This window comes from Lampris incognitus, chromosome 4 (genome assembly GCF_029633865.1).
Source record: "Lampris incognitus isolate fLamInc1 chromosome 4, fLamInc1.hap2, whole genome shotgun sequence".
NCBI classification, from domain to species: domain Eukaryota; kingdom Metazoa; phylum Chordata; class Actinopteri; order Lampriformes; family Lampridae; genus Lampris; species Lampris incognitus.
In genome coordinates, this window is record NC_079214.1 from 72,368,149 (window position 1) to 72,440,237 (window position 72,089).

General features: G+C 45.9%; 1 protein-coding gene across 1 annotated transcript; it reads left to right on the forward strand.

Moving 5' to 3' along the window:
* The first annotated feature begins 23,641 nt into the window (after positions 1-23,641).
* zgc:153993 (uncharacterized protein LOC767645 homolog) lies at positions 23,642-35,835 on the forward strand. The gene is made up of 7 exons (XM_056278396.1): positions 23,642-23,702; positions 23,824-23,957; positions 24,951-24,999; positions 25,215-25,376; positions 31,229-31,361; positions 32,606-32,710; positions 32,931-35,835. Exons 2-7 carry the CDS (start codon positions 23,891-23,893, stop codon positions 33,027-33,029), a joined length of 615 nt encoding a protein of 204 aa, XP_056134371.1. The 5' UTR covers positions 23,642-23,702; positions 23,824-23,890; the 3' UTR covers positions 33,030-35,835.
* The last annotated feature ends 36,254 nt before the right edge of the window (positions 35,836-72,089 follow it).

A 72,089-nucleotide genomic window follows, 5' to 3' on the forward strand; every position in this document is an offset into this window, starting at 1 on the left:
CTTAGGGTCATGTGTGACCCTAAAACATGTGCTGGTCATGTGTGACCCTAAGAAATGTGCTGGTCATGTGTGACCCTAAGACACGTGTGAGTCATGTGTGGGTCATGTGTGACCCTATAACATGTGCGGGTCACGTGTGACCCTATAACATGTGCGGGTCACGTGTGACCCTATAACATGTGCGGGTCACGTGTGACCCTATAACATGTGCGGGTCACGTGTGACCCTATAACATGTGCGGGTCACGTGTGACCCTAAAACATGTGCGGGTCACGTGTGACCCTAAAACATGTGCGGGTCACGTGTGACCCTAAAACATGTGCGGGTCACGTGTGACCCTAAAACATGTGCGGGTCACGTGTGACCCTAAAGCATGTGCGGGTCACGTGTGACCCTAAAACATGTGCGGGTCACGTGTGACCCTAAAACATGTGCGGGTCACGTGTGACCCTATAACATGTGCGGGTCACGTGTGACCCTATAACATGTGTGGGTCACGTGTGACCCTATAACATGTGTGGGTCACGTGTGACCCTAAGACATGTCTGGGTAATGTGTGACCTTAGGGTAATGTTTGACCCTAAGCCATGTGTGGGTAATGTGTGACCCTAAGCCATGTGTGGGTCATATGTGACCCTAAGACATGGGTGGGTCCTGTGTGACCCTAAGCCATGTGTGGGTCATGTGTGACGCTATAAAACCGAGTGCTGTGCAATGATTAAATGCAGTCTTTCTGCACTGTGAGGAGCGAAAACCCAGATAGTCACACAGTTTGTGATGGATGACAGCGTGTTTTGTCGCGCCAAATAGATTTGGGGTTTAAAATTAAAGTAAGTTTCTTTAATTTAGAGGTTTAATGAAGACGGGTCATAAATGACCCTTAAGACAAGGGCAGTATACACAATGATTAAAAACCTTCCAGCTCAACATGACCCTGAGACAACCTTAGTGTACCCTAGTGGTGTACAGCTAGCTTTCATGGAAATGTGAACAAACACAACATTCCAGTGTTTCTGATGTTGGGGTCCCTCTAGGAAAAGTCATCACATTTCAGGTTGAAAAACGACCATTTAGAGTCTTTTCGCTAATGTTAAACGCTGTTATTGGCCTTTTTGACCCGGAAGACAACAGAAAGGTTAAACATCCATTCATCATCCAAACCGCTTACCCTGCTGTCAGGGTTAAACATTTGGAAGTTAATTAGATAGTTTGTTACGATAATATCGCGACGCTAATTTCTGCTAGCGCGTCTAAGGCAATTTCCATGATATGTTAGCATTCCGCTAGCGGGCTAAGCTCTGCTCCACATTGGGGAGGCCGTGGTCAGCTATGTCTGGGTTATTAGTGTTATGCTCGCGCACCAGAACCCGACCCGTGTGGCGGAACCCAACGCAGACAGACACAGGATGACAGCTCAAAATCCAAAAGGCGGTTTTACTGGAGGAGGGGATAACAAGGAAGGGAGATAACAAATACTGCCAGTAAATAATACATGGAATAGAGTGGGGGGGGGGGGATGTATGGTGCAAAAGCGTCCTGTTAGTGGGATGTGTGGATAAACTATGTGTGGTGTCCCGGGGTTTGCGTGTATAACTATGTGTGAGTGTTCTTAGCCTATGTGTGGTGCGGTATGTAAATGACCAGGAGGTGTTGAATAATGTGCGTGCACCTGGCAAGCAAGTCCAGCCCGTGATCCAAAAGGGGTTGTCCAAGGAAGTCCGGGTCCGAGATCCGGGAAGTCGAGTCTGAAAGGAGGGGTCCAGGTAGAGGGACAAGGGGGGAGATCCCAGGAGAGGTCCGGGGAGAAACATGAAGGTCGCTGGGGACGAGGGGAGCCGTGGAAGTCGCGGAGGGAGAGTCGCAGGGTTCAGTAGGTCGAAGCCCGGAGTGGTGTTCTGGGAAACTTCTTGTAGCGGGCTGCCTGATTGCCGCAGGTGCGCCTGATGGATGATGGCAAACACCTGGTGCAGTGCAGCGCTTGTTTCCTCAGAGCGCGAGCCGAGCGCTCGGATGTTTCCGGCACGTCCGAGCTGGGGGAGTGGCTTGAACGTGCCGGGGAGGCAGCTCGGGGCGGTGTAACCACAACAGGACCCCCCCCCTCCTACGGCAGACACCGGGCGACTGTCCGATGGCGTTGACCCGATAGAACTCCTCCAGGAGTGCGGGGTCGGCCAGGTAGGACCGGGGAACCCAGCTGTCGTCCTCGGGCCCATAGCCAACCCAGTCCACCACGTATTGGTACACACGCCCCCGGCGGCGTACGGCGAGCAGCCGGTCGACATCCCAGACAATGTCACCACCGTCGAGGACCCTGTGGGTTGGAGGAGCTTGGACAGGGGGAGACAGAGGGCTGGAGGCTACCGGTTTGAGGCGCGAGACATGGAAGACGGGATGGATTTTGAGTGTGGTAGGGAGATGGAGACGCACCGCCGAAGGGTTGACGATGCGGTATATGGTGTAGGGACCGACGTAGCGGGGAGCCAGCTTCCGGTTGAGGGTAGGGAGGGGCAGATCCCGGGCCAGGAGCCATACCCTCTGGCCAGGTCGATAAGCTGGGGCCGGCACTCTCCGCCGGTTGGCGCTGCGCCGGGCCCGCTCTGTAGCTCGCAACACAGCGGCCCGGGCGGTCCTCGTGGACTTGACCGCCACCTGCAACTCGTGATGGGGGAACAGAGGGGGTTGATAGCCAAGGGAACACTCGAAGGGGGACAAACCGGTAGCCGAACTCTCCATGGAGTTGAGCGAGTACTCCACCCAGGGCAGGTACTTGCTCCAGGAGGCGGGGTTGCTGGTGGTAACGCAACGCAAAGCTGCCTCCAGGGCTTGATTGGCCCACTCTGCCTGCCCATTGGTCTGGGGGTGATACCCAGAGGAGAGGCTGACCGTGGCCCCAATCCCCTTACAGAAGGCCTGCCACACCTTAGAAGTGAACTGGGGACCACAGTCAGAGACAATGTCCAGGGGAATCCCATGGGGTCGGACGACAGGGGAGACGAGAAGGTCCGCCGTCTCGGCTGCAGAGGGGAGTTTGGTGAGGGCAACAAAGTGGACGGCCTTGGAAAACCGGTCGACAATGGTCAGAATGGTGTCATTGCCTTGGGACACGGGGAGGCCAGTTACAAAGTCCAAGGCAATGTGGGACCAAGGTCGGCCGGGGGCAGGAAGGGGGCGCAGGAGACATGCTGGAGGGCGATGGAGAGCCTTGCTGCGGGCGCAGGTGGTGCAGGCAGCCATAAACTCCCTGGTGGCCTCCTCCATGGTGGGCCACCAGAAACCCCTGCGGATGAAGGCCGTCGTTCGGTGGACACCGGGGTGACAGGCAAAACGGCTGGAGTGGCCCCACTCCAGCACCTGGGGCCGGACAGAGGGAGGCACAAATAGCCGGTTCCGGGGTCCATTGCCTGGGTCGGGCTGGGCCCTTCTCACCACCGATTCGATGGCCCAGGTGACGACACCCACCACCCGGGCCAGGGGAAGGATGGTGTCTGGGGCGTCAGGGGACCCCTCGGGAAACAGACGGGAGACGGCGTCTGCCCTGACGTTCTTGGTGCCCGGGTGGTAGGTGAGGGTGAAGTCGAACCGGCTGAAGAAGAGAGCCCAGCGCGCCTGCCTGGGGTTGAGCCTCTTAGCCGTCCGCACGTAGGTCAGGTTCTTGTGATCGGACCATACGATGAACGGCTGCCCTGCTCCCGATGTCATAGTTCTTCTCCGCAGGACTGAAACGCCGGGAGAAGAAGGCGCACGGGTGGATCTTCTGGTCCTCCTCCGACCGCTGGGAGAGGACGGCTCCGATGCCGGCGTCCACCTCCACGATGAACTGCCTAGACGGGTCCGGGTGGGCAAGCACCGGAGCCGTTGTAAACAGCCTCTTCAGGGCCGAGAAGGCGGCCTCTGCCTCCGAGGTCCAGGAGAAGGGGCGGAGGGTGGAGGTGAGTGCAGTGAGGGGGGCGGCCACACGGCTGAACCCCCTGATGAAGCGCCGGTAGAAATTCGCAAACCCCAGGAAGCGCTGGAGTTGCGTCCTGTTGGTGGGCCGTGCCCACTCCTCCACCGCTCGGGTCTTCCTGGGGTCGGTGCGGATGAGCCTCTTCTCCACGATGTGGCCAAGGAACTCCATGGAGGCGGAGTGGAACACACACTTTTCGGCCCTCACGAAGAGCCTGTTTCCAGCAGCCGTTGGAGGACCAGGTGGACATGCTGGTGGTGTTCCTCCTCAGTCCTGGAGAACACGAGGATGTCATCCAGGTACACCACCGCGAACGTGTTCAGCATGTCCCAGAGGACGTCATTGACCAACGCCTGGAAGACAGCCGGGGCGTTGCTGAGGCCGAAGGGCATAACGAGGTACTCGAAATGCCCATTCCCTAGGTGGGTGTTGAAGGCCGTCTTCCATTCATCCCCTTCCCAGATGCGCACCAAGTGGTACGCGCTGCCCAGGTCCAGCTTGGTGAACACTGTGGCGTGAGTGAGTGGCTCAAACGTGGAACTCATAAGGGGGAGTGGATATTTATTTTTCACCGTGATATTATTTAGCATTCGATAATCTATGCAAGGCCTCAGGCTGCCCTCCTTCTTTGCCACAAAAAAGAAGCCCGCTGCCACCGCGGACGACGAGGGCCTTATGATTCCTGAGGCCAGGGACTCTCTGATATAATTGCGCAGAGACTCCTCCGAGACGGAGAGGTTATACAACCGACCGGTGGGAAGGGCGGCCCCGGGAAGGAGATCTATTAGTCCATGGGCCAGACGATATTTCGGTACACTCAAGGTGGCAAAACTTACTTATAATTTTTGAAAGGATCCATGTCTGTAGATGATATTTTGGTATGATAACCATTCCTGAGTGGCAGCTGTATCACAGTTATCAGCTCATGAAGTTAACCACCCGCTAAACTAAATTGCATTTTAGACGCTGGTGCATATCCTGGTTTAGCCTCATGGTCAGGACATTTTTCAATGTTCTATAATATTGTCTTTGGTATCATTTTAAAGGGGACCTTCTTAGCTTTCATTCAAGCCCTGTTGTGGATATTTCTCACAAATATGGAGGTCACTTGAGCTCTTCAACCCGTCAATAACACACATCTTTCTGCAATTTTCGCCTAAACTATATACTTTCTTTTAGCCCTGTGGCATCTAGGAATATCAGGGACACAAAACACAAAAACTGGAATACTCACAGGACTGTAAAGATTCAGGAAATGTATAATATACCCATACTATTTCATTGTGTGAGGTGATTGTGAGCCTTAAATGAGAACTAGACTAAAGCCAGTTAGGTCACAAACTGGTCTCTATACATTTGTTTAAATACACAATCAAAATACATGATAAAAAGGAATACCATAGTGAGGTAATGAACTATTTTAATATTTTAAACAACATTGACATTTATATATACTTAGTCAATGATACATGTAATCCCATATCATTAGTGGGTATATGTAATGGTAATGGGTAGGGTAATGGGTATATGTGAATATGGTTACATTATTGTTATCAAGCTCTGGGTAACCAAGTCCAGAATCAACATCCTGTGCATCAATAGACTACTACCACAGTAATACCATCAGAATCATCACACTGTCATTCATCAAACTGCTCGTTTCTCTCATCATCTGACTCCCGAAGTTCAAAGTCCAGTTCTGGACCATCCTGCTGTTTTTGGTTACTGCAGGTCTGTAACCTGCACATGTCTGTGCATGGAAGTCCATTTGACAGGCACATGCAGCTTGGCATTTTGCATGAATGCACACACTTGCATGTTAGCATTTCCAAGACCACATCTGGTGCAGGTGGGGAGCGCATCCAGTAAATGGCCAGCTTGCCTTCATCGTCTGTCCATCCATACTCAGTAGGGCTTGGCACCACAGGGTTAGCCTGCAGACAGCACTTCCATATTGCTGCCTGATAGTTGGCTCGTTGAACATGCATAAAGAGACAGTCTCTACATGGTGGCAGCTGGCTGGACTCAACCTCTCCCCTTTTGGTGCAGAAGAGCTGGTAACGCAGTTTGTTCACCTCAGCAGTGCTGCTATTAGCAACATACATCCGACAGGTGAACTGCTCAATTTTCTGGAACAGCTCATCACTCACATTCTATGTCTGTCCCAGTTGACTAAAAGTCTCTTGGCAGGAAGTGTGCTTTCTCACTATCTTCAGGGCATTCAGCTTCCCTCGACCAGCGAATGCACTGACAGTGTCGCAGCCTGTGAAGGCATGTAAGCCAATTAGGCTGTCACAGATGCTGTCTCCAAGTGAACTTGTCAGTTTGGTGATGTCGACAAACCGTGTGCGGTTCTGAGTCCCACACTTCTGGTAGATGGGACAGGTGATGTCCTTCTGGAAGCCAAGACAAAGCACCATGACATCAGTGCCCTCAGCTGTGATGATAACTGACTTTGAGCCCGCATTTGCTGCATGCAATGCATGCAGGAGCAGACGGGTGTCAGCTTCTTCATGTGTGGAGTGCAGTTCTGCTGCTTCCTCACACCCATCTTCTGTCAACTTGTAGCAGGTTTCCTCACAGGTCATGTACAACACCTTGCCATGCAGCATAGCTCTGTATCGTGGGAGTTTCCACTCTTCCACCAGAAACTTGATGAGACTGGTCTTGTTGGAGGAACTGCACAGAAATTTTCTCCACTGCTGGACGTGGTGTCCCCCTGCAAGATTCTTGTACTGGAGAGTGATGTCTCCACCCCGGTTCAGTCGTTCAGCATCTTTGATCGAAGTCTGGTGATAGACATCAAAAACAACATCAATCCTCCCACTCTGTGCTCCCTCATGGAGGACCTGGGTCAAGGCTGACTCTGCCACCTGTGCAAAGCTTTTGTTGTTGCCATTCATTTTTTGGACCAGGCTCATCCCATCAATGATGGAAGTAGATGGGATTGGGATGTCTTCTGCAGGAGATACATTCTTTTCAAGCTCTCTGGCAAGTGCAGCCTTGTTTGTTTTTCGTAAGGACCCATCAGCATTTGCCAGTGCCCATGGTAGTGGGCCCAATGGGTAGGCAAGGACATCATTCAGATTCACCTTCCTGCTTTCAGCCACCAGGATCATGTGACTGAAAAGGTTTCTATCTGCCTTCAGAACCACATCCTGTGCTTTCTTTCCATCAGCTTGTTTTGTGCTGACATTGGAGAATGTTTTCAGACTTTGCTTGGTCATCTTGTCGTGGAATTTCACAGGTGGTGGGTCTGCATCTAACCTTGTTTGCTGGAATGCTTGGTAGGCCTCTTCTCCTTTCTCAAGAGCTCTCAAGAGATCTATGGTCACATCAGGTGGAGCCATGTTGCCAGTGGAGAGGCTAACCAAATCAATCTCATCAGGGGACATAGGATTGAGCCAGTTATTCTCCATAAGGTCCATGAGAGACTGGACATCTGCTTCATCTCTCTTGATCCTTGGACTCTGTAGATCTGGATGAGACCATTTGCACCTGCCTTGACCTGTCAGGTCTCTCAGCTGTCTGAGGTACATGCTTCTATACTCAGCTGTGAGATAATATTTGGTCACAGCTCCTGGCTTCAAGCTGAATCCCTTTGTCCCTCCAACTGTTTGGGTGTCTTTGTTCACCGTTTCTTCTATAGCTTGGTCAACAGGGATTCGGCCAAAGGGATTGGTGGAGCCCAGTTGGACTGAGAAGCCTCCTTCCATGAATTCTGTGTACACATCTGGGTGTGTGATGGGCAGCTCAGACATCTGGGCGTAGTAGTAGGGGAGGTAGCGTGCATAATTCATCCTGTCATAAGCAAAGCACCATGGGATCATTGCTCGAATGCTAGCCAAGTGTAGCATCCAGTCTCCCTCTCTGGATGCTCGGATGAGCCCCAACAAGATTTCAACCATGTCCAAATAGGACATCCAGAAGTTCGAGAGGCTGCCGTTTCCACCTCTAAGGAACTCACGGTAGACTTCAAATAGATCCATGATGCGTGTACAAGAGCTGTTCTCGAGGACCTCCTTCAAAGCATGTTGTGAGACTTCTTTCCCAAGGCTGTCAATGGTCTTCAGTGTCTCATTCAGGTGAACCATGTCATTCCTGTGAGTTTCTTCCAACCAGGACAGGAAACCATTCAAGGTCAGTCGCATGAGAGCCTCATACAGGAGCTTGTGTAGTCGCACTGCCCTGTTGTACTTGCGGCCATCCATAACACCAGCAATTGAGCCTTCTGCAATCATGCCAGACTCAATGCAGAGGTCTTTGAGTCCAGCATCTTGGAAACGCTTTCCTATTATTGCCAGCAGTGTACAGATGGTGTGGAATACCCCAAGCCTAACGATGATATCATGGAACTTGTCATGGTGTTTCCATGTGATCTCGACAGCCTTCGCATACAGGGCTTGGTCAAAGACACAGACAATCTTCCTCAGGCCTAAGCACTGCATGATGCTCAGTGACTGGTTAAGCACCTCGTTGACAGTAGACATTTGTGTCGCTGGAGCATTGATGGTAGGCAGATAGCCTATATTGTCGGGGATGACCGTCATCTCTCCTCGAGTCAGGATGTTGAAGCCTGTCCAGCTGCTGACTGACTGTTCTTCTTGTTGTGACATGCGTGCTAGGACCCAAAGAAGGTTTTTCTCTCTGGCAAGCTTAGTATTGGCTGCAGTATCGGCATCTGACTTTTTGCTTTGTGGTGGCCCTACCCGTTGTCCAGCATTGTAAGTTGGTAACATTGGTGGGGGTCCATCAATGCTTCTCTTCTTTGTTTTTGGAACAGTGGGCATGGGTTGGACAGGAAGTGGGTTGACTGGCTTTGCTTGCACAGCAATCCCATTGACTCTGTGAGATGTTCCCTCACCACTGACAGTTTCTTCAAGACGGTCGATATTGTCCCAGGCTAAAGTTGTGAATATGCCAGGATGGATGTTAGCTGGAAGGGCAATGCCACTCCCTGATGATGAGAGTTTCTGGAGACACAGGGCAGTGTTGATCTCTTCCATCTGTGAATAGGACACACTGTGACCAAGTCGGTTGAGGATGTTTATCAACTCTACATTTCCTGTCAACGATTTGACACTGAATGGCAGAACAATGTGCTTAGAAGGCTTGGTATTTCCACATGTCACTGCATATACTATGTCATGGCCAAATGACTGCACTCTCTGGGATGCATGATCAGGATCATTTGAGCCTGTGAGTAGAGAGTACAGGAAGATAATGAGAGACTCTGGAATGGTAGGACATTCTGCTTCTGGTTTGACTTCAGGCGGCCAGGTTTGAGGAACATCTTGACTTTTAATGTCTGCTCTCAATTTGATGGCTGCTTTGGCTATAACATCTTGTGCACTGACACTTTTCAGGGTCTGCAGCTCCCTTTTGAGAGACTGATTTTCTTTGGCAAGTTCCCTCATGGACAAGTTATCGGGATAGAGGAGGAATTTTCCTTTCTCATCAGGGAATATCTGCAAGGCTCCAGCAAACTCACTCTCCAGGTTTCGCCTTATGTGCTTCTTGGTTGATTCCTTGACTTGGGCAATGCCTTGGGAGTTCATTGAAGCTACCAGTCTAGAAGAGAGATCAGTCATTGTCATCACTTGAGGATTGCCAAAAAGCTCCATCCTGATGAAGAGGAACAGCTCATTGTATGCCTTATTCACAGCAGCTTCATACTGGGCTGCAGCATCATCATCTTCATTGCTGGCAACCTCTCCTTTGGAAACCTCTTCTTTGGTGTAAAGTCTATAGCATGACCTGTGGTAGTGCCCTTCAGCTGCTACAAGGTCTCTACTCACAATGGCAAGGATTCTGCTGTCCCTTTTCTTTGTGGCTGCACTCCTGATCTTTGCATCAGCTCGCAGTTCTCGACACTGCACCAGTACTTCTCTCGTATTCTGTCTCTTGGAATATTTGCTGTTTTTCTGACAAAATATGCACTCTGCATCATAAGTCCTAGATGTACTTGGAGCATGTCGAGCTACTCTCTTAGATTGTTTCTCTTCAGCAGAGACACAACTTTTCTTTTCTTTTGCAAGGAGGCCATCAAGAATTTGCTTCATAATGAAGATACTGCGACACTTTCTGTGGTAGTAGATTGCTGGAATCTGTCCCTCAGGAATGTCTTTTGCCAGTTTCAAAACTGGTGCATGATTTCGTATCTGAGCTGCCCTGAGCAGAGTTCTCCATGAGTCGACACTTTGTAGTGAAACCAGCTTATCTGTATCATCAGAACAGTGGATAATGCACTCCACCCGTGGGCGCTTTGGTATTGGGTAAAAACTTGCTTGTTCACCAGTGGCCATATTCAGTCAGTTTTCACCTGCCACATACAAACAAATACATGTAACTTAGGTGTATGAACACTACTAAAACAAAGTTTACTTTGCTTCACCAGCGTCATATTACCATTATTTATCTTACATAGCCACAAATGGATACATTACCTAGTTGCTATGCAACAGCTGTATTTTGTCCACATGAGGCCGCTAAAATCAACACAAGATGAAAGTTCCTCGTAGCCACTTTAACTAATCATATTAACATATACATTAAAAGAACATGCTAACATTATGGGAAATTAGCTTACAATCTTCTCCAGAGTGAGACAAGAAGATAGATACCAGTTTTCTCTATATGTGTTTAGTAGAAAGCTATCTGGCTGCACGTTAGCCTAGCTTAGCACAATGAATGGAAGTACACAGTACTGGTTATCCTTGGTTGTTGGCCAACTAAGAACTGTCCCAGAGTTTAAGCTAGGCTAATCAGTACCAGGGGTGTTGAAATGCTATATTTGTAAAAATCTGGGCAAATACACAATCGTGAGAGGCACAGAAACAGGTTTCCTGAAATAAAAATGAAATAGCTTCTCATTTGGAAAGGTTATCATGTATTATTTTACTTCTGTTAGTGTACCAAATAAAATGGCACCAGTGAAGTTGTGTCACCTTGGGTGATATCGATATCTGGTCTGACCCATGGACTAACTGGCTTTGGTCTAGTTAGTTTCTTCGTAATAATGCCCTTCTAAATTAAGGTTCACAATCACCTCACACAATGAAATAGTATGGGTATATTATACATTTCCTGAATATTTACAGTCCTGTGAGTATTCCAGTTTTTGTGTTTTGTGTCCCTGATATTCCTAGATGCCACAGGGCTAAAAGAAAGTATATAGTTTAGGCGAAAATTGCAGAAAGATGTGTGTTATTGACGGGTTGAAGAGCTCAAGTAACCTCTATATTTGTGAGAAATATCCACAACAGGGCTTGAATGAAAGCTAAGAAGGTCCCCTTTAAAATGATACCAAAGACAATATTATAGAACATTGAAAAATGTCCTGACCATGAGGCTAAACCAGGATATGCACCAGCGTCTAAAATGCAATTTACTTTAGGGGGTGGTTAACTTCATGAGCTGATAACTGTGATACAGCTGCCACTCAGGAATGGTTATCATACCAAAATATCATCTACAGACATGGATCCTTTCAAAAATTATAAGTAAGTTTTGCCACCTTGAGTGTACCGAAATAGGAAATTTTGGGCTCTGGCCCATGGACTATATGGCACAATCATAGGGACGGTGAGGGGGGAGGGAAAGTGCACTGTCCTTACTAAATACAGGGGCTAAATCGTGATAAATGGGAGGAACGCCAGTGAGATCCGTGGGAGGAGGCACGGGTCTGAGGCTGCTGGACGGGGAGTGGGCGGAGCGAAGGCAGTTGGCATGACACGCAACGCTCCAACCCAAAATCCGCCCAGTAGACCAAGAGATGTAGGGATCGTGCCGTTCCAACCACGGTCTTCTTAACACCAGGGGCGCGCAAAACCAAGTTTCCACGTGATTACCCGAAAGAGTGAGGGTGAGGGAAGCAGTGCTGTGTGTGATCTTACCAAGTGAATGACCATCTAGGGCTTGGGCTGTGAGGGGTGTATCTAGGGGGACGAGTGGAACGCCGGCCTGCCGGGCCAACGAGATGTCCATCAAACACTCGTCCGCCCCCGAATCCAGCAGTGCACCAATAGAGAGTGAGTTGTTACCCCAGGTGAGAGGGACCGAAACAGATGGTTGTGCTCCTTCTTGGGCTGAGGAAGGGTCGTCAGGCTCACTAGGACACCCCTCGCTAGTCTTTTGGGCGAGTCGGGCAGGCCTTGATGTAGTGGCCCGACATCCCGCAGTAGAGGCAGAGGTGGTCACGCATCCTCTGCTCCCTAACCTCCAGCGGGAGCCGTGACCGACCCAACTGCATGGGCTCCTCCTCCGGCCTGGATCCAGAAGCCACCCAGGGTTGCGAGGGGGAGTGTGAAGAGAGCCCACGGGACGCTGACCCAGGGAAGGCACCGGTAGAACGGACGGGGGTTGGTCTATGGGAGGGGCCAGTGCGCGGGGAGCGTTCCTGTCGCCGCTCCCGCAGCCATTCGTCCATCAGGAGGGTGACGAGCTCGTTGAAGGAGGCAGGGCGGTCCCGAACGATGAGGGCTTTGATGGGCTCGCTCAGCCCCCTCCTGTACGCGCTCTTGAGCGCAGTGTCATCCCACCCACTGTCTGCCGCGAGTATTCTCACCTCCAAGGAATAATCTGCCACCGACCTGGCTCCCTGCTGGATGGAATGGAGGCGGCTGGCAGCGTCCTGCCCGTCAGCTGGGTGGTCGAACACCAGATGGAACTCGCGGCGGAAGGCACCATAGTCCGAGGCGAGCCGCTCGGTCTGGCCAACCGCCGCTATGGCCCAGCTGAGGGCTTTGCCAGTGAGGAGGGACATAACAAGAGCTACCTTGGTCTCTCCTGTCCTATACCTGGCTGGCTGGTGTTTGAACAGGAGCTCACACTGACCAAGGAAACCGCTGCACAGCTCGAACTCCCCACCGAAGGCCTTGGGGCAGGGACGATTAGGCTCGAACCGGGGGTCCAGTGGGGGTTGACTTGGAGGAGGAGGAACGTCGGGACCAGGAACGGGGAATCCGGAGGCCGAGCTGGGGGCAGGGACCGGGGCCAGAGCAGGGTGGTCGCTCATCCTGGAGACTGCTGTTGTGAGTGCAGCGATCTGCGCGGAGAGGGCGTCTAACGCGCTCGTCGCGGCCCGGGAGCCGGACTGAAGATCGCTGATCTCTCCGGTGACACGGGTGAGGGCAGTAGTAAGCTCTGAGTGGAGAGAGGCAAGTTGGCAGCTGTGACTTTTTACTACTGCCTCTAGGGGGACGGGGCTCTGGGGCCTAGGGGTCGGGGGTCTCACAGGGACCGTCTGCCCCTTGGGTTTGCCAGGGTTCATAATGGCTCCGACGTTCTGTTATGCTCGCGCACCAGAACCCGACCCGTGTGGCGAAACCCAAGGCAGACAGACACAGGAGGACAGTTCAAAATCCAAAAGGCGGTTTTATTTGAGGAGGGGAAATAACAAATACTGCCACTAAATAATAAATGGAATAGAGTGGGGGGAATGTATGGTGCAAAAACATTCTGTTAGTGGGATGTGTGAATAAACTATGTGTGGTGTCCAGTGGTTTGCGTGTATAACTATGTGTGAGTGTTTTTAGCCTATGTGTGGTGCGGTATGTAAATGACAAGGAGGTGTTGAATAATGTGCATGCACCTGGCAAACAAGTCCAGTCTGTGATCCAAAAAGGGTGAGTCAGGGTCCGATCCGGGTCCGAGATCCAGGAAGTCAAGTCCGAATAGGAGGGGTCCAGATAGAGAGACACGGAGGGAGATCGCTGGAGAAGGTCCGGGGAAAAACATGAAGGTCGCTGGGGACGAGGGAGACGCGGGGAGCCGTGGAAGTCGCGGAGGGAGAGTCGCAGGGTTCAGTACGTCAAAGCACGGAGTGGTGTTCTGGGAGACTTCTTGTAGAGGGCTGCCTGATGGCCGCAGGTGTGCCTGATGGATGATGGCAAACACCTGGTGCAGCGCAGCGCTCGTCTCCTCAGAGCGCGAACCGAGCGCTCGGATGTTTCCGGCACGTCCGAGCTGGGGGAGTGGCTTGAACGTGCCGGGGAGGCAGCTCGGGGCGGTGTAACCACAACAATTAATGCTTTAAACTATGTTGTATAATTTAGTGAATATGTTTTGTGACTAAAACGCGATTTAATGTGTTTTTTATTGTGTTTTTGTAGTTTAAAAGTGCCTTTATTTAGGAGGCAACATTTAGACTGCACCTGGAAGCCTTTCTCTCATTTGAAGAACTGTTTCTGCCAAACCAAACACCAGCTTCCAGGGAGGGCAGACTAGAGCTGGTCATACTTCTTCTTCTGTTCTTATGTTATGTTCTTATGTCCAGGGAGGGCAGACTAGAGCTGGTCATACTTCTTCTTCTGTTCTTATGTTATGTTAGTATTCCCAGGGAGGGCAGAGTAGAGCTGGTCATACTTCTTCTTCTGTTCTTATGTTATGTTCTTATTCCCAGGGAGGGCAGAGTAGAGCTGGTCATACTTCTTCTTCTGTTCTTATGTTATGTTCTTATGTCCAGGGAGGGCAGACTAGAGCTGGTCATATTTCTTCTTCTGTTCTAATGTTCTTCACCCTTAAAATGGTGAGGGAATATGAAAGGATGGCTCAGAAGATTGCAGACTACAGAAACCACTTGCGATTAAATCTGAGATGCAGACAACACAGGCTGATACCCACTAGCTTGCGCCTGTGTACCACAATGAAAGGACATAGAGCAGACAGAATCATAGAGAAAGCACAGGATCAACTCCTGAATGAAAGTGTGAGACAGGTCCATTTCACTATTGAAGGGCTGAAGGAGAAATCTGACCAACTACTCCACCAAATAACATCTCACTTGCCTGCTGCAGTCTTGGAGAGGGTCACTGATTTCACCAAGAAAGCCCAACTATCTCAACACCACAAAACCAAAGAAAGGCAGACAAGGAAGTTTCAAAACTTACAGCGACGAACCAACAAAACTAGCCAAGCAGATATACTTACCTGGAGACAAAAGACAGAACATCCCACACAAAACAAAACGCAGAACAGATGGATCAATAATCTGTCGGACAAGGTACTTACCCAATCAGAGAAGGAGGTCTTAGCCAAAGGACTGAACTTCGCCATGACACCCAAACAACTACCTATAGTTGACCTCATCACATCCACAGAATCAGCCATAAGGAAAAATAATGTAACGGAAACCGAGGCGGAACAGCTTAGGTTAAAGATATCAGCAGCTCTGTCCAATGCGAAACTCCCTCCTTCCAACCTAACCATGGAGGAAAGGAAAGCCATGACAGCCCTGAGCAAGGACGAAAACATCACTATCCTTCCAGCAGATAAGCGGAGATGCACGGTTATCCTCAACACAACAGACTACCACACCAAGATCACGTCATTACTCAGCGACACCGACACCTATGAACCTCTGAGACGTGATCCTACTAGTGGTTACAAGAGGAGAATAATAGAATACCTACAGAAACTACAGAAAGGAGGAACCATTGATAGGATACAATACCGCTGTCTCTACCCTCAAGATAACATTCCATGCATATGGACTCCCTAAGATCCATAAAGATGGAACCCCCCTCAGGCCCATCATCAGCAGCATAAACTCGGTTACGTACAACATTGCCAAACATCTTGACCCCTTTAGTGGGCGAAACACCTCACCATATCCAAAACTCCATTGACTTCGTGGACAAGGTCCAAGGCGTAAAACTGGAACCGGATGAAACCATGGTATCCTACGACGTGACCTCGTTATTCACCTGCATCCCAACCATGGAGGCTTTGGAAACTGTGAGACAACGTTTGCTACGGGACGACACTCTCCACAATAGGACCAACCTCAGCCCAGACCACGTTTGCCAACTACTGGACCTTTGCCTGAACACTACATATTTCCAATTCAGGGGCCAGTTTTACAGACAGAAACACGGCTATGCAATGGGCTCACCAGTATCGCCCATCGTGGCCAACTTATATATGGAAGAGGTAGAACACAGGGCCCTGAACTCCTTCAGAGGAACACCTCCAAGCCACTCGTTCAGATATATGGACGACACATGGGTCAAAATCCAAACACAAGAGGGGCAAGTGTTTACCAAACACATCAACTCAGTGGACAAGAACATTAGGTTCACAAGGGAAGACGTAAAGAACAACAGTTTGCCCTTCTTGGACTGTGACGTCCACATTGGGGAAGACAGGAACCTCCACATTGGGGTTTACAGGAAACCTACACACACAGACCAATACCTACTTTTCGACTCACACCATCCGCTGGAACACAAACTGAACGTCATCAGAACTTTGCAACACAGAACTGACAATGTGCCCAGCAGCACTCAGGCCCAACAAGAAGAACACAAACACCTGAGGGAAGCTTTAAAAACCTGCGGCTACCCCAGTTGGACCTTTGTGAAAGCTGCAACATGTTCCAAAAAGACCAACCGGGTGACTGACGAGGAGAAAAGGAACAGAAGGAAGAGCACAGTCATCCCGTATGTTTCTGGGGTCTCCGAGAAACTCAGGAGAATTTTCAACAAACACCACATCCCGGTATACTTCAAACCCAGCAACACACTCCGACAAAGACTGGTTCATCCCAAAGACCGTGTACCACATACCCGGAAAAGCAATCTGGTGTATGCTGTACAATGCAATGAGGATTGTACTGCCCTATACATAGGAGAAACCAAACAACCACTACACAAACGGATGGCCCAACACAGAAGGCCAAACTCCTCAGGACAAGACTCAGCAGTCTATCTACACCTAAAGGAGAAGACACACTCCTTCCAGGACAGCGACGTACACATTTTGGACAGAGAAGATAGATGGTTTGAAAGAGGGGGGAAGGAAGCCATCCATGCAAAACTGGAAAAACCATCCCTCAACAGAGGAGGAGGTCTGCGACACCACCTATCTCCTACTTACAATGCCGTCCTTTCATCTCTACCCAGGAGACTCAAGAAGCCTAGCCTCCAAGAACAACAGTCGCTCACTAACGGCTCCAACCACTCTCATGACCACTGAACTATGAAGTCGAAACTAACACTCCCAACGACCGTCGCTGCTAAACGTCGGATCACAAAGAGCCACGCATATCAATAGCTCCGACGGACGCGGCCAAACATCTATACAGAAAAAAGAGCCACGCATATCTATGGCTCTGTTAGCGACGGGCGTCGGTAAATATCGGATCACAAAGAGCCATGGACATCTATAGCTCTGACAACGACTCCAAGAGGATAAATTCTGAGTCTCATCAGCAGCCAGTCAGACTAGCTTGGTCTAGTCGGAAAGGCACGAACTGAGGAAGCCTCTTGGATGAGAGGCGAAACGTCTTCACGGATATATACCAAGTCCAGTTGCACTTGATTCAACTCCTTTGATAACCATGACCTGGATGAATGAGAACATTCACACACTTCTTATGTTATGTTCTTATGTCCAGGGAGGGCAGACTAGAGCTGGTAATACTTCTTCTTCTGTTCTTATGTTTGCTTTAAAGTTGCATCTCAAGAGTTTCGCTACTATTTTGTGAAATTTGTGGGCAGCAGGTGGCTCACTGGTGTACAACCCCATGGTATCAGTCATCTGTGCAGTAGAATAATAAATCACATAGAAGAGATCTGATTTAATTCTCATTTAATTCTTGATTTATAACTATCTCAATGTAACTATCAATATTGTGGTAATAGTAAGTGGTAATAATAATACATAAATAAGTTTGTGATTAAATGTCTGTATTGTGAGTAGTACTCACCATCACTGACTAAAGCCAGGAATGTAGACCAAGTAGGCTTGTCCAAGTTCTGTTCCCTCACTGTGGACAGTAGACAGTATCTACTACTACTACTTTCGGCTGCTCCCGTTAGGGGTCGCCACAGCGGATTATCTGTTTCCATTTCTTCCTGTCTTCTGCATCTTCCTCTGTCACACCAGCCACCTGCATGTCCTCCCTCACCACATCCATAAACCTCCTCTTTGGCCTTCCTCTTCTCCTCTTCCCTGGCAGCTCCATATTCAGCATCCTTCTCCCAATATACCCAGCATCTCTCCTCCACACATGTCCAAACCATCTCAATCTGTCTCTCTTGCTTTGTCTCCAAACCGTCCAACCTGAGCGGTCCCTCTAATATAATCGTTCCTAATCCTGTCCTTCTTCATCACTCCCAGTGAAAATCTTATCATCTTCATCTCTGCCACTTCCAGCTCCACCTCCTGTCTTTTCATCAGTACAACTGTCTCCAAACCATATAACATAGCTGGTCTCACAACCATCTTGTAAACCTTCCCTTTAGACAGTATATAAGACAATATATCCTTTAGAAACAGTATATAAGGCAATAAAACAGTATATAAGACAATATATCCTGTAGCCATTATTATACTACTGCACAGGTGACTGAAGCCATAGGATTTACACTGGATCAATGGCAAGCCACCCATTATCCAGAAATGCACCTTGTAAATGGATGCCACATACAAACCCCAATTCCAGTTTAGTTGGGACGTTGTGTAAAACGTGAATATAAACAGAATACAATGACTTGCAAATCCTTTTCCACCTATATTCAATTGAATACACGACAAAGACAAGATATTTAATGTTCAAACTGATAAACCTTATTGTTTTTTTGCAAATATTCACTCATTGTGAATTTGATGCCTGCAACACGTTCCAAAGAAGCTGGGACAGGGGCATGTTCACCACTGTGTTACACCACCTTTCCTTTTAACAACACTCAATAAGCGTTTGGGAACTGAGGACACTACTTGTTGAAGCTTTGTAGGTGGAATTCTTTCCCATTCTTGCTTGATGTACGACTTCAGTTGCTCAACAGTGCGGGGTCTCCGTTGTCGTATTTTGCGCTTCATAATGCACCACACATGTTCAATGGGAGACAGGTCTGGACTGCAGGCAGGCCGGTCCAGTACCCGCACTCTTTTACTACGAAGCCCCGCTGGTGTAACACGTGCAGAATGTGGCTTGGCATTGTCTTGCTGAAATAAGCAGGGACGTCCCTGAAAAAGACGTCACTTGGATGGCAGCACATGTTGCTCCAAAACCTGTATGTACCTTTCAGCATTAATGGTGCCTTCACAGATGTGCAAGCTACCCATGATGCCATGGGCACTAACACCCCCCCATACCATCACAGAAGCTGGCTTCTGAACTTTGCGCTGAGAACAATCTGGATGGTCCTTTCCCTCTTTAGCCCGGAGGACACGACGTCCATGATTTCCAAAAACAATGTGAAATGTGGACTCGTCAGACCACAGCACACTTGTCCACTTTGCATCAGTCCATCTCAGATGAGCTCGGGCCCAGAGAAGCCGGCGGCGTTTCTGGGTGGTGTTGATATATGGCTTTGGCTTTGCATGGTAGAGTTGGTTTTGGGCCTTGCCGCTTACGTGCAGAGATTTCTCCGGATTCTCTGAATCTTTTGATGATATTATGGACTGTAGATTATGAAATCCCTAAATTCCTTGCAATTGTACATTGAGAAACGTTGTTCTTAAACTGTTGGACTATTTGCTTACGCAGTTGTTCACAAAGTGGTGAACCTCGCCCCATCCTTGCTTGTGAACGACTGAGCCTTTCGGGGATGCTCCTTTTATACCCAATCAGGACACTCACCTGTTTCCAGTTAACCTGTTCACCTGTGGAATGTTCCAAACAGGTGTTTTTGAGCATTCCTCAACTTTCCCAGTCTTTTGTTGCCCCTGTCCCAGCTTCTTTGGACCGTGTTGCAGGCATCAAATTCAAAATGAGTAAATATTTGCAAAAACAATAAAGTTTATCAGTTTGAACATTAAATTTCTTGTCTTTGTAGTGTATTCAATTGAATATAGGTGGAAAAGGATTTGCAAATCATTGTATTCTGTTTTTATTCACGTTTTACACAACGTCCCAACTTCACTGGAATTGGGGTTTGTAGAAGTTACTTGTTAAAAAAGGGACTCCATGAATGAAAAGTTGATCATTCAAAAAGTTGATTCTGCACTTTCGCCCAGAATTTTTTTAGAACATTTTATAGGCCTTGCTTTCTCACTGTATCTCTGTGGGAAAAAGTCATTTTGGGCCCAATGGCATCATATGCATTGCCATTTAGAGCTTGGTCGCCAAGCCCACACCAGGCCCACACACTTGGTGAGCAACTCTCATAGAATGGGCTGCCAAGTTTCTGCCCACCTTCCCTCATGCTCTCACTCTCTTGTAGTATCTGACCCCCAGTCTCAATGTCCACACTTATGCACTCATACACTTAGGCAAGCACTCCTGATAAGTCTGCGAGGGCTCAGGGCTGTCCCACAATAAAATCAATAATTGCATGGGGGCTTGCTCGAAGAGGGATAAGGGAATAACCCACAATTCATTGTGCTGTGATGTTTAAAACAGGGATAACAGAGGAAACCTAGGACACAAAAAATGTAACCTCATGGTGCGTGGGACAAATCAAGCAAGCCTGATAGATTCTCCCTCATGTCCTCTGTGCCCTGGAAAAGGTTCACTCAAACACATCCTCAGCAGCTGCCCATCAGCCCCGGGGGAGGGCCGCTACCACTGGCAACATGACCAGGTGCTGAGAACAGTCACAGAGGCCATCTCCAAAGCCGTGGCCAACAACAAGCAAGCCTGCAGTCAGAGGAGCATTGACTTCGTCAGGGCTGGTGAGCAGCCTCAGTCACTGCCCAGATCAGCAGCCAGTCCCCTCACCTCTGTGTCAGACTGGGAGCTGTGAGTCGACTTGGGAGGCAGCTCAGGTTCCCGGACCATGTTATGACAACTTCGTTGAGGCCAGACACAGTGCTATCATCAACCTTTTCAAAGCAGGTGCTCCTTATAGAGCTGACAGCTCTTTGGGAGGACCGGATGGAAGAGGCAAATGAGCAGAAGTGGTCCAAGTACCAAGAGCTGGTGCATCAGTACTGGAGGACAGGCTGGAAGGCACGCTGTGAGCCCATTGGGGTGTAGAGGCTTTAGTGGCCACTCACTGTGCAAGGTTTACACCCACTTGGCATCACTGGGGCGCCATCAAGTCTACAACCATGGGGAGGCAGCAGAGAGGGCCTCCAGATGGCTTTGGATCAGAAGCAGTGATCTGTGGGCCAATGCTGCTAGGACACAAGCCAGGGCCTGATCAAACAAACCTGGCTGGGTTGCCTAAGTCAGGGTGTACAATGTTGAAAGACCCAAAACACCCGAGGACCTCAGGAAACATCACTGGTGATGTATCCCAGTGCATCATAGGATATATCTTCGAATCAGTGCTAAACCATCCCATTTACATATGAAAAGAAATATGGAACTATAGTTACAACGTGTCCACATGAACAGATTCAACTTTCACCAGGCCTACACATACACGAACTTTACATGCATACATACACATGTACATATATGCAATCACGCCCCCCCATCCCCCCATCCCACGCCTTCGCCGCTTTGCACCCCCAGTGTGACAAGCAGGTCTGTGACCAGCGCCCACGGTTGCAGGACCGGATGGCTGCTTGCCTGCGCTGGGTTCCTCCACCTCCCACTCCCCCCTCCCCTGTTGCAAAGTCGTGAGCTTTCATGTTGTAAAGTGTACTGATTTATGTGCTTAAGTTGCTGAGGTTTTTTTTTCTTCCTGTTCCCACACTGTACTCCCCACAGGAGCATAGTCTGGGGGTTGCTTTTTTTTCTCCTCCCCTCTCCTCATGTTATGCTGTATTTTCTTCCATCCCTGTCTTCCTGTCCTGTCTACCCCCCTTGTCATATTGTATGTATGTTTGTGTATATGTACGGACAGGTTGATGGTTAATTTCGCTGGCACTTGTGTCCAGTGACAATAAAGGTTAATTACTTACTTACTTACTTTCTGGGATAAACTATGGAATTGAGAATAAATAAATAAATATATACACTCACCGGCCACTTTATTAGGCACACCTGTCCAACTGCTCGTTAACGCAAATGTCTAATCAGCCAATCACATGGCAGCAACTCAATGCATTTAGGCATGTAGACATGGTCAAGACGATCTGCTGCAGTTCAAACCGAGCATCAGAATGGGGAAGAAAGGTGATTTAAGTGACTTTGAACGTGGCATGGTTGTTGGTGCCAGACGGGCTGGTCTGAGTATTTCAGAAACTGCTGATCTACTGGGATTTTCACGCACAACCAGGATAACGCGCCATGTCATAAAGCTCGAATCATCTCAGACTGGTTTCTTGAACATGACAATGAGTTCACTGTACTCAAATGGCCTCCACAGTCACCAGATCTCAATCCAATCGAGCACCTTTGGGATGTGGTGGACCGGGAGATTCGCATCATGGATGTGCAGCTGACAAATCTGCAGCAACTGCGTGATGCTATCATGTCAATATGGACCAAACACTCTGAGGAATGTTTCCAGTACCTTGTTGAATCTATGCCACGAAGGATTAAGGCAGTTCTGAAGGCAAAGGGGGGTCCAACCCGGTACTAGCAAGGTGTACCTAATAAAGTGGCCAGTGAGTGTATATGTAACCGGTTATTTTCTTGCCCGGTGCGGGATTCGATACGGGGTGTACTGCACCTCAAGGCGACATCACTAACCGCTCGGCTAAAGAGTCAGACCCGTTAGCTACGGACTAATGTGTCTTATTAGTAGTTTACAGTCGTCACCCTCTCCCGGAAGCGCGCCCTCGCGCATTGTTATTCCCGCGCTCCGAAGAGACTTCTGAGGATCTGCACACTTCCGGATCCCACCGCTGCCACCAATGTAACCGGTTATTTTCTTGCCCGGTGCGGGATTCGATACGAGGTGTACTGCACCACGAGGCGACATCACTAACCGCTCGGCTAAAGGGTCAGACCCGTTAGCTACGGACTAATGTGTCTTATTAGTAGTTTACAGTCGTCACCCTCTCCCGGAAGCGCGCCCTCGCGCTTTGTTATTCCCGCGCTCCGAAGAGACTTCTGAGGATCTGCACACTTCCGGATCCCACCGCTGCCACCAATGTAACCGGTTATTTTCTTGCCCGGTGCGGGATTCGATACGGAGTGTACTGCACCACGAGGCGACATCACTAACCGCTCGGCTAAAGGGTCAGACCCGTTAGCTAGGGACTAACGTGTCTTATTAGTAGTTTACATAAAGAAAAAAAGATAGAAAGATTCACCTTCGGTTTTGATAGTTTTTTAGTGGTTATGGGGCTACATAATTCCCCTTATTGAGCTAGTAGGAACGTTAGTTTACAGCTGCTGTTTCCTCGGTTCGGGTTTACAGTGACACACTTCCGCTGCGCGGGTTTTTTGTTGTTGTTGTAATGGTGGAAGGAATAAATGGTGCACGTTGTGTAGCCGAAAGAGAAAGTTGTCACGACTCCTGCGTGAGCCCCTCTACAGTTTTCTATTTATTTATTCATTTTTAATTTTTATGTTTTTTCACACTTATTTGTTTTGTATATATTTTCACATTTTTTCATAAACATCATTTATTTGCTTATACTTCGATTTATGAATTCGATATACGCGTAAGTTGCGTTGTGCAGTTTCTGCGAATTGGACGCATACACAGAAGAGCCCTTCCCAACTCAAGTCGAATCTGCTCATGTGGACACAACGTTGTGTCCACATGAGCAGATTCGACTTTCTGGATTTCCTTACTGGATTATTGAGCATGCATCGCTCATTCCATGGGTTGGTTCATCCCCAACATGGTAATGACAACAGCGACACCGTGTGGTTGCTGGTCCTAACTACGTCGACTCCGCTGTCCATTGGCTGCGCTCACAAGGCTGCGCATTTCCGTGTTACTTCCTTGTTCTTCGGTGAAAGGTGAACATTTAACCCAACGGACCCGAGAAACGGTGGAATCGGTTTCTACCGTGTTTTGAGGTCTTTCAGTTTACCCCCTAATGTTTACGTCAAACAAATAATCTTTTTTCCTCTCTCGAAGACACTGGCCTCGCAGCTGTATGCGTGAAGGCGCAGCCGGGAAGTGAGTTGGAGACAGAAGTGGAGTCATGGCAGACTCTCGAGAAGGGGAGAAGGCGCGACACGACGAGCCTCAAGGCGCGGAGGGTGGGGAAGGTAGGTACCGCCGGACCACGAAGCGCGGTGGGTGGGGAAGGTAGGTACCGCCGGACCACGAAGCGCGGTGGGTGGGGAAGGTAGGTACCGCCGGACCACGAAGCGCGGTGGGTGGGGAAGGTAGGTACCGCCGGACCACGAAGGCCAAGTCAAGGTGTTCTCTGGTCGGACGGGTTGTCGTGCTCAGTGCGCGTCCTGACTGGGTCCAGCAGGCTGCGTTGGGTTTGGTGTGGAAGCAGGCGTACCTAGCAGAAGTGTGGAGAGGCAACGCGGGTCCTCGTAGTGGTGGCGGCTTTACGGTGTGTGTGACAGGCGCAGCTGGACGTGCAAGTACAGCTGATGTTTCTCTCTCCAAATGGGACACCGTACGGTCTCGACCGTACAACGAAGTAGACCAACAAACACCACCAGGAAACATGGTCATGTTAAAAGTTAGGGGCTGCCTTTTGGACTTGTTCCCCACCCGAGTTGCCCCATGAGAAACACCAGGCCCCATGAGAAACACCAGGTCCCATGAGAAACACCAGGACCTGGTGTGGCCCTCGATGGGCGAGTGGAGAACGGGAGCCATGTTTACGCCTCACCTGCTCAGCATAACGCAGCACCAGTCTACAAGACTCACATGCAGGAATCCCATAAGTAGAATCCACCAGTCCTGTGACGTTATTGACCCCCCCCCCCCCCCCCCGATACAGGATAGAGTATAATAGTGTTATCTGGTATAGGTTAAGGTTTAGCTGTTGATCATTTGAAAGAGTGGTTGATATTGTGAAAGTAACTCAAAAGTGAGCCATATTGTTAGTGTTGGATTTGCTTTACTGGTCGATGGTTGGTTTCTAATTCGTTACTGTTAAGGAATAAGTTCTGCAACGGTGCTGGCAAATGTACCCATGAAAATCATTGTTTTTATTGGCTGAAGTGTGATTATGTTATCTTGCTTGATGGAAAAAACAGATTGAAGAGTAATTTTTATGGATGCTGTCCATGTTTCAGATGTTATCGATGACCCGATTATAGAGCAAGGAGCTGTGGTTCTAAGGGGGTGAGTACTTATAATTTTTAAAGTAGTCGTGTTCATGTTGCTTTTGCCATCAAATAACAAAATATAAGCCAACTTTCTCTGCATCTCTATGTCTGTACTGTCAGTGAAGTCCTTCAGATTTGCTAGAAAATATTCCTTTTGTTCAACAAGAACTGTGTGCTTCTAGAAAACTAAACTAATGTTTAACTAGTCACTGTTTTTCCTTCTTGCCATAGCTATGTGATTAGACGTATAAGCACCGAGGACCCAGGCCGACATGTCTCCCCTATCGACCTGGGTGGAAGCCCCAATGAACAGCAGGATCCGCAGATTAAAGAAGTGGTCGAACAGTTGCTCAAAATAGCTGACGAGATGAACAGGAATGCTGAGCTCCAACAGTAAGCCATGGCACTGCACAACAGCAACCAGTACAGCACCAGGAGTACAGCACCAGGAACAAATCAAAGAAGGTTGAATCAGTTCATCTGGACACAACTTTGATTGACAGAAATGTCTCATCTAAGCATCATTCTAAACTGACTGCAGGTGTCCCCACCCTCATAAACAATACAGTGGCAGAACGACCAAAACCAACAATCAGTTTCATATGCAAATATGGGTGTGACCATTAATTAGAGTTATAATGGCCATGTGCACTATACGCAGAGGGTTGGGGAATAATTGCAATCACAGCATTGTAAGATGGTGACAGATGCACTCTTAGCCCCCCCCCCCCCCTTGGTTCAGAGATGGCCGTTCTCTCTTCACATAGATGGCCTCTTTGACTCCCTGTTCACACCAGCGTTCCTCCCTATCAAGGATGTGCACACCCTCATCCCTGAAAGGGTGGCCACTGGCCTGTAGATGGTGTAGACTGTGGAGTCCTGGCCTGACATGTTCGCTCTCCTGTGTTGTTTCATGCTCTTGGCCAGCATCTGTTTGATTTCCCCAATGTACAAGTCACTGCAATCCTCCTGACACTTAACAGCATATTGTAGTGGACTTTTGGACATAATTCACCATGGCTTGTTTTTTTGTATTAAGTTGATATGCTCACTTTAAGGCCTCTGGGTGTAGCCATGGTTATGCAGCGCCATGGTGTTGAGGCGGGGTTGTGAAAATAAGGAAATAAACAACACATGCGTTCATGTAGTCAGAGAGAGAAGCTGTTCATCTCTGTTTTCTCCCAACATTCACACTGGTGACCCCGACGTTTGTCTGCTGGACATTTCCTGAGACAACTCTTCATGAACACAACGACTAATGCGGTTTCAAACTGCGGAGTTTGGGAGTCGTACGCCTCGCCTTGGTTCACCTAGACAACCGTAGTTTCGTATTGCGGGAAATCCCTGCGGACGCCACAAAATGCTATTATGTGGTGTCGGCCCTCGGCAGTTCAACAGCAACCAGAGTGGTGAGCCTCCTCAAAAATCCTCTGCAGCAGGATAAAAATTAGACACTCAAGGCTCACCTGTTGAAAACTGTTGAACTTTCTGATGTTGAGCTGGCCAGCCAGCTTGTCTCTCTACAAGGCCTTGGTCACAGTAAGCCGTCTGAACTTATGGACAGGATGTTGGATCTCCTGGGAGAGCACAAGCCCGACTTCCTCTTTATCCAACTGTTTCTGCGACAAACCACCACCACTGAGTGCTGTGCTCTGGCTGAGGAGGCCGATAAGGTTTTCCTGGATGGTCAACAGCACTGCGGCCGTGCTTTTCCTGCATTTTTACCACTGCCTGGAGACATATCAGTCACCTCAGTGGTGGTGGGACCCCATTTTTACCATGCCAAGTTTGGACCCAGGGCCAAGCAGTGTTGATCTCCATTCAGTTTCAGCGTGGCGGGAAATGCCGGGGCCGGCGCTCAGAAATGGCCATGTATATCAGCTGAACTGGCAGGCATCTGTTCATCCAAGACACCATCACCTGTACATCTGTCACCATCTTACAAATCTGTGGTTGCAAACATTCCTAAACCCTCTGTGAATAGTACACATGGCCACTGTAACTCTAGTTAATGGTCACACCCATATTTGCATATGAAGCTGGTCGTTGGTTTGGGTCGTTATGCCACTATTGTTTATAAGGGTGGGGGTACCTGCAGTCAGCTGAGACTGAAGAGGTCCCTTAGATGATGATGAAGAAACGTATCTGTCAATAACCGTTGTGTCCAGATGAACTGATTCAACCTTCATTGATTTTGTCACCTGGATTACTGAGCATGAATCAAGACACCAGGAACAAATATTTGTACTTAATTTCATCTGTGAGATCTCAGCTACAGTCCTCTCCTCAACCTGTTTCATAGTGGTAGGAATAATGAACACTTTCAGGTCCTGTCTCACAGCAGTTAGTGGTCAAGGCTGCAAAACTCAGTCCCAACCAGTCTGTGTTCACAACATACTTCCAGACAGCTAGTCTGTCCCCTTCTGAACAGCAGGATAACATTGAATCATCATAATCTGAACTTCACTGAGGCATTTTATCATTGCTCTTGTGGTTCTACTTTTTATGAGCTATAGTGTCCAGAATCAAAGCAGAGTGGTGATGGATGTTGGCAGCACTGTAGTGATGTTGATCGGATGACCATAAATCACCAAGTGGTCTTTCTACCCATCCTGGAATTTTGTAGGTTTTGGGGTAAGGCCTTGTGGCCTTGAGTTTCATCCCATGTTTGAGAACAGATGTAACACATGGGGGGTAGCATGGCTCAGGAGGTAGAGGGGATGGTCTAGTAATAAGTCGCTGGTTTGATCCCCAGCTGCTGCGGAGAGTGTGTCGAAGTGTCCTTGAGCAAGACACTGAGCTCCTAACTGCTCCTGATGAGCAGTTTGGTGCCTTGCATGGCAGCTCCCTCCATCAGTGTGTGAATGTGTGTGTGACTGTGTGAATGTGAGGCGTCCATTATGACGTGCTGTGGGTGGTCGGTAGACTAGAAAAATGCTATATAACATGCAGTCCATTCACCACATCAGGGCAAAAAGGCCAATAAAGTCAACTAAGATGATTTTGAATCCAAGGGAAAATATATTCATATTTCAACGCTTAGTGTAACTATTGGGAAAAAAAACCAAAAACATGTAGTTAGTGGGCTCATCACTTATGGCATTGATCTCGTTAAATCCTAAATGCAGAGGCGCGCTCAATACTTGGATGAATATTCCCACATAATTCCTGTAGTCACAGAATGACAATTAGTGTATATATTCTGAAGATAGCAGCATACGTGTAAAACAAGTTACTCTGATAATAAAGTATTGGTGATTGAGGCACTGTGTGTGTGTGTGTGTGTGTGTGTGTGTGATGCAGCCACACTAATCAACCGAGAATGTGGTGCTTTACTAATCGGTTATGTGACTCTCCACAAGAGGACAGGAACAGAGGACAGGAATAAGGATAGGAATAGAGGACAGGAACAGAGGACAGGAATAAAGGATACGAATAGAGGACAGGAATAGAGGACAGGAATAGAGGACAGGAATAAGGATAGGAATAGAGGACAGGAACAGAGGACAGGAATAGAGGATAGGAATAGAGGACAGGAACAGAGGACAGGAATAGAGGACAGGAATAAAGGATAGGAATAGAGGACAGGAACAGAGGACAGGAACAGAGGACAGGAACAGAGGATAGGAACAGAGGACAGGAACAGAGGACAGGAACAGAGGACAGGAACAGAGGACAGGAACAGAGGACAGGAACAGAGGACAGGAACAGAGGACAGGAACAGAGGACAAGAACAGAGGATAGGAACAGAGGACAGGAACAGAGGATAGGAATGGGGAGTCAGGGTTGAACTGCCCTCTTCATGGTCCACAGGATTGGATGTCTGGTCTTTTACGCTACATGTATGCAAAGTGGTTGCCATGCTAGTGGTGTGTTTCATATACTTGTCTGTAGACTTGTTCTCTAACTGGAGGGTTAAAAGGTTCATTCACAAGGGGGTCGGATGGGAAGGCACAAGCTTCTCTTCAGTGTTTCTGCCTGCCTGCCACGTGTCACTTGTGTATTTGGTCACTGGATATGAACCAGTGGTTAATACCTATAAACTCAGAACCAGAATCAACTTATTGGGCAGGTGTGCATATGCACTTAGGCGATTTGAGTCTGGTACACGGCAGCTTCTAGCGCTTGCAGACATCACGCCGACAGAAATATAAAAACACAGAATAAATGAACGGAACAACAGCAGGACATTGGAGGCAAATTATCTACTCGTTGTATGTGTATTTAGATTTGTATTTGTATTGCACAAACATTTGTAGTGCACATCTGGTTTAGAGAGGTAGTGCACATCTGGTTTAGAGAGGCAGTGCACATCTGGCTTAGAGAGGTCGTGCACATCTGGTTTAGAGAGGTAGTGCACATCTGGTTTAGAGAGGTAGTGCACATCTGGTTTAGAGAGGCAGTGCACATCTGGCTTAGAGAGGTCGTGCACATCTGGTTTAGAGAGGTAGTGCACATCTGGTATAGAGAGGTAGTGCACATCTGGTTTAGAGAGGTTGTGAAAATCTGGTTTAGACAGGTAGTGCACACCTGGTTTGGAGAGGTAGTGCACATCTGGCTTAGAGAAGTCGTGCACATCTGGTTTAGAGAGGTAGTGCACATCTGGTTTAGAGATGTCGTGCAAATCTGGTTTAGAGAGGTAGTGCACATCTGGCTTAGAGAGGTCGTGAAAATCTGGTTTAGATAGGTAGTGCACACCTGGTTTAGAGAGGTAGTGCACATCTGGCTGAGAGGTAGTGAACATCTGATTTAAAGAGGTCATGCACATCTGGCTTAGAGACACCATGCACATCTGGTTTAGAGAGGTCGTGGACATCTGGTTTAGGGAGGTCGTGAAAATCTGGTTTAGACAGGTAGTGCACACCTGTTTAGAGAGGTAGTACACATCTGGTTTAGACAGGTAGTGCACATCTGGTTTAGAGAGGTCGTGTACATCTGGTTTAGACAGGTCGTGCACACCTGGTTTAGACAGGTAGTGCACACCTGGTTTAGACAGGTAGTGCACATCTGGTTTAGAAAGGTAGTGAACATCTGGTTTAGAGAGGTAGTGCACATCATAAATATGTAGGTGAGACATCTTTACCAGAGGGGTTGTTTACAAAGTGTCATATTTACATAATAAGTGTCTATTCCTGCAGCATGCCATTAAGTGTTCATGAGAGAGATAATAATAATAATAATGATGATAATAATAATAATAATAATGAATGAATGAAACTTGTATGGCCTGTATGACATAGAGATGGCCTGTGGGGAGAGACTGGTCCTGTGTGTGTGTTCTTGTGTCTTTATGTCATGCTCTCTCATTCTCGTTTGTGCTGTTAAGCCTATCTAGTCATTTTACCATTGATTATTTCGTGATTTGTTCCAACTCCATGTACGTGTCACTGCAGTGGCCCTACCATGTTAAAACACTAAAGTGTGGGCGTCTGGGTAGCGTGGCGGTCTGTTCCGTTGCCTACCAACATGGGGATTGTTAGTTTGAATCCCTGTGTTACCTCCGGCTTGGTCAGGCGTCTACAGACACAATTTGCTGTGTCTGTTGGTGGGAAACTGGATGTGGGTATGTGTCCTGGTTGCTGCACTAGCGCCTCCTCTGGTGCGCCTATGGGGCGCCTGTTCGGGGGGGGGGGGAAACTGGGGGGAATAGCGTGATCCTCCCACGTGCTACGTCCCCCTGGTGAAACTCCTCACTGTCAGGGGAAAAGAAGCGGTTGGTGACTCCAGATGTATCAGAGGAGACATGTGGTAGTCTGCAGCCCTCCCCGGATCAGCAGAGGGGGTGGAGCAGCGATCAGGACGGCTCGGAAGAGTGGGGTAATTGGCCGGATACAATGGGGGGGGGGGGGGGTCCAAAAGACTGTCTGCCTGGTTTTACATTGTCATACAGTATTTTGTACGTTCAGCTGTTGTGTAGCGCTCAGGTTAGGGCTCAGGATGGCGTTAAAAGCTCTTAAAAGTGGCATGAAAAGCAGTCGATGGAAGGTGCTGTAGCCAGCAGATACCCTGAGCTTGACTTCTTGTACCAACAGTCATGTCTTGTTCTAAGCTGATTGTCCGGTAGTTGGTGAACATTTTGAATCTAAGCGAAAGCAGACGGTTTGTACTCGGCAGTGGCAAATGTTTGGAGATTGGAAGAGTATCAGGAAGAATCTCTGAGTGTGGCTGTTTTTATGATGGTGGCCATATTCTAGCGTGCAGACAACAACTCGTAAAAGATCCCGTGTGTCTCTTTGTCCCGTCAGACTGATCAGCCAGGTGCAGAACAACTGTGCTCAGGATGTCTTCATGACTGTGGCCAGGAGTATCTTTGCTGATGGCATCAACTGGGGTCGGGTAGTTGCCCTCTTCCATCTGGCCTACCAACTCATCTACAAGGTAGCGAGATCAACACTCATCGTTTTACAGGGAGACCACAAGGCAGTCCCTTCCAGCTGCACAATGTTGTGGATGTATGTTTGTTGTGGACATTTTAGATGGGATGTTTTTGTGTCCCGTCTGCTGTAAGTATGGTAAACACCTCTGTAAAGATGATCAGCACATGGTGCACAGTCAAGACACAGCATGTTTTAACTTTCTTTCCCTTCTGAATGCAAGTATTTTTGTGTGAAAATGTACAACTCTCATGCGGATACTTGAGGTTCAAGTTCAAGTTAAGAAAATATTACTTCAGATGTGCTGCTAGATAAATAAGAGCTTGTATGTAGAAAATGGTTCATTGTTGAATGCTTTAAACCTTGGTGGGTTCTGGTGCACCCCTGACAGACTGACCCAGGTCTGTCTCCTGAGCACACGTGGGCTACTGCATCAGTGCTGTTGGGAAAAATGCTGCCCAACTGTGTGCATCATACAGCTTTGCTCGTGGTCCTGTGTAGCTCAGTTGGTAGAACACCTGGTGTTATGGCAGCAAATGACTTGTGCATGGCACTAGTGCTGCCCACATTACAGGGTGTGTATCTCACTAGGGCCACCGATATGGTAACGTCATGCCCTTGTTTGAATGTTAAGTGCTTTGTGTCGTGAGGTAGAAACGTGCTATAGAAATGCAGTAATTAATTCAACAGCATGACCTTAATGGAGGGCGGCACGGTGGCGCAGTGGGTAGCGCAGTCACCTCACAGCAAGAAGGTCCTTGGTTCGAGCCCCAGGGTAGTCCAAACCTTGGGGGTCATCTTGGGTCATCCTCTGTGTGGAGTTTGCATGTTCTCCCCGTGTCTGCGTGGGTTTCCTCCGGCGGCTCCAGTTTCTTCCCACAGTCCAAAGACCTGTAGGTCAGGTGGATCGACCGTACTACATTGTCCCTAGGTGTGAATGTATGTATGTGTGTGTGTGTGTGTGTGTGTGTGTGTGTGTGTGTGTGTGTGTGTGTGTGTGTGTGGGTGGGCCCTGTGATGGCCCGGCGGCCTGTCCAGGGTGTCTCCCGCCTGCTGCCCAGTGGCTGCTGGGATAGGCTCCAGCATCCCCACCACCCTGAGAGCAGGATAAGCGGTTTGGATAACAGATGGATGGATGGACCTTGATGGTGCTTAGGTCTAGTTTTAAACTTTCTGCAAATTGTATACATCAGTGTCCGGCACTGTAACAGCAATACGTTTTTTCTGATTTTTGGTTTGGTTCCAAAGGCACTGACCACCAACCATCTAGAGAACATAAGGACCATTATCAGCTGGGTGCTGCAGGTCATCAGGGAGAAACTCTACTCCTGGATCATACAGCAGGGAGGCTGGGTGAGTGATGATGTGTCCATAATTATTGTCCCACTCTAGTTTAGACCCTCTTTCTTGAATGAATTTGAAATTAGTGTTACATTTAGGCATTTTCTCATTTCATGGATAAAGTGACGTATAGGAGATCATGAAGTCAGTCACTCTCATTTTAATTGCATAGCAGCAAAAGCTGTGGTGTTGCTGTCCAGTTTTTTTAACCTTGTTCTCGTGCTCTTACTAGGAGGGGGTGATCTCTGGCATTTCTCGGTGGAGGACAGTTGCCATAGTAGCATCAGTGGCATTGGTGTTTGCCATTATTTACAGCAGGAAGATGCGCTAATGTCAGCAGACCTAAAGTTTTCCACCTTGCCTTTAAAACCGGACTTGGAGATCCATTTGAAGTTGAAAGCTTGGGCTTGACCTTCAGAAATGTTCTTTTTTTAAATCTTGTCCTCTACTCACTCCTTCACTTTGAAAATGAGGCACTTCCAATTTTCTCAGGTATTTAAGGACATAAAGACAATTGTATTCAGAGTTCTGCCAAATGTTGCCATAAAGTAACTTCTATTGATGCCAAAACTAGCTGAATATGTAGATTTAAAACTGTAAATTGGAATGTGTGTGAGTGTATATGTGTGTTTGTTTGCCGAAAGCTAATTTAATCTCTGCAGAATATCAGTAAGTGCACATTGGAGGGGTGTATGTAGACTTCAGGGAAAGCCTTTTCTTTAGCTCTCTTGGTGTCGTCCAGGCAGGTCTTTATAGTGTATTATTTGACTTCCGTTCAAGGACATGCAATGTATATCCACACTTCATTGATGGCTTCAGTTTTCAAGTTCATATTGCTGCTGAGTGGTCAAAAATATTTACCCTTGACATCAGATTTTTGTCACTTTTATTTGGTGGGTAGTATCCGAGTACACAGAGGGTTGCTGTTTTTTGCCTTTCTTCTGGATTAAACGTAGAAACTTACAGTAACCGTGTTGCAAAGTGTGCACATCCTTCATGTACAATGTGGTAGAAGCACCGTTACACTGATGAAATGTTGAGATGGAATAGGCCAACCAATTATCTTGTTGTAGTTTGGGACATCTTTCTCAAGAGTTCAAGTTCACTGTAATGGACATGCTTATCACATTCACTTTTAGGTTGGTCCCTAGAGGCTCTAAAGAGTCGAGGTCTGGACATTCCAGGAAACTGCTCTTTTTTCTTTCTTTTTTTTTTTAGCCATTCCTTAGTTGGTTCTTTTGGTTCAGGGAATTGAGCCTCATGCAATAGCCATTTGTATGTACAGATTTTCTCGTAAAACGTGCAAGAAAAAGTCTTGTGGTATTCAGCACTCATCTCATACTCGGATTTGGTGGTTTGTATGATCAGAATGAGACACAAATACACTCAACAGTCCTGTTGGTCAGCCACAGCTTCTGAAAAGGGCGAAGTCCGTAAATCACAAGTCTGCAGCACAGAGATACTGGTACTAATACTGAGAAGACAAAAAACACTTTCAGGCATAAGTGGCCAACGGGATATGATTATGCAGCGTTAATAGACCTTTTGTAAATGAACCGGATATGCATGTATGCTAATTAACCGGCTATACATGTATGCCAATGAACCGGATATACATGTATGCTAATTAACTGGATATACATGTATGCTAATTAACTGGATATACATGTATGCTAATTAACTGGATATACATGTATGCTAGTTGAGACAGAAGTCTTTTTGGTGGCTCAGGTGAATTAAAACTGAATAGACTTATTATGAGTAATTATTTCTCTTTCTGTCAGTTCTTACAACATCCTTTTCATGTCTTTCAGCTACTGTACAGATGCAAATAGTGAACTTCTCTCATGCAGAAACTAGTGCACATTTTGCTCATGCGCATTCAGTTTACAAACAAGTGGTGTTGAGCACATGTAAGCAGATACGTATGGTTACACACGTTTCACGAAGCCGATGTGGAATTCTCTAATGCAATATTCCTAAAATACATTTAAGACTAAGGTCCCTTTACCCTTTAAGCATCAAGTCTTAATTCAAGCGTCTTCTTTTTTTTATTCTTTTAAAAAGGGCGGCACTCCTCTCCCAGAACATCTTATGTATAGCATTTTAATGCCTCCTGTGTCCTGACCAGGCGCTGTACTCCAGAAGCATCTTAAGCAGCTGCTGACTGGCTGACTAAGGAGACGTTGTTTGGCTAAGAGCGGTGTTAGTTCATGACCATGGCAGCATGACTGGTACGGTAACTCCACTACTGCTTGTTAGTTTACTGTGTGTCGCAGTCCCTTCCGAGGTGGTTCAGGAACCCATCCCGTCTGAGCTTCGGACAGTATTGTAATAGAGAATCCACCGACGCAGACTGGTCTCCTGTCAGCCAGTCACTGTGGGCATAGTACGTGAGCCTGTTCGTGAAACTCGATGTCATCTGTGGCGATGGGGTCAACCCCGCCCTTTTCTCTTAGTTTAAGATTTCACCCATTTCCTTGGTAAAAGTTGGTCCCACAGCTTCTTTCTTGGTTTTAAGAAGGAACTTTTGGTGCAGTTTTGGAGTGCTCGTGGTGCTAAGATAAAATACTTTGTGAATGTGGCCCCAGGTCTCTCTTCGTCACGGAGGAAACAGCCCCACTGCTCTCAGCTTACATCACAGTGCATACTAGTACAGTTTTCTGACTGTCACAGGTGTTTTATGAAGTCAAGATGAGAAATTATTTTTTATTCATCATTCTTATTCCCGCCAAGGAGAACCCTACTTGACACCCTACTTAAAGAAACAAAACACATCGATGTGTTCATACATGCATGATCAAGTGACCAGACACTCCCGAGCTGTCCTGGGCTGTCCTGGGCTGGGGCTGCTGGTGGTCTTGAGGCAACTCTCTTGCAGAACTTCTTCCAACACATCTTGCAGAAATTCCCTAGTCTTGGCAGAAAGCTGGTGGTACCACTGTTCTTCCAGTTCTTGATTAAGGCCTTCCATGTGTTCCAGGGTATGTTTCAGGTGTTGGGAATTAATTTATACCCCTACCCTAATCTGAAACTCCATATGAGATCTTAAAGGTCTTCTGTTAATGCTCTGCTGCTCATTCTTGTCTCGGTACAGTGACATGTGATGCAACAAATAAAATTCAGTTGAATCTTGATTTATTTGTTTTATTTGGAGTCATTACTTGCCTTGAAATTGTGAGTTAAATCTTAACATCATTACACCAATAAGTGGTGTGCAGGCCTAACAGGTTCATTGTTTATATGTTTTCCATTTTTAACTGGGTTCAAGAAATGGACAGTGTTTGGCTTCCACCTTTTTATTATGTTTCAAAACAAAAGTTAAAAAAAAAGAAAAGGTTTCGATTTCAACAATATGTTCGGCAGCACGGTGGCCCAGTGGTTAGCGCTGTCGCCTCACAGCAAGAAGGTCCTGGGTTTGAACCCCGGGGCTGTCCAACCTTAGGGGTCATCCCAGGTCGTCCTCTGTGTGGAGTTTGCATGTTCTCCCCGTGTCTGCGGTGGGGTTTCTCCGGGTGCTCCGGTTTCCCCCACCATCAAAAGAAACATGCATGTTGGGGTTAATACTCCTGTCTGTGCCCCTGAGCAAGGCAGTGGGAAAAGAACTGGAGTTGGTCCCCAGGCGAAGCATGAAGGCAGCAGTCCCGAGCTTCTAGCTACACACATCACAGCTCGGATGGGTTCAGCTGCAGTAACCAAGGGGACTAATAAAGGAGACTGAAGTAACTTTCTGATACCCAGCGGATACTAAGCGGAGTGGGGAAACTCTGGGCGGCAATAGTTCATCAGGCTGTCAGCTGCTCCTGGCAAAAATGCCGGTGTTCTTGAGCAACACACGTAACCCCATCTGCTCCTGGGGAGCTGGTTGTTAGCGTGCATGGTTGACGCCGCCACCAGGGGTGTGAGGGTGAATGTGAGGCATTAATTGTGAAGTGCTTTGAGTGGCTGCTGCAGCTAGAAAAGTGCTATATAAAATGCTGTCCATTATTAATAAAGTCCAGTGACATGTGTTGTGTGTGTGGGGGTCCATGGGTATGTTATGTGCAGCTTTACGTAGCCTTGTTTTTTCACCAGTATCTTTGGTGTTAGGTCTGACCTTCCATTTTTGAGAAGGAAATCCTGTTGTTTGTCCACTGGGAGCGAAGTGCTCTTCGTCATATGCCAGCCCATGTTGCTTTTAAAGTAATCAGAAGATAGCTTTATCATATTTATCTGATTTTACACTATTATTAAAGATGTCACGAACAGCGAAGCTGATGGTAATTTTGATTGTAAAAACATGCCATCATTAAACATATTTTATGAAACAAAATTGTCCTTTCTGTCCTTCCTTCCTCATATCTTCAGCAGCAGCCACACTGAGACAAACCTACGGGGCACCGTTCTGTAAGTCTTGGAGTTACATTACGTGGCATTCAGCATTAGAGTACATTACATTACTGTGGCTCAAATGTGAAATAAGTCAGACTTTTGCCAGCACCCTGACGGTAACAGGAGCTATGGAGGAGGTAGGGCTATTTGCTATTTGTTGGATGTATGAAGGTTTAATGACAGTCGGGGTTCCAAGAGAGTCTACTACTAAGACTTTCGTTAGGGGTCGCCACAGCGGATCATCCGTTTCCATCTCTTCCTGTCCTCTGCATCCTCCTCTGTCACACCAGACGCCTGCATGTCCTCCCTCACCACATCCATAAACCTCCTCTTTGGCCTTCCTCTTCTCCTCTCCCCTGGCAGCTCCATATTCAGCATCCTTCTCCCAGTATACCCAGCATCTCTCCTCCACACGTGTCCACACCATCTCAATCTTGCCTCTCTTGCTTTGTCTCCAAACCGTCCAACCTGAGCTGTCCCTCTAATATACTCGTTCCTAATCCTGTCCTTCTTCATCACTCCCAGTGAAAATCTTATCATCTTCATCTCTGCCACCTCCAGCTCCTCCTCCTGTCTTTTCATCAGTGCCACTCTCTCCAAACCATATAACATAGCTGGTCTCACTACCATCTTGTAAACCTTCCCTTTAACTCTTGCTGATACCCTTCTGTCACACATCACTCCTGACACTCTTCTCCACCCACTCCAACCTGCCTGCACTCTCTTCTTCACCTCTCTCCTGCACTCCCCGTTACTTTGGACAGTTGACCCCAGGTATTTGAACTCATACGCCTTCTTCACCTCTACTCCTTGTATCCTCACCATTCTGCTGTCCTCCTCATTCACGCATAGGTATTCCATCTTACTCCTACTCACTTTCATTCCTCTTCTCTCCAGTGCATACCTCCACCTCTCCAGGCTGTTCTCCACCTGCACCCTACTCTCGCTACAGATCACAATGTCATCCGCGAACATCACCGTCCATGGAGACTCCTGCCTGATCTTGTCCGTCAACCTGTCCATCACTATTGCAAACAAGAAAGGGCTCAGAGCCGATCCTTGATGTAATCCCACCTCCACCTTGAACCCATCCGTCATTCCAACCACACACCTCACCATTGTCACACTTCCCTCATACATATCCTGCACCACTCCTACATACTTCTCTGCAACTCCCGACTTCCTCATACAATACCACACCTCCTCTCTCGGCACCCTGTCGTATGCTTTCTCTAAATCTACAAAGACACAATGTAACTCCTTCTGGCCTCCTCTATACTTCTCCATCAACATTCTCAAAGCAAACATCACATCTGTGGTGCTCTTTCCTGGCATGAACCCATACTGCTGCTGCTGATCATCACCTCTCCTCCTCTTAACCTAGCTTCTATTACTCTTTCCCAAATCTTCATGCTGTGGCTGATCAACTTTATACCTCTGTAGTTGTTACAGTTCTGCACATCGCCCTTGTTCTTGAAAATCGGTACCAGTATGCTTCTTCTCCACTCCTCAGGCATCCTCTCACTTTCCAGGATTGTGTTAAACAATCTAGTTAAAAACTCCACTGCCATCTCTCCTAAACACATCCATGCCTCCACAGGTATGTCATCAGAACCAACTGTCTTTCCACTCTTCATCCTCTTCATAGCTGCCCTCACTTCCTCCTTGCTAATCCGCTGAACTTCCTGATTCACTATCCCCACATCATCCAACCTTCTCTCTCTCTCATTTTCTTCATTCATCAGCCCCTCAAAGTATTCCTTCCACCTTCTCAGCACACTCTCCTCGCTTGTCAGTAGATTTCCATCTCTATCCTTGATCGCCCTAACTTGCTGCACATCCTTTGCAGCTTGGTCTCTCTGTCTAGCCAATCGGTACAAGTCCTTTTCTCCTTCCTTAGTGTCTAACCTGTCATACAACTCACCATACGCCTTTTCCTTTGCCTTTGCCACCTCTCTCTTCACTTTACGCTGCATCTCCTTGTACTCCTGTCTACTTTCTTCATCTCTCTGACTATCCCACTTCTTTGCCAACCTCTTCCTCTGTATATTTGCTGTACTTCCTCATTCCACCACCAAGTCTCCTTGTTTTCCTTCCTCTCTCCCGATGACACACCAAGTACCTTCCTAGCTGTCTCCCTCACTATTTCTGCAGTGGTTTTCCAGCCATCTGGCAACTCTTCACTACCACCCAGTGCCTGTCTTAACTCCTGCCTGAACTCCACACAACAGTCTTCCTTCTTCAACTTCCACCATTTGATCTTCGGCTGTGTCTTCACTCGCTTCCTCTTCTTGGTCTCCAAAGTCATCCTACAGACCACCATCCAATGTTGCCTAGCTACGCTCTCCCCTGTCACCACCTTGCAGTCTCCAATCCCTTTTAGATGGCGCCTTCTGCATAAGACATAGTCCACCTGTGTGCACTTTCCTCCACTCTTGTACGTCACCCTGTGTTCCTCCCTCTTCTTGAAATATGTATTCACCACAGCCATTTCCATCCTTTTCGCAAGATCCACCATCATCTGTCCTTCCACATTTCTGTCCTTGACACCATACCTACCCGTCACCTCCTCATCACCCCTGTTCCCTTCACCAACATGCCCATTGTAGTCTGCTCCAATCACCCCTCTCTCCTCCTTGGGTACCCTCTCCACCACGTCGTCCAACTCACTCCAGAATTCTTCTTTCTCTTCCATCTCACACCCAACTTGTGGGGCATATGCGCTTATAACATTCATCAACAATCAACATACCTTCAATTTCCAGCTTCATATTCTTCACTCCGACACTCTCTTCACCTCACCTCTTCACTCACTCTTGACATACTCTTCCTTCAGAATTACCCCTACCCCATTTCTCCTCCCATTCACACCATGGTAGGAGAGTTTGAACCCTCCTCCAGTGCTACTGGCCTTACTTCTCTTCCATCTGGTCTCTTGCACACACAGTATACCTACCTTCCTTCTCTCCATCATATCAGCCAGCTCTCTCCCTTTACCAGTCATAGTGCCAACATTCAAAGTTCCGACTATCACCTCCACACTCCTACCCTTCCTCCTCTCTCGCTGCCTCTGGACATGCCTTCCCCCTCTCCTTCTCCATTGCCCAACAGTAGCATAGTTTTCACTGGCACCCTGCTGGCCAACAGTTCCGGTGGCGGTCGTTGGTAACCCGGGCCTTGACCGATCCATTATGGAAATGTGATTCATGATCCACATATTTGATTTGGCAAAGATTTTACACCGGCTGCCCTTCTTGATTCAACCCTCCCAATTTATCTGGGCTTGGGACCAGCGCTAAGAATGCACTGGCTTTTGCATCCTCAGAGGCTGGGTTGGCTTCCATGAGAGTAGAAAGCCTAAAAATAATCAGGGCTATCACACTGGCCTTTATATGACAGAGTGTTTAGGGGCACAGTAATACATTTTTGTTAGATTAAGTATTCATTTCTTGTCTTTTCTACAAAATATAAAAGTAGGTAAACTTAGACTGTAGTCACTGAATGGTATATTGCAGTAGTGAGATCCTCTGGAACTCAAAATATAACACATGTTTGGTTATAATGGAATACTTAGGTAAGATATGAGTTGAAACGTCATACTGTATTATGATGGATGTTATGTAGGTATTAATGTCTCCACCTGCAGGATAGAATTTGACTTTGTTATATAAAAGGTGAATAATTTTCTAGTAGGAAGTGAGGAGGGTTATAGTAAAAGCGCAGTATGTACATCAGCCACAAGATGTCACCGATGCCTATGTTCAAAAAACGGTTGGTGTTCGCTCAGTTGCAGATGTCGGATATAGCCTGTCTCTGACGAAGGTTTCCTGCAAATGCAAATTAGTTGCCGGCCAACTGGTGCAATTGTAAAACTGTGCCTTGCCCCTGTCAAATGAACAATAAACTAAACTAAACTAAACTAAACAGAAGACTTTCTGTAGAAGAACCTCCTGATGGCACGTGACAAGTGAGATGATATTTAGATGGCTATCATATAAGTTATAATTCACGGCTTGGTTGTTATGTATCATATAAGTTATAATTCACGGCTTGGTTGTTATGTATCATATAAGTTATATGATACATAAGAATCAACCCGTGAATTATAACTTATATGATACATAAGAATCAACCCGTGAATTATAAGTTATATGATATAACTTATAATTCACGGCTTGATTCTTATGTATCCAACCACTTCACAAGTACTTTAAATACACAATTACATTTTCAAGTCTAAAAAACAAAAACAAAAACAAAACATCAAACATATAATGTAGCCATGAGTAACTTCTGGCAACCAGTCAGCCATGACCTAAAGTTCCATCACAATATAACCAAAGATCATTCTGGAGACAAAATGGTATGCAAAGCACAGAATATTATATTACATCAACTTCTATTGTGACCAGCAATCCTTTCACCTAACGACACATACTGTAATATCAGCATTCGCTCATTGGCGGATGGTGATGATCAGCTGCACTTATGTCAGGTAGCTGCTCACATATGTTGTAGTAAGTGCTGATGGCACAGGACATTTGTGCACCTGGTGTTGGCATTGTGTTGTCACATTATTTGTTCATTATGAATTGGGGTTATTTTCAGGTGGATAAACATGCTAACAAATTAAAACACTTAATTTTCAAGTCATAATATTATGACTTGAAATATATTGTGGCGAATTCGGGGGGCAACCACAGTAACTGCCGCGGCTGGAACGCGAACCCGTATCGCTCGCACCGCGGGAGACGTCGCTAACCGCTCGACTAAAGGATCCGACCCGTCGGGTCTACTTATCCATGCAGGTTACGCTACGCTACCCCCCTCCTTTGGAGGCATATCAGCTCCTTCACGCCTCTGGGCGCATACGCTTCCGATGGCCTTACCGTCCCACCATCCCACTTCTGACACCAATGTAGCGAATTCGGGGGGCAGTCCGGGTACCGCCACAGTCGAGACGCGAACCCGTATCGCCCGCACCGCGGGAGACATCGCTAACCGCTCGATTAAAGGGTCAGACCCGTCAGCCAGCGGCCAACGTGTCTACTTATCCATGCACGTTACGCTACCCCCCTCCTTCGGGAAAGCGCGTCCGCGCATATCCCACTTCTGACACCAATGTAGCGAATTCGGGGGGCATCCACAGGAACCGCCGCGGCCGAGACGCGAACCCGTATCGGTCGCATCGCAGGCGACAACGTTAACCAGTCGACTAAAGGGTCCGACCTGTTAGTCAAGGACCAACGTGTCTACTTATCCATGCACGTTACACTACCCCCCTCCTTGGGGATGCATGTTACACTACCCCCCTCCTTCGGGAAGCGCGTCCCCGCGCTAATTATATCATCACTTTCACGCCTCCGATGGCCTTACCCACTTCTCACACCAATGTAGCGAATTCGGGGGGGGGGGGGGGGCAACGACAGGAACTGCCCCGGCTGGGACGCGAACCCGTATCGCCCGCACCGCGGGAGACATCGCTAACCTCTCGACTAAAGGAGCCGACCCTTGGCTAACGGGTCTACTTATCCATGCACGTTATACTACCCCCCCTCCTTACGCGCGGACGCGCTTTCCCGAAGGAGGTGGGTAGTCGAGTACGGGTCGGCCCCTTTAGTCGAGCGGTTAGCGATGTCTCCGCGGTGCGGGCGATACGGGTTCGCGTCCCGGCTGCGGCAGTTTCGGTGGTTGCCCCCCGAATTCGCTACAATACATTTCTGTTAAGTGAAATTGTTAAAGTTTGATCAAGGAGTGTGAACCAGTTTCAGCTGGTCAGTATAACAACAGCGGGAGCGGACAGGTTTACCTCGGGTGGCACAGAGAACACACAGCTGGAGAGTTTAGCAGAGAGTTGGTAAACATCAGGAGTTCATCCTCTGTCCAACATGAGCTGAAACCTGCAGGCAGAAAGGCTTTAAACAGTGTTTACCGTAGGATGTCACCATGATGGAGAGGTTACATTAGCGGACCTCCTGGCAGGTGAAGAAGCTCTGCTGGCACGGTGATGGCAAGATGATGCCAGGGGTTGACAGGGTGATGGCAGGGGGAAGGCAGTGTGATGCCAGGGGGGTGGCAGGGTGACGGTAGGGGGTGACAGGGTGATGGTCTGTGAGGAGGCTGCAGAGACAGGGCAACAACCAGAGGACTTTGGCACCTGGAAGACAGGTGGAGAGAGACTTTCTGCCGCTACATCACATGTTAAAAGTGGTTTTGTAGCTGGAGCGTTGTTTTGTAATTCAAATTAATCTATTGGTTGCAATAAGCCTCAGACCCGGGGATGGTCCCTTTCTAAAGAAATTCAAGCTCTGACACATTTTGGAAGGCTCAGAATATCTGTTTATCTGTGATGACGTCTCTTGCTCACTGCTCTTAGTGCTTAACAATAAAACCTACCCACATAAAAGTAAGGGTAGAAGACAAAAGTGTGTAATTTATTTCACAAACTCTACAACTGATCAACAACCCAGGTCTTTCTATGTTGTGGGTTGACTTTCTTACCAGCCACGCGTTTCACTGCAGCACAGTGACAGTGCTGGTGTGCGTACTGTGTGAGTAGTGCCAGTATTTAAGTGGTCTGAGAGCTCAAGTCAACCTCAACATATCATGCTGCCACTGTTAAAGTAGACATGAATCATTTCCTGTGTTGGATCTTCTGAATCATTCCCTCATAGTGCTTGATACGTACTTTTCTTCAGATGAGAGCTGACAGTGAGTATTTTAACCTGGCTGTACGCCTTCCCCAGGGTGTGTTGTGTTGACATGCTACACGTGAGTTGTCACCATCATGTGCGCAGCTGAGTACGCACACACCACGCTGGCTGTGCGCCAGATCAACACAGCTGTGCGCCAGATCAACACAGCTGTGCAAATTGCACCTGTGCTGCTCTGACTTTGGACGCATGAGTCTGGACCCCATGCCATAAACCCCGCCCGTCTTTGTGTTTGTGTGTGTGTGTGTGTGTGTGTGTGTGAGAGAGAGAGAGAGAGAGAGAGAGAGAGAGAGAGAGAGAGAGAGAGAGAGAGAGAGAGAGAGAGAGAGAGTTGGAAAGGATGAGTGAAAAATGAAAGCTTCTTGTACGGGTACAACTAGAACTTGCTTCTGAAGAGTAGGCCAGTTCTTTGTGTCGTACCAGGTAATGGCGCACACTGCTCCACGTGTGTGAAGGGTTGTCATCACTTAGCTGGAGACGATGCGGATCACGTGACACAAGGCTGACTGCTTATAAACACACTGGTCGTTACGTCATGTGTTAGTTTCTGATGATCAGCATTTCCACTGCTACCTAAAGGTCTGCCAGAATACTCAACTGTGTTTCAGAGAGACCCCGAAATATCTTCATATATCTTATAATTCCATTAAAATTCTGTTATCCTCTTTCAATGTTGTAAACACAACATCCATTGCACGTTGTCCGTCTTGGGAAAGAGATCCCTCCTCTGTTGTCCGTCTTGGGAGAGAGATCTCTCCTTTGTTGCTCTCCCTGAGGTTTCTTCCTGTTTTTTCTCCATGTTAAGGGTTTTTAGGGAGTTGTTCCTTATCCAATGTGAGGGTCTAAGGACAGGATGTTGTGTTGCTGTGAAGCCCACTGAGGCACATTTGTAATTTGTGATATTGGGATGTACAAATGAAATTGACAACAAATGTACTGCACTCTGACTTTAAAAAAAAAGGTTTCATACCAGCAATCGACTCTGTGCATAGTCCACTGGCTTCCTGTTTCTACTGCAGCAGTCATACCAGTTTCCTGTTTGTTGGCGTGTGCTATTGACAATGTAATATTTTTCGCGGTGCCTGCAAGATTTACCATGGATAAATGTCAATGACATCATGCACAGAATTGTCGGCAAACTTTAACCTGCACCTACCAGCAAACGGGTGAAACGTTTCAAGTTGTACATATCAAGTTATGTCCACAATTCCGTCCGTCCGCCCGTCCATCCGTCATTGGATGGACAGGCGGAGTTGGGTTGGAGTTGGATCAGATGGCGGGGAAAGCTGCCGGACAGACCTGGCAAACCCAAACGTGTAGTGAGGGTGAACTGGGAACATCTGGCAGAGGCCCCTGTCTGTGAGGTCTTCAACTCCCACCTCTGGAAGAAGTTTTCATGTATCCCGAGGGAGGCTGGGGACATGGAGTCTGAGTGGGCCATGTTCAAAGCCTCTATTGCAGATGCGGCAGGCAGGAGCTGTCATCATAAGGTCATCAGTGCCTGTCGAAATGGCAACCTAAGAACCTGCTGGTGGACACCGGCAGTGAGGGAAGCCGTCAGGCTGAAGAAGGAGGCCTTTCGGGCTTGATTGGCCCAGGGGTCTCCTGAAGCTGCAGACAGGTATTGGGAGGCCAAAAGGGCTGCGGCTTCGGTGGTCATAGAAGCAGAAACTCGGGTGTGGGAGGAGTTCGGTGAGGCTATGGAGGAGGACTTTTGGTTGGCCTGAAGGAAGTTCTGACAAACCATCCGGCAACTCGAGAAAGGGAAGCAGGGCTTGACTCAGGCTGTGTTCAGCCTGGGAGGGGAACTTTTGACCCGGACTGGGGATGTCGAGTGGGGGAAAGAACGTTTTGAGCAGCTCCTGAACCCGAGTAACACGTCCTCAGTGGAGGAGGTAGAGTTTGAAGACTCAGGGGAAGCCCCATCCATATCCCTGGCAGAGGTCTCTGAGGTAGGTAAGAAGCTCCTCGGTGGCAAGGCGCTGGGTGCAGATGACATTCGTCCTAAGATGCTGAAGGGTCTGGATATTGTTAGGCCGTCTTGGTTGACACGCCTCTTCAGTGTCGCGAGGAGGTCGGGGACAGTACCTGTGGAGTTGCAGACTGGGGTGGTGGTTCCCATATATAAATAGGGGGGCCGGAAGGTGTGCTCCAATTATTGGGGAACCACATTGCTCAGTCTCCCTGGGAACGTCTACTCTAGAGTGCTGGAAAGGAGGCTCCGACTGATTGTCAAACCTCAGATACAGGAGGAACAATGTGGATTCTGTTCTGGCCGTGGAACAACGGACCAACTCTTTACCCTTGCGGAAGTGCTGAGGGGGGCATGAGAGTTTGACCAGCCAGTAGACTTGGAGAAGGCTTACGACCGTGTACCCTGGGACACTCTGTGGGGGGGTACAATGGGAGTATGCGGTAACGGGGCGGTTGCTATAAGCCATCCGGTCCTTGTATAACCAAAGTGAGAGCTGTGTCCGCATTCTTGGCACAAAGTAAAACACGTTTTCGGTGGGTGTCAGACTCCGCCAAGGTTGTCCCTTGTGTCCGATTCTGGTGGGATAATCATGGACAGGATCTCAAGGCGCAGCCAAGGTGAGGAGTGTGTCCGTTTTGGGAACCTCAGAATTGCATCTCTGCTCTTTCCAGACAATGTGGTTTTGTTGGCTTTATCAGAACGAGACAACCAACGCGCACTGGACCGATTTACAGCTGAGTGTGAAATGGCCGGGATGAGGGTCAGCACCTCCAAGACTAAGACCATGGTTCTCTACCGGAAAATGGTGGATTGCTCCCTCTGGGTTGGGGATGAGTTGTTGCCTCAAGTGAAGGAGATCAAGCATCTCGGGGTCTTGTTCATGAGTGAGGGTAGGATGGAGCGGGAGATTGACAGGCGGATTAGTGCAGCATCAGCAGTAATGCGGATTTTGTACCGGACCGTTGTGGCGAAGAAGCAGCTGAGCTGGCAAGCAAAACTCTCAATTTACCAGTCAATCTTCATTCCAATCCTCACCTGTGGTCATGAGCTTTTGGTAGTGACTGAAAGGGTGAGATCACGGATACAAGTGGCTGAAATGAGTTTCCTCCGTAGGGTGCCTGGGCTCAGCCTTAGAGATAGGGTGAGGAGCTCGGACATCCGGAGGGAGCTCGGAGTAGAGCCGCTGCCCCTTCGCATTGAAAGGAGCCAGTTGAGGTGGTTCGGGCATCTGATCAGGATTCCTCCTGGGCGCCTTCCTTTGGAGGTTTACCGGGCAAGGCCAACTGGGAGGAGACCCCGGTGTAGACCCAGAACTCGCTGGAGGGTCTACATGTCCAGTCTGGCCTGGGAATGCCTTTGGGACCCCCCAGGAGGAGCTGAAGGGTGTTTCTGGGGAGAGGGACGTCTGGAGTCCCCTACTTAGCTTGCTGCCACCGCGACCCCACCCCGGAGAAGCAGCTGATGATGAATGAATGAATTAACGCCCCTAATCCAAGTCAGCAGCTACTATTGTGTTGCGGTGCCTGTAAAAAGAGAGGAGTTTCACCAGGGGGATATAGTGCGTGGGAGGATCATGCTACTCCCACCAGTTCCCCCTCCCCCCGAATGGACACCCCGACTGACCAGAGGTGGCGCTATGCAGCGACCAGGACACATACCCACATTTGGTTTCCCACCCGCAGACACAGCCAATTGTGTTTGTAGGGACATCTGACCAAGCCGGGGGTATCACGGGGATTAGAACCAGAGATCCCTGTGTTAGTAGGCAATGGAATAGACCGCTACACTACCCGGGTGCCCCCGTCAACCTTTTTCAGGTGATAAACCAGTCACTCGTGTAATATTGATCGATGATTTTGTGGTGACTCACTGATCAAGCTGGTGACTGTGTGAACACAGTGTTAGACAGACAGACAGACAGACAGACAGAAAAATGAAAAAATAAATCCAGCATGTCTGGAAGAACAAGAGGGCAGACGGAAAGCCAAGCAAAAAGACTGTGTGTGAGAGTCCTGCATACATACATGCTTTGCATCACCTTGAAGAACATTCTCTCATAGTCTCAGGCTGTTGTTGAGCAAATAAAAGTTCTAACATGCCTAAAAAGACTCCAACAAGATTTCTCGTTGCTCAGATTTAACCAATTCTTTCTACATGTCTAGTCATGCATCTCAGTTGTCCACACACAGTAAAATCCTGACTGTTAATTTAACGGCCTGAGTGTTAATTTCACTCTGAGAGTGTACAAATGGATCCTGTTGGGTCCATTTGTACACTCTCAGAGTGAAATTAACACTCAGTTTTTTACTGTGCACTGTCTTCTTATAAGGTCAAAGTGGACGTAAGTTCTATAATGACTTAAACACTTTAATAACCCTCAACTGCCTTACTCACCCTTCCACACTTCACAACAGCCTGTAGTAGGTCCAAACTCTCTGCAAACACTAATCCAGCTCTGCTACATGGAATTATAGTTAAGCTATGAATGCCAAACAACAATTTAGTTATACAGTGTAAAGCTAAAGCTGGCGAGAAGCTCAGCAGGTCAGAAGGAGATGTTCTCTTGCTCCATAGTCTGGTGGGGGCAGCAAAGAAGCAGCTTTAGCAGCCACTTTTTTTTTTGGGTGTGGGGGGTGGATGCGTCTCATAGGCCATTGTGTGCGTCACAGTGATAAAGCTCTGGCAACCATCTGATGGAAACATTCAACATGGTAGAAGAATCACCTTTGTGGGCAACCTGTTAAGGGACGTGGGGGTGGAGAACGTACAGGAACTAAAAACGATCATGATAGTTGGAAATGCCGTGTGGAAGCAGTTATGAGGCATCCTGACAGACGACCTAGGTGAAGAGGTGAGGTTAGCGGCCAGCTGTTAGCAAGAGACCAGCCCAAAGCTCAGAGCTTAGTACAACACTCATCTACTACATCAGACTGGGGCACCGGAGCAACGCAGCAGACAGAGGAAAGTACTGGAAAACCAAGACAAGGTTATATAGTGACAGCCAAGCAAAGGAATTAGAAAAGTTAGAAAGATGGCAATGAAGACACCATCTCCCACTAAAGAAATCGGGATAAACAAGAGCATTTAGAAATAGAGACAGAGGGAGGGATGTCTCTTCCCAGATGAAAGACAGTAACAGGACAAGGAGGAGAAGTCTTTTCTTCTTCTGATGAAAACACAAATCAGTGGGGCTAAAGGTAAAGAGAGGGCGGGGACATCACTGTGGGCCATGTTCAAAAGACACACCTGTTGTTTGGCCTGTCTGTCTAGCTGTCCCCTTCTTCTGTCATCCCGTCTGTCTCACCACACACAGACGCAACAAGCACACACTTCAAACAAGCCCCTGTGCCCCGCCCACCACACCCACCGACATACACAGACAGCCGTGCAATCAAAGGACAGAAACGACCTAGTGTTGCCTATGTTGTGAACCCAGCTTTGAGGACGAGTATGTGAAGAGTGGAAACTAAACCGCGTGTAAAACACCAACTGTCAGGCACATGTTGGCACTTCCTGGTTTGGTTCTAATTCTTTGTCCTTCATAACACAGAGCGAGTCTTCTCTATCAGCTGACTGGTCCAGAGAACCTTTCAACCAGCTTTTCACAGACAATGACTGCTGACCGGGGGCTCAGTTCTCCTCACAATAAACTGCTCAAAGGGGCCTGATCATTCATTTTTAGGGGTGCAGTTATCATGTTGGTGATGGGTCAAGGTCACGTCACACAATCAAGTAGCCTAATTATTAAATAGACACAGGTGTGTGGGCTCCGTGTTTTTTGGACCAATGTCATGGTTCTTACCGCAACACTTTCGGTCATACAAGACAATAGAATGCATGAAAATATTGCACAACTAACTACAAGCTGCAAACCACATCAGCAGAGACAGCAGAAAAACCAGCAACAAAGCACAAACTTGAGGTATGCGCGTCAAGCACTCTAGCAGTTTCATTCGCCACCGTGGCTGTTGGCACTGGGCCCATTGCTCACTACAGTTACACCCAGGTTTCTTGAGGACAGTTTAACATTGGTGGCCAGAGGCGTTTCACTCCTGAGACCAACTTATGAGGACCGATAAGGACAACCTGGGTTTTATTCGAATTGAGCTGAAGGAAACTGTACTTTTAACAACCCAACACAGTAGGCCTGTTGACATCTGACTCAGTCTCACTGAAACAACATGTTAGTACTGTTGTCATCTTACAAGCCAACACAGTAGGCTTGTTGACATCTGACTCAGTCTCACTGAAACAACAAAAATAGAGTACTGTTGTCATCTTACAACCCAACACAGTAGCCTTGTTGACATCTGATTCAGGCTCACTGAAAAAACAACATGTTAGTACTGTTGTCATCTTACAATCCAACACAGTATGCTTGTTGACATCTGACCACGGCTCACTGAAACAACATGTTAGTACTGTTGTCATCTTACAACCCAACACAGTAGGTCTGTTGACATCTGACTCAGGCTCACTGAAACAACAACATGTTAGTACTGTTGTGATCTGACAACCCAACAAAGTAGGCCTGTTGACATCTGACTCAGGCTCACTGAAACAACAACATGTTAGTACTGTTGTGATCTGACAACCCAACACAGTAGGTCTGTTGTCATCTGACTCAGGCTCACTGAAACAACAACATGTTAGTACTGTTGTCATCCGTCAAACCAACACAGTAGGACTGTTGATATCTGACTCAGGCTCACTGAAACAACATGTTAGTACTGTTGTCATCTTACAATCCAACACAGTATGCTTGTTGACATCTGACCCCGGCTCACTGAAACAACATGTTAGTACTGTTGTCATCTTACAACCCAACACAGTAGGCTTGTTGACATCTGACTCAGAATCACTGAAAAAACAACATATTATTACTGTTGTCATTTGACAACCCAACAAAGTAGGCCTGTTGACATCTGACTCAGGCTCACTGAAACAACAACATGTTAGTACTGTTGTGATCTGACAACCCAACACAGTAGGTCTGTTGTCATCTGACTCAGGCTCACTGAAACAACAACATGTTAGTATTGTTGTGATCTGACAACCCAACACAGTAAGCCTGTTGACGTCTGACTCAGGCCCACTGAAACAACAACAATATAGTACTGTTGTCATCTTACAACCCAACACAGTAGGCTTGTTGTCATCTGACTCAGGCTCACTGAAACAACATGTTAGTACTGTTGTGATCTGACAACCCAACACAGTAAGCCTGTTGACATCTGACTCAGGCCCACTGAAACAACAACAATATAGTACTGTTGTCATCTTACAACCCAACACAGTAGGCCTGTTGACATCTGACTCAGAATCACTGAAACAACACGTTAGTAATGTTGTCATCTTACAAACCAACACGGTAGGACTGTTGACATCTGACTCAGGCTCACTGAAAAAACAACATATTATTACTGTTGTCATTTGACAACCCAACACAGTAGGCCTGTTGACATCTGACTCAGGCTCACTGAAACAACAACATATTATTACTGTTGTCATTTGACAACCCAACACAGTAGGCCTGTTGACATCTGACTCAGGCTCACTGAAACAACAACATGTTAGTACTGTTGTGATCTGACAACCCAACACAGTAGGTCTGTTGTCATCTGACTCAGGCTCACTGAAACAACAACATGTTAGTACTGTTGTGATCTGACAACCCAACACAGTAAGCCTGTTGACGTCTGACTCAGGCCCACTGAAACAACAACAATATAGTACTGTTGTCATCTTACAACCCAACACAGTAGGCCTGTTGACATCTGACTCAGAATCACTGAAACAACATGTTAGTAATGTTGTCATCTTACAAACCAACACGGTAGGACTGTTAACATCTGGCTCAGAATCACTGAAACAACATGTTAGTACTGTTGTCATCTGTCAACCCACTACAGTAGGCCTGTTGACATCTGACTCAGGCTCACTGAAACAACAACATGTTAGTACTGTTGTCATCTTACAACCCAACACAGTAGGCCTGTTGACATCTGACTCATGCTCACTGAAACAACAACATGTTAGTACTGTTGTCATCAGTCAAACCAACACAGTAGGCCTGTTGACATCTGACACAGGCTCACTGAAACAACATGTTAGTACTGTTGTCATCTTACAACCCAACACAGTAGGCCTATTGACATCTGACTCAGGCTCACTGAAACAACAACAATATAGGACTGTTGTAATCTTACAACCCAACACAGTAGGCTTGTTGACATCTGACTCAGAATCACTGAAAAAACAACATATTATTACTGTTGTCATTTGACAACCCAACACAGTAGGCTTGTTGACATCTGACTCAGGCTCACTGAAACAACAACATGTTAGTACTGTTGTGATCGACAACTCAACACAGTATGCTTGTTGATATCTGACCCCGGCTCACTGAAACAACATGTTAGTACTGTTGTCATCTTACAACCCAAAACAGTAGGCCTGTTGACATCTGACTCAGGCTCACGGAAACAACAACAATATCGTACTTTTGTCATCTTACAACCCAACACAGTAGGCTTGTTGACATCTGGTTCAGGCTCACTGAAACAACAACATGTTAGTACTGTTGTCATCTTACAATCCAACACAGTATGCTTGTTGACATCTGACCCCGGCTCATTGAAACAACATGTTAGTACTGTTGTCATCTTACAACCCAACACAGTAGGTCTGTTGACATGTGACTCAGACTCACTGAAACAACAACAATATAGTACTGTTGTCATCTTGCAACCCAACACAGTAGGCTTGTTGACATCTGACTCAGGCTCACTGAAACAACAACATGTTAGTACGGTTGTGATCTCACAACCCAACACAGTAGGTCTGTTGTCATCTGACTCAGGCTCACTGAAACAACAACATGTTAGTACTGTTGTGATCTGTCAAACCAACACAGTAGGACTGTTGATATCTGACTCAGACTCACTGAAACAACAACAATATAGTACTGTTTTTCTCTTACAACCCAACACTGTAGGCCTGTTGAGATCCGACTCAGAATCACTGGAACAACATGTTAGTACTGTTGTCATCTTACAATCCAACACAGTAGGTCTGTTGACATCTCACTCAGGCTCACTGAAACAACAACATGTTAGTACTGTTGTGATCTGACAACCCAACACAGTAAGCCTGTTGACGTCTCACTCAGGCCCACTGAAACAACAACAATATAGTACTGTTGTCATCTTACAACCCAACACAGTAGGCCTGTTGACATCTGACTCAGAATCACTGAAACAACATGTTAGTAATGTTGTCATCTTACAAACCAACACGGTAGGACTGTTAACATCTGGCTCAGAATCACTGAAACAATATGTTAGTACTGTTGTCATCTGTCAACCCACTACAGTAGGCCTGTTGACATCTGACTCAGGCTCACTGAAACAACAACATGTTAGTACTGTTGTCATCTTACAACCCAACACAGTAGGCCTGTTGACATCTGACTCAGGCTCACTGAAACAACAACATGTTAGTAGTGTTGTCATCTTACAATCCAACACAGTATGCTTGTTGACATCTGACCCCGGCTCATTGAAACAACATGTTAGTACTGTTGTCATCTTACAACCCAACACAGTAGGTCTGTTGACATGTGACTCAGACTCACTGAAACAACAACAATATAGTACTGTTGTCATCTTGCAACCCAACACAGTAGGCTTGTTGACATCTGACTCAGGCTCACTGAAACAACAACATGTTAGTACGGTTGTGATCTCACAACCCAACACAGTAGGTCTGTTGTCATCTGACTCAGGCTCACTGAAACAACAACATGTTAGTACTGTTGTGATCTGTCAAACCAACACAGTAGGACTGTTGATATCTGACTCAGACTCACTGAAACAACAACAATATAGTACTGTTTTTCTCTTACAACCCAACACTGTAGGCCTGTTGAGATCCGACTCAGAATCACTGGAACAACATGTTAGTACTGTTGTCATCTTACAATCCAACACAGTAGGTCTGTTGACATCTCACTCAGGCTCACTGAAACAACAACATGTTAGTACTGTTGTGATCTGACAACCCAACACAGTAAGCCTGTTGACGTCTCACTCAGGCCCACTGAAACAACAACAATATAGTACTGTTGTCATCTTACAACCCAACACAGTAGGCCTGTTGACATCTGACTCAGAATCACTGAAACAACATGTTAGTAATGTTGTCATCTTACAAACCAACACGGTAGGACTGTTAACATCTGGCTCAGAATCACTGAAACAACATGTTAGTACTGTTGTCATCTGTCAACCCACTACAGTAGGCCTGTTGACATCTGACTCAGGCTCACTGAAACAACAACATGTTAGTACTGTTGTCATCTTACAACCCAACACAGTAGGCCTGTTGACATCTGACTCAGGCTCACTGAAACAACAACATGTTAGTACTGTTGTCATCAGTCAAACCAACACAGTAGGCCTGTTGACATCTGACACAGGCTCACTGAAACAACATGTTAGTACTGTTGTCATCTTACAACCCAACACAGTAGGCCTATTGACATCTGACTCAGGCTCACTGAAACAACAACAATATAGTACTGTTGTAATCTTACAACCCAACACAGTAGGCTTGTTGACATCTGACTCAGAATTACTGAAAAAACAACATATTATTACTGTTGTCATTTGACAACCCAACACAGTAGGCTTGTTGACATCTGACTCAGGCTCACTGAAACAACAACATGTTAGTACTGTTGTGATCGACAACTCAACACAGTATGCTTGTTGACATCTGACCCCGGCTCACTGAAACAACATGTTAGTACTGTTGTCATCTTACAACCCAAAACAGTAGGCCTGTTGACATCTGACTCAGGCTCACTGAAACAACAACAATATCGTACTTTTGTCATCTTACAACCCAACACAGTAGGCTTGTTGACATCTGATTCAGGCTCACTGAAACAACAACATGTTAGTACTGTTGTCATCTTACAATCCAACACAGTATGCTTGTTGACATCTGACCACGGCTCACTGAAACAACATGTTAGTACTGTTGTCATCTTACAACCCAACACAGTAGGTCTGTTGACATGTGACTCAGACTCACTGAAACAACAACAATATAGTACTGTTGTCATCTTACAACCCAACACATTAGGCTTGTTGACATCTGACTCAGGCTCACTGAAACAACAACATGTTAGTACGGTTGTGATCTCACAACCCAACACAGTAGGTCTGTTGTCATCTGACTCAGGCTCACTGAAACAACAACATGTTAGTACTGTTGTGATCTGAAAACCCAACACAGTAAGCCTGTTGATATCTGACACAGACTCACTGAAACAACATGTTAGTACTGTTGTCATCTTACAACCCAACACTGTAGGCCTGTTGAGATCCGACTCCGAATCACTGGAACAACATGTTAGTACTGTTGTCATCTTACAATCCAACATAGTAGGTCTGTTGACATCTCACTAAGGCTCTCTGAAACAACAACATGTTAGTACTGTTGTCATCTGTCAAACCAACACAGTAGGACTGTTGATATCTGACTCAGAATCACTGAAACAACATGTTAGTAATGTTGTCATCTTACAAACCAACACGGTAGGACTGTTAACATCTGGCTCAGAATCACTGAAACAACATGTTAGTGCTGTTGTCATCTGTCAACCCACTACAGTAGGCCTGTTGACATCTGACTCAGGCTCACTGAAACAACAACATGTTAGTACTGTTGTCATCTTACAACCCAACACAGTAGGCCTGTTGACATCTGACTCATGCTCACTGAAACAACAACAATATAGTACTGTTGTAATCTTACAACCCAACACAGTAGGCTTGTTGACATCTGACTCAGAATCACTGAAAAAACAACATATTATTACTGTTGTCATTTGACAACCCAACACAGTAGGCTTGTTGACATCTAACTCAGGCTCACTGAAACAACAACATGTTAGTACTGTTGTGATCTGACAACTCAACACAATATGCTTGTTGACATCTGACCCCGGCTCACTGAAACAACATGTTAGTACTGTTGTCATCTTACAACCCAAAACAGTAGGCCTGTTGACATCTGACTCAGGCTCACTGAAACAACAACAATATAGTACTGTTGTCATCTTACAACCCAACACAGTAGGCTTGTTGACATCTGATTCAGGCTCACTGAAACAACAACATGTTAGTACTGTTGTCATCTTACAACCCAACACAGTAGGTCTGTTGACATGTGACTCAGACTCACTGAAACAACAACAATATAGTACTGTTGTCATCTTACAACCCAACACAGTAGGCTTGTTGACATCTGACTCAGGCTCACTGAAACAACAACATGTTAGTACTGTTGTGATCTGACAACCCAACACAGTAGGTCTGTTGTCATCTGACTCAGGCTCACTGAAACAACAACATGTTAGTACTGTTGTGATCTGACAACCCAACACAGTAAGCCTGTTGACATCTGACTCAGGCCCACTGAAACAACAACAATATAGTACTGTTTTCATCTTACAACCCAACACAGTAGGCCTGTTGAGATCTGACTCAGAATCACTGGAACAACATGTTAGTACTGTTGTCATCTTACAATCCAACACAGTAGGTCTGTTGACATCTCACTCAGGCTCACTGAAACAACAGCATGTTAGTACTGTTGTCATCTGTCAAACCAACACAGTAGGCCTGTTGATATCTGACTCAGGCTCACTGAAACAACATGTTGGTACTGTTGTCATCTGTCAACCCACTACAGTAGGCCTGTTGACATCTGACTCAGGCTCACTGAAACAACAACATGTTAGTACTGTTGTCATCTTACAACCCAACACAGTAGGCCTGTTGACATCTGACTCATGCTCATTGAAACAACAACATGTTAGTACTGTTGTCATCAGTCAAACCAACACAGTAGGCCTGTTGACATCTGACTCAGGCTCACTGAAACAACATGTTAGTACTGTTGTCATCTTACAACCCAACACAGTAGGCCTATTGACATCTGACTCAGGCTCACTGAAACAACAACAATATAGTACTGTTGTAATCTTACAACCCAACACAGTAGGCTTGTTGACATCTGACTCAGATTCACTGAAAAAACAACATATTATTACTGTTGTCATTTGACAACCCAACACAGTAGGCTTGTTGACATCTGACTCAGGCTCACTGAAACAACAACATGTTAGTACTGTTGTGATCTGACAACTCAACACAGTATGCTTGTTGACATCTGACCCCGGCTCACTGAAACAACATGTTAGTACTGTTGTCATCTTACAACCCAAAACAGTAGGCCTGTTGACATCTGACTCAGGCTCACTGAAACAACAACATGTTAGTACTGTTGTCATTTTACACCCCACTACAGTAGGCCTGTTGTCATCTGACTTAAGCTCACTGAAACAACAACATGTTAGAACTGTTGTGATCTGACAACCCAACACAGTAGGTCTGTTGACATCTCACTCAGGCTCACTGAAACAACAACATGTTAGTACTGTTGTCATTTGTCAAACCAACACAGTAGGTCTGTTGATATCTGACTCAGGCTCACTGAAACAACATGTTAGTACTGTTGTGATCTGACAACACAACACAGTAAGCCTGTTGACATCTGACTCAGGCCCACTGAAACAAGAACAATATAGTACTGTTGTCATCTTACAACCCAACACAGTAGGACTGTTGACATCTGACTCAGAATCACTGAAAAAACAACATATTATTACTGTTGTCATTTGACAACCCAACACAGTAGGCCTGTTGACATCTCACTCAGGCTCACTGAAACAACAACATGTTAGTACTGTTGTCATCTGACAATCCAACACAGTAGGCCTGTTGACATCTGACTCAGGCTCACTGAAACAACATGTTAGTACTGTTGTCATTTGACAACCCAACACAGTAGGCCTGTTGACATCTGACTCAGGCTCACTGAAACAACAACATGTTAGTACTGTTGTGATCTGACAACCCAACACAGTAGGTCTGTTGTCATCTGACTCAGGCTCACTGAAACAACAACATGTTAGTACTGTTTTGATCTGACAACCCAACACAGTAGGCTTGTTGACATCTGACTCAGGCTCACTGAAACAACAACATGTTAGTACTGTTGTGATCTGACAACCCAACACAGTAGGTCTTTTGACATTCGACTGAGGCTCACTGAAACAACAACAAGTTATTACTGTTATCATCTTACAATCCAACAGAGTAGGCCTGTTGACATCTCACTCAGGCTCACTGAAACAACAACAATATAGTACTGTTGTCATCTGCCAACCCAACACAGTAGGCTTGTTGACATCTGACTCAGAATCACTGGAACAACATGTCAGTACTGTTGAAATCTTACAATCCAACACAGTAGGCTTGTTGACATCTGACTCAGGCTCACTGAAACAACATGTTAGTACTGTTGAAATCTTACAATCCAACACAGTAGGCTTGTTAACATCTGACTAAGGCTCAATGAAACAACAACATGTTAGTACTGTTGTCATCTTACAACCCAACACAGTAGCCCTGTTGACATCTGACTCAGGCCCACTGAAACAACAACATGTTACTACTGTTGTCATCTGACAACCAAACAGAGTAGGCCTGTTGACATCTGACTCAGGCTCACTGAAACAACAACAATATAGTACTGTTGTCATCTTACAACTCAACACAGTAGGTTTGTTGACATCTCACTCAGTCTCACTGAAACAACAAAATGTTATTACTGTTGTCATTTGACAACCCAACACAGTAGGCCTGTTGACATCTGACTCAGGCTCACTGAAATAACAACATGTTAGTACTGTTGTCATCTTACAACCCAACAGAGTAGGCCTGTTGACATCTGACTCAGGCTCACTGAAACAACAATAATATAGTACTGTTGTCATCTGCCAACCCAACACAGTAGGCTTGTTGACATCTGACTCAGAATCACTGGAACAACATGTTAGTACTGTTGAAATCTTACAATCCAACACAGTAGGCTTGTGTACATCTGACTGAGGCTCACTGAAACAACATGTTAGTACTGTTGAAATCTTACAATCTAACACAGTAGGCTTGTTAACATCTGACTAAGGCTCAAAGAAACAACAACATGTTAGTACTGTTGTCATCTTACAACCCAACACAGTAGGCCTGTTGACATCTGACTCATGCTCACTGAAAAAACAACATGTTATTACTGTTGTCATTTTACAACCTACTACAGTAGGCCTGTTGTCATCTCACTTAGGCTCACTGACACAACAACATGTTAGAACTGTTGTGATCTGACAACCCAACACAGTAGGCCTGTTGACATCTGACTCAGGCTCACTGAAACAACAACAATATAGTACTGTTGTCATCTTACAACTCAACACAGTAGGTTTGTTGACATCTCACTCAGTCTCACTGAAACAACAAAATGTTATTACTGTTGTCATTTGACAACCCAACACAGTAGGCTTGTTGACATCTGACTCAGGCTCACTGAAATAACAACATGTTATAACTGTTGTCATCTGACAATCCAACACAGTAGCCTGGTTGACATCTGACTCAGGCTCACTGGAACAACATGTTAGTACTGTTGTAATCTTACAACCCAACACAGTAGGCTTGTTGACATCTGATTCAGGCTCACTGAAACAACAACATGTTACTACTGTTGTCATCTGACAACCCAACAGAGTAGGCCTGTTGACATCTGACTCAGGCTCACTGAAACAACAACAATATAGTACTGTTGTCATCTTACAACTCAACACAGTAGGTTTGCTGACATCTCACTCAGTCTCACTGAAACAACAACATGTTAGTACTGTTGTCATCTTACAACCCAATAGAGTAGGCCTGTTGTCATCTGACTCAGGCTCATTGAAACAACAACATGTTATAACTGTTGTCATCTGATAACCCAACGCAGTAGGCCTGTTGACATCTGACTCAGGCTCACTCAAACAACATGATATTACTGTTGTCATCTTAAAACCCAACACAGTAGGAGTGTTGACATCTGACTCAGGCTCACTGAAACCACATGTTAGTACTGTTGTCATCTTACAACCCAACATATTAGGCCTATTGACATCTGACTCAGGCTCACTGAAACAACAACATGTTAGTACTGTTGTCATCTGTCAAACCAACACAGTAGGACTGTTGATATCTGACTCAGGCTCACTGAAACAACAACATGTTAGTACTGTTGTCATCTTACAACCCAACACAGTAGGCCTGTTGACATCTGACTCAGAATCACTGGAACAACATGTTAGTACTGTTGTCATCTTACAATCCAACACAGTAGGCCTGTTGATATCTGACTGAGGCTCACTGAAACAACAACATGTTAGTACTGTTGTCATCTGTCAAACCAACACAGTAGGACTGTTGATATCGGACTCAGGCTCACTGAAACAACAGGTTAGTACTGTTGTCATCTTACAATCCAACACAGTATGCTTGTTGACATCTGACCCCGGCTCACTGAAACAACATGTTAGTACTGTTGTCATCTTACAACCCAACACAGTAGGCTTGTTGACATCTGACTCAGAATCACTGAAAAAACAACATATTATTACTGTTGTCATTTGACAACCCAACACAGTAGGCCTGTTGACATCTGACTCAGGCTCACTGAAACAACAACATGTTAGTACTGTTGTGATCTGACAACCCAACACAGTAGGTCTGTTGTCATCTGACTCAGGCTCACTGAAACAACAACATGTTAGTACTGTTGTGATCTGACAACCCAACACAGTAAGCCTGTTGACGTCTGACTCAGCCCCACTGAAACAACAAAAATATAGTACTGTTGTCATCTTACAAACCAACACGGTAGGCCTGTTGACATCTGACTCAGGCTCACTGAAACAACAACAATATAGTATTGTTGTCATCTTACAACTCAACACAGTAGGTTTGTTGACATCTCACTCAGTCTCACTGAAACAACAACATGTTAGTACTGTTGTCATCTTACAACCCAATAGAGTAGGCCTGTTGTCATCTGACTCAGGCTCATTGAAACAACAACATGTTATAACTGTTGTCATCTGATAACCCAACGCAGTAGGTCTGTTGACATCTGACTCAGAATCACTGGAACAACATATTAGTACTGTTGAAAACTTACAATCCAACACAGTAGGCCTGTTGACATCTGACTCAGGCTCACTGAAACAACATGTTAGTACTGTTGAAATCTTACAATCCAACACAGTAGGCCTGTTGACATCTGACTCAGGCTCACTGAAACAACATGTTAGTACTGTTGAAATCTTACAATCCAACACAGTAGGCTTGTTAACATCTGACTAAGGCTCAATGAAATAACATGTTAGTACTGTTGTCATCTTACAACCCAACACAGTAGGCCTGTTGACATCTGACTCAGGCTCACTGAAACAACATGTTAGTACTGTTGTGATCTGACAACCCAACACAGTAAGCCTGTTGACATCTGACTCAGGCCCACTGAAACAAGAACAATATAGTACTGTTGTCATCTTACAACCCAACACAGTAGGCCTGTTGACATCTGACTCAGAATCACTGGAACAACATGTTAGTACTTTTGTCATCTTACAATCCAACACAGTAGGCCTGTTGATATCTGACTGAGGCTCACTGAAACAACAACATGTTAGTACTGTTGTCATCTGTCAAACCAACACAGTAGGACTGTTGATATCTGACTCAGGCTCACTGAAACAACAGGTTAGTACTGTTGTCATCTTGCAATCCAACACAGTATGTTTGTTGACATCTGACCCCGGCTCACTGAAACAACATGTTAGTACTGTTGTCATCTTACAACCCAACACAGTAGGCCTGTTGACATCTGACTCAGGCTCACTGAAACAACAAAAATATAGTACTGTTGTCATCTTACAAACCAACATGGTAGGCCTGTTGACATCTGATTTATGCTCACTGAAAAAACAACACGTTATTACTGTTGTCATTTGACATCCCAACACAGTAGGCTTGTTGACATCTGACTCAGGCTCACTGAAAAAACAACATGTTATTACTGTTGTCATTTGACAACCCAACACAGTAGGCTTGTTCACATCTGACTCAGGCTCACTGAAACAACATGTTAGTACTGTTGTGATCTGACAACCCAACACAGTAGGTCTTTTGACATTCGACTGAGGCTCACTGAAACAACAACAAGTTATTACTGTTGTCATCTTACAATCCAACAAAGTAGGACTGTTGACATCTCACTCAGGCTCACTGAAACAACAACATGTTAGTACTGTTGTCATCTGACAATCCAACACAGTATGCTTGTTGACATCTGACCCCGGCTCACTGAAACAACATGTTAGTACTGTTGTCATCTTACAACCCAACACAGTAGGCCTGTTGACATCTGACTCAGGCTCACTGAAACAACAACAATATGTTAGTACTGTTGTCATCTTACAACCCAACACAGTAGGCTTGTTGACATCTGACTCAGAATCACTGAAAAAACAACATATTATTACTGTTGTCATTTGACAACCCAACACAGTAGGCCTGTTGACATCTGACTCAAGCTCACTGAAACAACAACATGTTAGTACTGTTGTCATCTGACAACCCAACAGAGTGGGCTTGTTGACATCTGACTAAGGCTCAATGAAACAACATGTTAGTACTGTTGAAATCTTACAATCCAACACAGTAGGCTTGTTGACATCTGACTAAGGCTCAATGAAACAACAACATGTTAGTACTGTTGTCATCTTACAACCGAACACAGTAGGCCTGTTGACATCTGACTCATGCTCACTGAAAAAACAACATGTTATTACTGTTGTCATTTTACAACCTACTACAGTAGGCCTGTTGTCATCTGACTTAGGCTCACTGAAACAACAACATATTAGAACTGTTGTGATCTGACAACACAACACAGTAGCCCTGTTGACATCTGACTCAGGCCCACTGAAACAACAACATGTTACTACTGTTGTCATCTGACAACCCAACAGAGTAGGCCTGTTGACATCTGACTCAGGCTCACTGAAACAACAATAATATAGTACTGTTGTCATCTTACAACTCAACATAGTAGGTTTGTTGACATCTCACTCAGTCTCACTGAAACAACATGTTACTACTGTTGTCATCTGACAATCCAACACAGTAGGCTTGTTGACATCTGACTCAGGCTCACTGAAACAACATGTTAGTACTGTTGAAATCTTACAATCCAACACAGTAGGCTTGTTGACATCTGACTCAGGCTCACTAAAACAACATGTTAGTACTGTTGAAATCTTACAATCTAACACAGTAGGCTTGTTAACATCTGACTCAGGCCCACTGAAACAACAACATGTTACTACTGTTGTCATCTGACAACCAAACAGAGTAGGCCTGTTGACATCTGACTCAGGCTCACTGAAACAACAACAATATAGTACTGTTGTCATCTTACAACTCAACACAGTAGGTTTGTTGACATCTCACTCAGTCTCACTGAAACAACAAAATGTTATTACTGTTGTCATTTGACAAACCAACACAGTAGGCTTTTTGACATCTGACTCAGGCTCACTGAAATAACAACATGTTAGTACTGTTATCATCTTACAACCCAACACAGTAGGCCTGTTGACATCTGACTCAGGCTCACTGAAACAACAATAATATAGTACTGTTGTCATCTGCCAACCCAACACAGTAGGCTTGTTGACATCTGACTCAGAATCACTGGAACAACATGTTAGTACTGTTGAAATCTTACAATCCAACACAGTAGGCTTGTTGACATCTGACTCAGGCTCACTGAAACAACATGTTAGTACTGTTGAAATCTTACAATCTAACACAGTAGGCTTGTTAACATCTGACTAAGGCTCAATGAAACAACAACATGTTAGTACTGTTGTCATCTTACAACCCAACACAGTAGGCCTGTTGACATCTGACTCATGCTCACTGAAAAAACAACATGTTATTACTGTTGTCATTTTACAACCTACTACAGTAGGCCTGTTGTCATCTGACTTAGGCTCACTGAAACAACAACATGTTAGAACTGTTGTGATCTGACAACCCAACACAGTAGGCCTGTTGACATCTGACTCAGGCTCACTGAAACAACAACAATATAGTACTGTTGTCATCTTACAACTCAACACAGTAGGTTTGTTGACATCTCACTCAGTCTCACTGAAACAACAAAATGTTATTACTGTTGTCATTTGACAACCCAACACAGTAGGCTTGTTGACATCTGACTCAGGCTCACTGAAATAACAACATGTTATAACTGTTGTCATCTGACAATCCAACACAGTAGCCTGGTTGACATCTGACTCAGGCTCACTGGAACAACATGTTAGTACTGTTGTAATCTTACAACCCAACACAGTAGGCTTGCTGACATCTGATTCAGGCTCACTGAAACAACAACATGTTACTGCTGTTGTCATCTGACAACCCAACAGAGTAGGCCTGTTGACATCTGACTCAGGCTCACTGAAACAACAACAATATAGTACTGTTGTCATCTTACAACTCAACACAGTAGGTTTGTTGACATCTCACTCAGTCTCACTGAAACAACAACATGTTAGTACTGTTGTCATCTTACAACCCAATAGAGTAGGCCTGTTGTCATCTGACTCAGGCTCATTGAAACAACAACATGTTATAACTGTTGTCATCTGATAACCCAACGCAGTAGGCCTGTTGACATCTGACTCAGGCTCACTCAAACAACATGTTATTACTGTTGTCATCTTAAAACCCAACACAGTAGGAGTGTTGACATCTGACTCAGGCTCACTGAAACCACATGTTAGTACTGTTGTCATCTTACAACCCAACATATTAGGCCTATTGACATCTGACTCAGGCTCACTGGAACAACATGTTAGTACTGTTGTAATCTTACAATCCAACACAGTAGGCTGGTTGACATCTGACTCAGGCTCAATGAAACAACAACATGTTAGTACTGTTGTCATCTTACAACCCAACACAGTAGGGCTGTTGACATCTGACTCATACTCACTGAAACAACAACATGCTAGTAATGTTGTCATCTTACAATCCAACACAGTAGGTCTGTTGACATCTGACTCAGAATCACTGGAACAACATATTAGTACTATTGAAAACTTACAATCCAACACAGTAGGCTTGTTGACATCTGACTCAGGCTCACTGAAACAACATGTTAGTACTGTTGTCATCTTACAACCCAACACAGTAGGCCTGTTGACATCTGACTCAGGCTCACTGAAACAACAACAATATGTTAGTACTGTTGTCATCTTACAACCCAACACAGTAGGCTTGTTGACATCTGACTCAGAATCACTGAAAAAACAACATATTATTACTGTTGTCATTTGACAACCCAACACAGTAGGCCTGTTGACATCTGACTCAAGCTCACTGAAACAACAACATGTTAGTACTGTTGTCATCTGACAACCCAACAGAGTGGGCTTGTTGACATCTGACTAAGGCTCAATGAAACAACATGTTAGTACTGTTGAAATCTTACAATCCAACACAGTAGGCTTGTTGACATCTGACTAAGGCTCAATGAAACAACAACATGTTAGTACTGTTGTCATCTTACAACCGAACACAGTAGGCCTGTTGACATCTGACTCATGCTCACTGAAAAAACAACATGTTATTACTGTTGTCATTTTACAACCTACTACAGTAGGCCTGTTGTCATCTGACTTAGGCTCACTGAAACAACAACATATTAGAACTGTTGTGATCTGACAACACAACACAGTAGCCCTGTTGACATCTGACTCAGGCCCACTGAAACAACAACATGTTACTACTGTTGTCATCTGACAACCCAACAGAGTAGGCCTGTTGACATCTGACTCAGGCTCACTGAAACAACAACAATATAGTACTGTTGTCATCTTACAACTCAACATAGTAGGTTTGTTGACATCTCACTCAGTCTCACTGAAACAACATGTTACTACTGTTGTCATCTGACAATCCAACACAGTAGGCTTGTTGACATCTGACTCAGGCTCACTGAAACAACATGTTAGTACTGTTGAAATCTTACAATCCAACACAGTAGGCTTGTTGACATCTGACTCAGGCTCACTAAAACAACATGTTAGTACTGTTGAAATCTTACAATCTAACACAGTAGGCTTGTTAACATCTGACTCAGGCCCACTGAAACAACAACATGTTACTACTGTTGTCATCTGACAACCAAACAGAGTAGGCCTGTTGACATCTGACTCAGGCTCACTGAAACAACAACAATATAGTACTGTTGTCATCTTACAACTCAACACAGTAGGTTTGTTGACATTTCACTCAGTCTCACTGAAACAACAAAATGTTATTACTGTTGTCATTTGACAACCCAACACAGTAGGCTTTTTGACATCTGACTCAGGCTCACTGAAATAACAACATGTTAGTACTGTTATCATCTTACAACCCAACAGAGTAGGCCTGTTGACATCTGACTCAGGCTCACTGAAACAACAATAATATAGTACTGTTGTCATCTGCCAACCCAACACAGTAGGCTTGTTGACATCTGACTCAGAATCACTGGAACAACATGTTAGTACTGTTGAAATCTTACAATCCAACACAGTAGGCTTGTTGACATCTGACTCAGGCTCACTGAAACAACATGTTAGTACTGTTGAAATCTTACAATCTAACACAGTAGGCTTGTTAACATCTGACTAAGGCTCAATGAAACAACAACATGTTAGTACTGTTGTCATCTTACAACCCAACACAGTAGGCCTGTTGACATCTGACTCATGCTCACTGAAAAAACAAAATGTTATTACTGTTGTCATTTTACAACCTACTACAGTAGGCCTGTTGTCATATGACTTAGGCTCACTGAAACAACAACATGTTAGAACTGTTGTGATCTGACAACCCAACACAGTAGGCCTGTTGACATCTGACTCAGGCTCACTGAAACAACAACAATATAGTACTGTTGTCATCTTACAACTCAACACAGTAGGTTTGTTGACATCTCACTCAGTCTCACTGAAACAACAAAATGTTATTACTGTTGTCATTTGACAACCCAACACAGTAGGCTTGTTGACATCTGACTCAGGCTCACTGAAATAACAACATGTTATAACTGTTGTCATCTGACAATCCAACACAGTAGCCTGGTTGACATCTGACTCAGGCTCACTGGAACAACATGTTAGTACTGTTGTAATCTTACAACCCAACACAGTAGGCTTGCTGACATCTGATTCAGGCTCACTGAAACAACAACATGTTACTACTGTTGTCATCTGACAACCCAACAGAGTAGGCCTGTTGACATCTGACTCAGGCTCACTGAAACAACAACAATATAGTACTGTTGTCATCTTACAACTCAACACAGTAGGTTTGTTGACATCTCACTCAGTCTCACTGAAACAACAACATGTTAGTACTGTTGTCATCTTACAACCCAATAGAGTAGGCCTGTTGTCATCTGACTCAGGCTCATTGAAACAACAACATGTTATAACTGTTGTCATCTGATAACCCAACGCAGTAGGCCTGTTGACATCTGACTCAGGCTCACTCAAACAACATGTTATTACTGTTGTCATCTTAAAACCCAACACAGTAGGAGTGTTGACATCTGACTCAGGCTCACTGAAACCACATGTTAGTACTGTTGTCATCTTACAACCCAACATATTAGGCCTATTGACATCTGACTCAGGCTCACTGGAACAACATGTTAGTACTGTTGTAATCTTACAATCCAACACAGTAGGCTGGTTGACATCTGACTCAGGCTCAATGAAACAACAACATGTTAGTACTGTTGTCATCTTACAACCCAACACAGTAGGGCTGTTGACATCTGACTCATACTCACTGAAACAACAACATGCTAGTAATGTTGTCATCTTACAATCCAACACAGTAGGTCTGTTGACATCTGACTCAGAATCACTGGAACAACATATTAGTACTATTGAAAACTTACAATCCAACACAGTAGGCTTGTTGACATCTGACTCAGGCTCACTGAAACAACATGTTAGTACTGTTGAAATCTTACAATCCAACACAGTAGGCCTGTTAACATCTGACTAAGGCTCAATGAAACAACATGTTAGTACTGTTGTCATCTTACAACCCAACACAGTAGGCCTGTTGACATCTGACTCAGGCTCACTGAAACAACATGTTAGTACTGTTGTGATCTGACAACCCAACACAGTAAGCCTGTTGACATCTGACTCAGGCCCACTGAAACAAGAACAATATAGTACTGTTGTCATCTTACAACCCAACACAGTAGGCCTGTTGACATCTGACTCAGAATCACTGGAACAACATGTTAGTACTTTTGTCATCTTACAATCCAACACAGTAGGCCTGTTGATATCTGACTGAGGCTCACTGAAACAACAACATGTTAGTACTGTTGTCATCTGTCAAACCAACACAGTAGGACTGTTGATATCTGACTCAGGCTCACTGAAACAACAGGTTAGTACTGTTGTCATCTTACAATCCAACACAGTATGCTTGTTGACATCTGACCCCGGCTCACTGAAACAACATTTTAGTACTGTTGTCATCTTACAACCCAACACAGTAGGACTGTTGACATCTGACTCAGGCTCACTGAAACAACAACAATATAGTACTGTTGTCATCTTACAACCCAACACAGTAGGCTTGTTGACATCTGACTCAGAATCACTGAAAAAACAGCATATTATTACTGTTGTCATTTGAGAACCCAACACAGTAGGCCTGTTGAGATCTGACTCAGGCTCACTGAAACAACAACATGTTAGTACTGTTGTGATCTGACAACCCAACACAGTAGGTCTGTTGTCATCTGACTCAGGCTCACTGAAACAACAACATGTTAGTACTGTTGTGATCTGACAACCCAACACAGTAAGCCTGTTGACGTCTGACTCAGGCCCACTGAAACAACAAAAATATAGTACTGTTGTCATCTTACAACCCAACACAGTAGGCCTGTTGACATCTGACTTAGACTCACTGAAACAACATGTTAGTAATGTTGTCATCTTACAAACCAACACGGTAGGCCTGTTGACATCTGACTCAGCCTCACTGAAACAATAACATGTTAGTACTGTTGTGATCTGACAACCCAACACAGTAGGTCTTTTGACATTCGACTGAGGCTCACTGAAACAACAACAAGTTATTCCTGTTATCATCTTACAATCCAACAAAGTAGGACTGTTGACATCTCACTCAGGCTCACTGAAACAACAACATGTTAGTACTTTTGTGATCTGACAACCCAACACAGTAGGGCTGTTGACATCTGACTCAGGCTCACTGAAACAACATGTTAGTACTGTTGTCATCTGACAACCCAACAGAGTAGGCCTGTTGACATCTGACTCTGGCTCACTGAAACAACAACAATTTAGTATTGTTGTCATCTGCCACCCCAACAGAGTAGGCCTGTTGACATCTGACTCAGAATCACTGAAACAACAACATGTTAGTACTGTTGTCATCTGACAACCCAACACAGTAGGCTTGTTGACATCTGACTCAGGCTCACTGAAACAACATGTTAGTACTGTTGAAATCTTACAATCCAACACAGTAGGCTTGTTAACATCTGACTACGGCTCAATGAAACAACAACATGTTAGTAATGTTGTCATCTTACAACCCAACACAGTAGGCCTGTTAACATCTGACTCATGCTCACTGAAAAAACAACATGTTATTACTGTTGTCATTTTACAACCCACTACAGTAGGCCTGTTGTCATCTGACTTAGGCTCACTGAAACAACAACATGTTAGAACTGTTGTGATCTGACAACCCAACACAGTAGGTCTGTTGACATCTCACTCAGGCTCACTGAAACAACAACATGTTAGTACTGTTGTCATTTGTCAAACCAACACAGTAGGTTTGTTGATATCTGACTCAGGCTCACTGAAACAACATGTTAGTACTGTTGTGATCTGACAACCCAACACAGTAAGCCTGTTGACATCTGACTCAGGCCCACTGAAACAAGAACAATATAGTACTGTTGTCATCTTACAACCGAACACAGTAGGCCTGTTGACATCTGACCCCGGCTCACTGAAACAACATGTTAGTACTGTTGTCATCTTACAAACCAACACGGTAGGCCTGTTGACATCTGATTCATGCTCACTGAAAAAACAACACGTTATTACTGTTGTCATTTGAAAACCCAACACAGTAGGCTTGTTGACATCTGACTCAGGCTCACTGAAACAATAACATGTTAGTACTGTTGTGATCTGACAACCCAATACAGTAGGTCTTTTGACATTCGACTGAGGCTCACTGAAACAACAACAAGTTATTACTGTTATCATCTTACAATCCAACAAAGTAGGACTGTTGACATCTCACTCAGGCTCACTGAAACAACAACATGTTAGTACTTTTGTGATCTGACAACCCAACACAGTAGGCCTGTTGACATCTCACTCAGGCTCACTGAAACAACAACATGTTAGTATTGTTGTCATCTGCCACCCCAACACAGTAGGCCTGTTGACATCTGACTCAGGCTCACTGAAAAAACAACATGTTATTACTGTTGTCATTTTACAACCCACTACAGTAGGCCTGTTGTCATCTGACTTAGGCTCACTGAAACAACAACATGTTAGAACTGTTGTGAACTGACAACCCAATACAGTAAGCCTGTTGACGTCTGACTCAGGCCCACTGAAACAACAACAATATAGTACTGTTGTCATCTTACAACCCAACACAGTAGGCCTGTTGACATCTGACTCAGAATCACTGAAACAACATGTTAGTAATGTTGTCATCTTACAAACCAACACGGTAGGCCTGTTGACATCTGATTCATGCTCACTGAAAAAACAACACGTTATTACTGTTGTCATTTGACATCCCAACACAGTAGGCTTGTTGACATCTGACTCAGGCTCACTGAAAAAACAACATGTTATTACTGTTGTCATTTGACAACCCAACACAGTAGGCTTTTTGACATCTGACCCCGGCTCACTGAAACAACATGTTAGTACTGTTGTCATCTTACAACCCAACACAGTAGGCCTGTTGACATCTGACTCAGGCTCACTGAAACAACAACAATATAGTACTGTTGTCATCTTACAATCCAACACAGTAGGCTTGTTGAGATCTGACCCCGGCTCAATGAAACAACATGTTAGTACTGTTGTCATCTTACAACCCAACACAGTAGGCCTGTTGACATCTGACTCAGGCTCACTGAAACAACAAAATATTATTACTGTTGTCATTTGACAACCCAACACAGTAGGCCTGTTGACATCTGACCCCGGCTCACTGAAACAACATGTTAGTACTGTTGTCATCTTACAACCCAACACAGTAGGCCTGTTGACATCTGACTCAGGCTCACTGAAACAACAACAATATAGTACTGTTGTCATCTTACAATCCAACACAGTAGGCTTGTTGAGATCTGACCCCGGCTCAATGAAACAACATGTTAGTACTGTTGTCATCTTACAACCCAACACAGTAGGCCTGTTGACATCTGACTCAGAATCACTGAAAAAACAAAATATTATTACTGTTGTCATTTGACAACCCAACACAGTAGGCCTGTTGACATCTGACTCAGAATCACTGGAACAACATGTTAGTACTGTTGAAATCTTAAAATCCAACACAGTAGGCTTGTTGACATCTGACTCAGGCTCACTGAAACAACATGTTAGTACTGTTGAAATCTTACAATCCAACACAGTAGGCTTGTTAACATCTGACTAAGGCTCAATGAAACAACAACATGTTAGTACTGTTGTCATTAGTCAAACCAACACAGTAAGCCTGTTGACATCTGACTCAGGCCCACTGAAACAAGAACAATATAGTACTGTTGTCATCTGACAACCCAACACAGTGGGCCTGTTGATATCTGACTCAGGCTCACTGAAACAAGAACAATATAGTACTGTTGTCATCTTACAACCCAACACAGTAGGCCTGTTGACATCTGACTCAGAATCACTGGAACAACATGTTAGTACTGTTGTCATCTTACAATCCAACACAGTAGGTCTGTTGACATCTCACTCAGGCTCACTGAAACAACAACATGTTAGTACTGTTGTCATTTGTCAAACCAACACAGTAGGTTTGTTGATATCTGACTCAGGCTCACTGAAACAACATGTTAGTACTGTTGTGATCTGACAACCCAACACAGTAAGCCTGTTGACATCTGACTCAGGCCCACTGAAACAAGAACAATATAGTACTGTTGTCATCTTACAACCGAACACAGTAGGCCT

What these genes read in the sequence shown, in the direction of transcription:
- zgc:153993 (XM_056278396.1), top strand. Translation starts at nt 23,891, where the DNA reads ATGGCAGACTCTCGAGAAGGGGAGAAGGCGCGACACGACGAGCCTCAA. An exon ending in GGAGCTGTGGTTCTAAGGGG is followed by an intron (nt 25,000 to 25,214) that starts GTGAGTACTTAT and finishes TTCTTGCCATAG; the next exon opens with CTATGTGATTAGACGTATAA. An exon ending in AGGAATGCTGAGCTCCAACA is followed by an intron (nt 25,377 to 31,228) that starts GTAAGCCATGGC and finishes TTGTCCCGTCAG; the next exon opens with ACTGATCAGCCAGGTGCAGA.